This window comes from Salarias fasciatus, chromosome 15, assembly GCF_902148845.1.
Source record: "Salarias fasciatus chromosome 15, fSalaFa1.1, whole genome shotgun sequence".
NCBI classification, from domain to species: Eukaryota; Metazoa; Chordata; class Actinopteri; order Blenniiformes; family Blenniidae; genus Salarias; species Salarias fasciatus.
The window spans coordinates 19,725,897-19,780,439 of record NC_043759.1 but is presented as its reverse complement, the minus strand read 5'-3'; the positions used below and the strand labels follow the sequence as shown (position 1 = coordinate 19,780,439).

Sequence of the window (54,543 nt, the reverse complement as noted above, 5' to 3'; positions counted from 1 at the left end):
ACACACACACACACACACACAAGGACAAAAGAGATGACAGGAGAAGTTATAATCACCTCCGCTATTTTCACACCGAGGTTTTCCCGCTCTCACACTCGGGCATGAACGTGCGCATCCGACAGAGTGCAGCGGGCGGAAGTGAGACGAGCGCAGGAATGAGGTAACGGCGGGTTCACCCGAGGTGAGCCGTTCCGCGAAGGGCATGATAGAAACCATATGCCCCGCTCTGCCCTGGATTTCCCTTCTTGAACCGCTGCCAGGTTGCCAGACATCGCAGTGCGTCACGATACGCTGCGCCAACTGGAATGCAAGTAAGCCGCGTGTGATAACAGAAACAACCATCGCCATTGATTTTTATTTCACTTTCAAGAGGCGTGTGTGTGTGTGTGTGTGTGTGTGTGCCTGTGCCCGTGTTTGCCCATCCTGAACATCAGCCTCGTGTTCCAGCTCACTCAGCCAGTACATTTTGTATTTGTTGACATGTGTTATGCAACGCCGGCCGACCAGTAATTCGGAGTCATCTGGAGTAGCACCCTCCGCTATCTGCATACCGCAGTCCTTTGATTGCCTGAATCCAGACCGCCGGGGCATCACGTAACTCACTGTACCGAGGGTTGACTGGAAGAGCTGTCAGACGGCGTGAGTCACGGGTGTAACGTTACGGTCGAGGAGGGAGAGTCGGCGTCTGCTGCAAGATGTGTTTCAGGGTGAAACCTGTTGCTTTCCTGTAAAACGTGACCATTTTCAGGCTTTTTTTTTTTTTTTTTTTTTTTTTTTTTTAAAGCTCTTTAAACTCACATTGCTTTGAAGGGTGTGAATCAGCTAAGTAACTGAGCATGCCTTCAGTAAACTCAAGCATTTATCTAAAAATTTGCAAACGAACAACAAAGACTGCACACTTTCCTTTATGTATTTTCATCTTTGCATCTGTTTGTTTGTTTGCACGCCGCAGATTATAAAAGTCCGCATCGGCATTGCCGTTTCATCCCATTAACGTCGTTACCGCGCAGGTCCTCATAACCGAGCTGTATCTCCGCTTCACCTCTCTTCACCTCGCTCCACCTCCTCTTCATGTTTCCCAACACATTTCTTATCAGCATGCAGCTCATAGCGCGGCGTTAACAAGCAGAACGGGCGAAAGACGGGTCCACATTCTGGCGGCTTTCAAATTGTGAAGAAAAGGAAGGGGGGGCGGGGGAGGTTGGGGTGGTGGAATTAACAAGGGTACATTTTGTGCACTAGCGGAGTCACAGGTCAAAAGCAGAGCCAGATAAAAGAGAGGAGTAAAAGCTCAGACATGTGCTTTGTCAGATTAAGGGGCGAGTTATTGCCAATAAGAGGCTCCTCTCCATCCTTATCGCCTCTTTCTTGTGCAAGCGGGCGACTTTGTTCACAAACATACATGTTCCAACACGGCCTGCCCCCTCAGCAGTCACTTCCTCGCCCGGTCCGGAGACACGTAGAGTTTTTGCTCTCGTCTTTTCCGAGTCAGATAAGAGGATTGATACCATTACGCTCTTTTCACGCAGAAAGCGGTAATGTTGCAATGTCATTTAACTCCGTAAGTAGGAACATGGAAGGAGGACGTGATGATGTTCTGCTTTCGATCCGTAAATATAGCAGCAGAGCTGAATCATAGTCTGTGTAGAGCCGTGCAGAAATAGAGCGGAGACGCTGCCGCGGTGCATGTCATGCCCGGATTTCTAGAGAGCGCGTTATCTCAAATCTGCCGCGTAATGGCATCGCTCCAGCTTTTTCTTTTTTTTTTTTTTTTTTCCTAGAAGAAATGAATGAGTGGTTTAGTATTACAGGATCTTCACGGTAAAGGAGGACATAAAGATTTCAATCTCTTTTGACGTTAGGTAAGGAGTTCAATGCATTGCCCTGAACAATGAACCTTTCCCTCATTCCATCATTCATACACGCCGGACTTGGTTTCTACACCGTTTACAACAATGTCAGTGTTATGTAATTTACTGAAAATCAGTGCCTGATTACAGTTACTAGATACTTCTCTGAGACGTTGTGGAGTTACAACCTATTACTTCTAGGCTGCATTTCCCCCGTCAGGGTAATGTGACCCAGTTTTTTTTTTTTTTTTTTTTTGCTCCTATGTGGCACAGGTCGGATACGCTTTTTACGAGCGGGAAAAAGTACATGTACAGAGACATTAGCATCGATCGTATATGATCATTTACTGCTTCACAAACACTATAAGTCGATGCGGAGGCGGGTCCTCGTGGTCCTGGAGGGCCGCTGTATAGCATGTTCCCACTGTTGTCCTGATCTGAATGGAACGTAACATTCATTACATTCAGATGAGCTGGAGCAGGATTGCGACTCTCCACATCCAGCTGTGCCGTCCTAATAATAGATCCAGCATGTTTTCTATTGTTTGTTTTGTTTTTTTTTCTGCTGCATAAATTTAGAAATGAAACTTTGGCACACACTATTTCTTTCAGCTGTTTTGTTTAATCAGTCATTATTAAAGTCTAGTACTTTCATGCTCTCCCACAAAGGGGATTAAATGTTTGCCAACCGTGCATAACTCAGCATAACACCTGTTCTTAAAAAAAAAAAATAAAAAAATAAGATTGATGAATTAATGAGGCCAAGAACAAGCAGCCGCAAACCCGCATAAGACAACAATATGCATACAATACAATATGGGCTTAAATGCAGATACCACAGAGAAGGGTAAACTCCTGTTTATTATTCCACGCACATACAGCAGCTAATGATGTGTGTGAGATGTTCATTTTGCGGTGGCATCGTTCACGTTGCTGTCACTAGGGATGAGTGAGGTTTATTTCTGAAATTTAAAGGGGCTGTATCATGCAAAATTCACTTTTTGTATGTTTTAACCTTGTTATATAGTGATGTACTCACCAAAAACACCCCCAAAGCTTTTTTTCCCCTTCGTGCCTGTGTGTTTGAGCTTTCCTCGTTTTTGTGCTGCTCAGAGAGGCAGCCCCTCCCATTACCCATGAACATATTCATCGCACATCACAATATGGTGAAGAAACTGGGTATTAAAAAGCAGAAGATTATACTTTTATGCATACTGTGGCCAGTGCTGGAAACAATTTACTATTGAATTTACTGCCGTCATTAAATAAATTAAAAAAACCCACCATCACACACCAATTTATGCAAAGAAAACTAAGGTAAAAATACCAAAGTCACGTAAATGTAAATATTGTACTGAAAAAACAGTTAAAATCCGATTCACTGCTCAGATTAAATTTGTTCCTATATTCCAACAAGGGAAAAAGTATTTCAGTGATTCAAATATGTAGAATGACTGTTGAAAGGTTGACAGAGATCAAACTGAAGTTGCTCGAGACAGCCAAGCTGTTATTTGTGATTCAAGTGATGCTGTCGCACATCTGGCCGGAGACGCTCTGGTATTTCCAAAAAGGCCGGGGTTTCCTGGGTTTTATGTCTGGATAAAAGTGTCGAGCATCTTGTGAGCAGTGGCCCGCTGGAGAGGACTGAATAAAGGAACCGAGAGATTTCTGCCTCCGTCCTACACGCGACTGGATTACATGTGTGTGCTGTGAGTTGAGTTCATGGTAAGTAAAAGATACAACACAGAGCTGTTGAGCGCAGTCTTCATTTGATCCTTGATAAGAGGAAATAAGTAGCCTTCAAAATTCACTTTGAGGTCCAGAATGCTTCCCATAGAGCCGGTATTGTAATAACAATGACCAAAAATGCTGGAAATTGCTGCTGTGCTCTGCATGACAAAGAAGGCAGGTCGACACGGGAACGGCATTTAAATAAAGAAATGATTTATTGAGAATACTAAACAAGAAGAAGCCGCCGGTAAACTCAGTGTAGTCTACCCAGAAACCAATAAACAAAGGCAGAAAGAGACAGACAGACAGAGCCATCTCGGATTCACCAAGTATTTCAAGGCCCCGAGCGGGTGAAGCCGATCCCTGCAGGAGGAGGCGGCGGCCGGCGATCAAAGAGAGAGGAAAGAGGAAAACAGAGACCGGAGTGCGGGAAAACACGCTGACCGGAGCCCGCGGCCGCCGCGTTGCAAAACAGTCAGATGTTATGAATTTCCAGCAGTGTGAGAAAAAGGTGTCGGGATAATCAGGCTGCAGATGAGTCACAGCGTGGGTCGCCACGCCGCCCCGCGTTCCCCCCCCCCCACCACCACCACCCCCCCGGCTCTGTTGTGGCGTTTGCGGGAACACACTGTCCCGGATTTGAGGTCACGATACGTGTGCTTTATTGTAAATGACCGTCTGACCCGCAGCCCGCTCCGTCTGCTCAGAGGAAATCGGTCAACTTGCTCAAACTTCTATTCGCCATCCATCACGGCGGCGCCGCCGAGAGTTATATCATAAAGGTGGGAATTATGTGATTTTCCCGGTCAGAGCGAAGCAGAAAGAACGGATTCGCCGAAACAAGCTGGAGCTCACTGATGTTCAACCGCTGCAACAAGTAGTCGGGAGCACAGTTAAGGTGCACGCGGGGTTTTCTCTCATTATGTAACGACGCTTTTTTGGAGGAGGAGGAGGAGGATGCCAGGTGGTCTGTGAATGCAGCAGAAAATTACTCAGCTGCAACAGCCGTGAATCCGCCGAGCAAACATGGCTTTGCTTTCCTCTCTGCTCCTTTCTTATTCGCTGTCCTCCCCTCACCTCTCGTCTCCTCCTTCTCCGTTTTGTGTCCGGTCACATCCTCTCTCGTACGTTTTTTTTTTTTTTTTTCTCTCTCCCGGCTTGTCCTCTCCTACCCTTTCGGTCTGCGACTTGTCCTCGACTAACCTCCCCTGCTTCCTCTTGGCTTCTGCCTGGCAGACGACCGAACCGCTCGCTGCGTCGCAGAGACCCCCTCAAACAGAAAGCACATAAAATGCGTCCCATGAATTATGGCTCCCATAGAAATCCCATATGCAGCGCAATATGTTTCATACATCTGTACAACAAATCCGCATTCCCGAGGAGGCTTTTTAATGGACGTTTAAACATTTGAGGGCCATGTGTAAACTGTGTGGGTGGCTTAACTCACCCACCATTCCTCTGGTATCCCACCATCTCCTTCCTTTCCCGAACCTCTCTCTGCTGGAATTCGCCACTGATCAGGTTCTCACAGGCCAGATTTTTCTTTTTTCTTTTCTTTCTTTCTTTCTTTTTTTTTTTTTGGACCCAATGGGGACGCTTTGAGCCAACGGACGGGACATGACCCCATTGTTGATTCCTTTGTCAGTTGTTGTGTCCCGTATTGATGTGGTTTTCGAACAGCGTCACCACAGCGGTCCAACGGTTCACCTGAACTGACCCTGGAAAAACACACAAACAACGGCGGAGGGAAAACACTCTGGGGGGAAAAAAATATCCTTTAAGGCAATTTCGTTACTGAAGACCAAGAATTGGGACGACTTATTAATCAATTATTTGATTTTACACGAGGAGGCAGTCTTTTAACGGAGCCAGGACGTTTAAAAAAAGTCAAAGATTTTATTAAAGACACAGAAGCATCATTTAAAATATTTTCTGCAACACTGAAATATTGATTTTTTTTAAAATATTTCTGATTGATTTTTCTGTGGTTTGTGGTTCGGATTAAACTACTGCTGCTGAAATAAAGGTATAGATGGACTTTATAGCAGCTAATAAGGTCAAAATGATGAATAAATATATAATATACACAAATACTGCTTGTGGGGTGCCACAGGGCTCAGGATTAGGACTCAGATTGTTTATGTTACGCATCAATGATCTGTATCACGTTCATTTAAATGATCTTGCTTCCAAACAACACTCATGTCTGTTTCCTCCGGGGAGAATCTGCTGCGGACTTTGATCACGTCAGAAATAAATACACTAAAAACGAAGTTTGACAGAAACAAATTACCAGTGAATTTGGAGAAAACAAACATTGTGTTTGAGACAAATGTTCATGTAGACGCGACGATCAGCAGCACACACATCAAGAGGGGTTTATGAAAATAAATTCCTTGGCGTGATCGGAGACCATGAAACACACTGGAAACCACATGTCAGGAATATTAGATCAAAGCTGGCAAAAAGTCGACACACACTGGATTCACAACCACCTCACACTCTTTCCAAATCTGCCTTTACTGTGTGGAGGTTGGGGGAATAACCGCAAAAGCACCCTGCAGCCAGCGTGTGTGTCACAGAAAAGCTCAATGAGGGCAATAAAAAAAGGAATGTGTAGAAAACAAACGGACAGTTTTCTATGAATCGTATTGCGCTTTTAGGAAGTCCAACTTTGACTTACCCCCAGAGGGTCACTGCTTTGCAACACATATTCAAAAATGTCCTTTAGTGAGTGCAGGAGGTAAAGTTTCAGAAAAACACAATCCACAATGATTTATAGGAGCAAACGTATCAAGCATGTTTATTTTGGGTGATCCTTGTTGGAGGGAACAGGACAGGACCACTGATTAAATACAGAAAACAGGAAAGTCCATTCCAAAAATATACATTTGTAAAATTTACCACATCTTAAATATGAATATGATTAAAAGTTTAGAATACTACATTATTATCGCTGTTCACCAGAATATAGTGAAGAAAATGTCAAATTCTCCTTCAGCCTCGCCGTAAAAGCTGAATGAAAGTGCGGTTACACACAATGCTTGCGCGACAGTAAGCGACACTGAGCACAACCTTCAGTCTATTTCCAGGTTGGTGAAATGGAGAAGGACACGCTCTGGCAGAAGCGGCTGCTGCGCTCCAAACCAGAAAAACCTCACTAAACTTTGCTCCGTCTATTTCCGTCAGTAACGCGGCGTTTGAAGGTATGTTGATACATGCGCTGAAGTGTTGATATATGTGGAACCGGGACTATAAAATCTCTCGGAGCATGAAGTATTTAAATAAGTCTGACAGCCTCGTGAAGTTTTTATGATTTCAACTTTATTCTTGGGGGGGCGCAAAACACATTTTATTGTATATCTTGTTTACAAGGTCCCTAATGCTCAGTTGCCCTGCTGTTTTAAAGATGTTATGCATGCATAGCAGACCCTCATATGCACTCTTGGCAGTTCGCTGACTTTCAAGTAACCGCATTCACATCTGATGACCTTATCTGCCTCTTTAACATATGAAGGCACTTCTTCTTTCATGGCTGTGTATGTGACGCAGATTTTCATTCCCGATCCTCCAGTTTACGGGATTCCATAAATAAAGGATATGGGGGAAACGTGATCTTTCTCTTGCTTTACATTCTCTATAATTCACACTGGACACACGTGTTTTTGTCTTCACGCCACATAAATTTGACCCTCAGGAAATCGCCATGATATCAAAGATGTGCGGGGGCTGGAATACCTCCCTCTGCATGGGGTGGCCTTTCATGGGCGTCCATCACGCGTTACGGCTCCCATAAAGAATTTATATGTGGCGAGGACAAAAATTCTCGCACATATATGTTTCCATCAAATCTCGCAATTTCTTTATGGGGAAAGCAGGCGCATAAATTCTGAGTCTTTTATGGGAATGTAAAGAGCATGCTTGGTTGTGCAGCTGAGGCCTAAGTTTAACCAAACAGTGGTGCATTTTCAGTCCGTTCGCTCTCCGGATCTCTCTCGTTTAATGGGTGAATTCCACATGTAGCCTCCGATTACTTTCAGAAAGAAAAAAATAAATAAATAAAGATTTGCAGCAGACTAAAGTACTTCTTCTCTAAATAGATTTACCCAGTCTGCCTGCAAAGCTGTTTCAAATATAAAAGTTTCAAATTATTTGAAATGACTGAAAGCATCAGCAGTTCACACAAGACGTAATCAGAGACGGGTCTGGAAGATAATGACCCTTAACGTCATTACTTATGCAGTTGTGTCTTCTGGGAGCGCTGCACTTGAGACTGGAACTCGCGAACTTTGTTTATGCTGTTGCATATTTTCTGTCTGGAGCAGATGTTTGGCATTGTGTTGAAGATCATGCTGTTCTGTACATTCAGTCCGTCCAGATATGACAAAACAAGAGCATAAATACTGAGTCAACCCGGGCTGAGACGAACACGATGCCGGAAATTACGAATCGGCAAGGACGTGAAAGATTGAATCAACACAGGGCGAGAAAAGTCGGATTAGTCATTATTATGCTGAATGTGGCTGCAGAGAGCATCTGATCCTCCTCTCTCAATTTGTGGCCTGTTGACACAACCCAAAGGGCGACAGGTAAAACCAGTTTCATAACACCTCAGCAAAAAGCCTTCTTTTTTAAATCACTTTTTATTTTTTTTTTTTTACTGTTGCAGAGGAATGAGTCACTCATGCTATTCTTAATTTTCTGAAATCAAATAAAGTAACGGTAGAAAGTTTCATGAACAATTATTCCTGTGAAGTTGTTGTGTTTCCGTGCATGCTTTTTTGTCTAATGATGGTTATTCGGACTGCGATCTTGAAACTGGGTCGGATAAAAGGTGCAAGAATGAGCTCCATTCATGCACACTCAGTTTTTTTGGCGATTCAAGGTTTCCGTCGAGCAGCCAAAGCGGTTTGCATGTGCATAAAAGCCGCTGGAGACTCAATCCATACCGTTTTAAAGCTTTACATAAACACAGCTTTGTGTGCGTTACTTTGCTTTTTTTTGTTGTTTTTTTTTTTTCATTTTAATACCTATTGAGAGGAACAATCATGAGTTTGTTTGTCCTCTCATTTCCTGTTGTAATTTCTGCCTGTGGCTAAGCTAGTGGATCCACAGTCACGAGCAGTGACCTGCTTTCAGTATTATCTTTTTGTAAGCGGACACGTAAACTTTGTAACATACCCTATTAGCATTAATTCCCCTGACCAGTGATTTGAATAGCCCTCCTATATTCCACCACTGTTTGCTTTACGAGGTTTTAGCCTAGATTTCAGGAGGCCTGCTGGGATTCATGATAAACAGTTTTACTGCACAGCTACTTATATAGAAGCTTATTTTCTACAAAGTCACGAAAGGCCTTAAAAATGCACGGAAAATTAAAAGTTTGCGGTTTTGTTGTCTCGAAGCTGGATTTGTATACATGTATGACAAGCTATAAAGAAGGCCGCGTCTAATGGACTGCAGCAAAGGACGAGGATCAGCACAAGCTGCCACGGCAATGTTGGCAGACTGATTTTTTATCTTCATCACTTGTGACAATTTCCTTTTATTTGGTGATGCAATTAGGAGCATCCATGTCGTTGGCGAAGACCCAAGCATGCTGCTGGTGTCCTCAGTGACTCCTCTCTCTCTCTCTCTCTAAACAAAAAGACTCATAGCGGGACGTGCAGTTCGTACAACATTATATAAAAGCTTTCAGAAAGTTGTCTCCACTAATGAAGTCAAACACAACAGGCTCAAAAAGCAAAATGATGCATTTTCCTGCTGATGTTGTTTACTGAATGTGATTTTGTCCGTATGATGTCCACGGGCGTTGAGGAGGCAACCGAATCCCTTTGACCTACTGTATCTTGCAGTAACACATGGACTGCAGCTCCGGGTCAGCTGTTCGGAGTGATTTGGATCACTTACAGTAGCCGTCTCGCGCTGTTACGGAGATAATTTCATGTACTTAAAAAAAAAAATAAAAAAATAAAAAAATCTGGACGGACCGGCCGAGTGGGAAATTGGAAACAGATCTCAAGTGAAGCAACACAAATGGTGTCATCATTTTGCTGCAACGGTTTACTTACTGGAAGCGTATTGATCCCGGCGAGCTATAATGTAAACCAGGGCTTTCCAAAGTGGGAGATGATGAGGCCGCCCTCGGAGAACATGAAACACTTCGTCCGTCTTTGGAGCCAAGTTCTGGGGTTTACCAGCGTTTTTTTTTTTTTTTTGTTTTTTTTGTGGAAATGCTAGCAGCTAGCATGGTTTCACATCAAACCCACGGTGTGTAAGGTTGCAATCCATCACAATTCATTCTTATAACTCGAGATCTTTCCACTGCTGCTATGTCTCATGGACTAGACTAGAATAGCTTGATTGTAATTACATGTCTCATATGGTGAAATTACAGCGGCTCTCTTTCGGCATCATCATAGAAAAGTAGACAGATTGTGCACATAATTTAAATACATAACTAACATGTGTAAAAGCATAAAAAAGTAGACAATACTGAACACACAAGACAGTTTATAGAGCACTCATGAACAGGATTGCATGTGGGAAGATTAAAACACTAACATCCAGATCGGCGGCTCAAGGATGAAGACTGTCTGGAAGAAGAACTGAAGTGATTCAGAGGCAGAGCTAAGTGTGTGTTATCGTCTCCTTGTTCCGATGTTCTTTTTTTTCCAAACTTGAGCGCGGAGGTTTCAGGATGTTCCCCAGACATTGCAGAATCTCCTGCATTTGTCCTGACTCTGCACAGCACTTCAAAAGCCTCAGTCTCTGTTTCTCACCTCCACTGTTTGTAAGGATGCTGCTCTTTCAGTCTGATTTTATATATTTTTGTTTACTTTTACTTTGATTTAAAATATTCAGTTCAACATCTCAGAATCAGAAGATCGTCTCTGCAGCTCTGTTTACGCCGGCTTCACCTCAGCAAAAGTCATTTTTCTGAGTTGTGCTCATCCTTGATTCAAATCACAGTTTACCATGTTGATGGGGAATTAAGAACTAAACTAGGTCCCTCGTGTCGCTGCTTTTGATCACCTTCATATCTGTGAATAATTTGCTGACGCCTCTATTTTCGGTGAAATTGTGAATCAGAGGGTGAGAAATGTGTTGCGTGGAATATAAAACAGCACACACCTCCTGACCCCATCACGTAACCTCAGCTCTGAAATGATAGTGTAGGTTTAATACAGCAGTTGTACTAATATGGGGCAAATTAAACTGTTTTTTGAAATTGTGCCGGCGTTTGTAATTGATCACACTCAAAAAATGTTTCAGTCAATTGTGGCTGTTTAAAGAAACCAGTGTTCACTCATCAGCAAAGTGTTTGCAAATAAATTCATTTATCCTGCCTGTCTTTCTTTCACTTTATTTAATTACTTTGGAAGGTCATTATTTTCTTGTGTGCTTCTAAATAAAATTCAATCTCCATCTTTAAAAAAACAAAAAACAGCTGACACTGACATCATGAAATGCCACAAATATGTGAATATTATTTAATTCATGCAAAAACTGGCAGCTTGTAATTTAAAACTGGTGTCTTTAAACTGTCAGTTCCAACAGTTGGGCTCCGGGTTCATCTGTCACTGTGAGTCTCAAGACCAAGACTAGTTATCAGCAGACGGCTGCTAAACTGCAACAGCTCCACAATATTTAAAAAGCATGATTAACAGTGCTAAACAGAATAACAGTGAGCCAGTCATACGTTTCTTCAGCGTGTAAAGGATTGCCCTCTCTCCCTCCTCATGTAGGATGTATATATTTTGTGTCGTATTCTGGAAACATAATAACTTGTCTGAAGTCCTTGTTGTGATTTTGTTTCAGCCACAAAGTTGGATTGCTTTTACGGTGACTCTCGACTCCAAAACTATCAAGTCCAAGGAGAACATGGACCGAGAGAGCCACGACGCTCTGGAGGCCGCCATTGTTGTTGTTGTGCATCTACTGAGCATGTGCAGAAGAACTGTTTACTCTGGCCGTGCCGTGAATGGTCGGTGACGTTGCTGCAGAAAGGTTTCCATGGAGACGGAGCATTTTCAAAAAGTTCCACCTCAGGTGCAATTTTCAGTGGTTCAGAGCATGGCTGTCATGTGAAGAGACACTCAAAACACAGTGACAATGTTTTTCATTTTCATATTAAAATGTTGTGCAAACATTACGTTGGGTTGAAATCAGTTGGAACTATAACTTTTTACCTGCCCCTAAGAACAGTTTTCTCCTGCTTTCGCCTTCATGTGTTTCCCAAATTCATATTTTTTTCCGGAATTTCTTCAGTTCATGGTTCTGTAAATGACACGCGTGATTCACCTCGAGTGTAATCTCTCCCTGCTGGGTAGTTTTTCAGTTTGAGCCATTATTCAGACTTTGCGGCGTGGCTGCTGTGAACCGCTCGCCCTGACTCACCATTTAAACACACCATTAGAATATGAATGCTGTGCAAAATGCAATAATGGTAATGCGCTCTAGCGCAGTGGATGTGGGTCAATCTCTTTGACAAACTGCTCTGCAGATTTAGTGCTTCTGGGATATTGGAGAACATGAACTAACGTGACAACCTATATTTCACGACTTTCACAGGGCCCACAGGGATCTGTGGCGGTAAAGTATATATTATACATTCATCCATCAATCTTCTGTCCTGCTGAACCTGAAATCGGAGTCTGTGGAAGGACATAGGCTTCCTCTGGTGGCACATGGAGCAAAGTGTTACTTATTTTTAAATGAGGAATTTGGAAATAACTGTTGTCAGTAGAACTGTATTTTTAGCTCTGCTACCTTTCCCCTTGACATGTTAAAGCAAGAATGTGTGGAGAGAAAAATAAACTGAAAACTTTAGATAAGCTTAAAAACTTTGCCTGGATGCTCCTCCAGTGCATCCTGCTCTTCATGTTCATGGAAGCCAGTGAAGCTGAACTCGTGATGGGTTTTGAGTATTTCCTCCCTAATGAAGCTTCTTGTGGTCTTTTAATGAAAAAAAAAAAAAAAAAAAAAAATCCCATTGTTGGCAGAGTGATAATTAGAAAATAAAGCGTTGCACGTTCACATACAGGAGACAAATTGAGCAACAGAGCAGAGGTTGGATCAGGTCAGAGGGAAGAAGAGGCACTGAGCGGATCTAATGCAAGCGGGACTAACCCCCACACCAAATTAATCTAGTCCAAATTAATCAATGTTGCTATTCGTGTGTGACAGTGCCAAAAAACAATGATGATTACAATTAGAACTAATAAGGCCTCCCATTGGTTTCCATGTCCGCATGATGGCTAAAACCGGTAAAATACCCCCTTGCTGGATCGGACCGGGACCACGGCGGACTCGCAGATGTTTGAAAACGTCAAGCAGACGTCTCCTGGAGTATTTACTGCCCGGTTGTTCGCATGCGGAGAGCAACGGTGGTGGTTTTATGATGCATGTCTGCCGGGTCAAACATGATGTACGAGTGGAGCGTCTGTTTGCTTTCGGTCCTGCTATCTCGCCGGAGCTCGCCGACTTCGTCTTGAACCGGAACGGAGAGGCTGCGGGTTAGCATGGGATGAAAATGAGCCAACTAACCCGAGTTACGTGCGGAAAAGCCAGCTTTGAGCCGAAATGTGCTTTGAGCCGCGATGTGGAGCTGTGCAGCAGCCAGGTAGCAGAGAGAGGGCGTCTCTTTCATCACACGTCTGAACTTCACCTCTGCTATCCTCTTCCTCTTTTCCCCTGCATGTTTTGTATCAGCCTACTTTCAATTTATATTTATTTATTTTTTTGCTCACAATTACTGCAAGTGTTTGCAATAAGGCCAGATTCTTCACACAAACACCTCGTTAATGTTGACACGGACGCCGTCGTCATCTCGCGGTCTTTTCCTGCCCCTCGCCGCTTCTTCCTCTGATGTCCACCTGCGTCTCTTCTCTCTCCTGAACTTCAGCTGGAGTTCAGCTAGTTTGCGTCCGGATACAGCCGAGGTCTCCGTGTGCTCTTCTCTGTTCTCGTTTTATGACTGTCCCGGACACATTGTCCTTTTCCTTGACGTGCTCCCCTGGTTTACTCGGAGTCTTCTGAAACGTCTCCTCTCAGCTCAGATCTCCTCCTGCTGTCACCTCCTTCAAATCACTGTCTTGTTCTGCTGCCAGGTAGTCCACTTCCCTTCACTCCACGTTCATTAAAACGTCCAGATGTCATTGCTTCTGACATGATTTATTAAAAAACATGTAGAGATGATGCCGGCTTGGAATATTCTTTCGTCGGGAGCTATATCTCCAGCTGATGGTAAGTCGGGATGAAGTCTCAAATATTAAATACACCGAATAATAACAACAGGCTGTGGGCTCTGCGTGGAAACACAACAGCCAGAAACGAGTGAAATTTCAATAAAACAGCAGAAATGTGGGTTTATTTCACATTTCAGCAATTTAAATGTCACTAAAGAATTACAAGTATGTTCACATTTTCACCCGTTGGTTTTGGAATTAGGAATTTTCATCTGGATCACCGTATAAAACTCTCAGTTTAATGATATATAGGTCCTGTTTGAATTGAAAATACAGTTGGGATTTTGTCTCAGAAAATTTTCACTTTTACACGGCAGTGTGGTGTGCGCAAATAAAAAGGTTATTTTCCTTCTTTTGTGAAGTCTTTAGTTGAAATCCGATGAAAAACTGGAACAGAGATACTGTAAATTATTGCAGTTTGTGGCAATTCACTGAAACACTACATTACAGTGACTTTTACTGCTGTATTTCTGTGTGCACATCAACGGTTCTCTCTGCTTTTCTTCATGTTTACAGACATATTTTCATCCACATCTAATACCAATTAATCTTTTTATGCGCGCAGCATCGTCTAACTCTGACCATGTGGCGCGTTGTAAAATTATTCTGGGAAATGTGGGCTCAAATTGAATGAACAATGGAACATGCTAAGAGAGTAAGTGCCGTGCAAATTGGCATTGTTGTGGGCTTTAGAAGTGGTCACAGGCAGTCCACCAAAACGTAAATCTACAAAGCCCACAATCCAGGCCAAAAATAAACAGGAGCAGCATGAACTCCCTCTGCTTATGAAGCAGTTAGTGTTAAGCCTCGAGCTATTTGCAATATATACAGATCTGAGCTCAAAACAAGCAAAACACAGGCAATTTCAAGATTATTGAGCTCCTGCTGTTTGCCCACACAGATGACTCAGTCCTCTCCTTATCCCAATTCTTCAATAATGACGAAAGGAGTGAAAGTTAAGTTCCATCAAGCAATGGACAAACAATGCGACAGATGCAAATTTGTGATTGTTAATTGCAGGTTTTCGTGTAAAATGTCAGTTCTTTCCCTGGTCTGGCTTTGAGAGCTAGAGCACAACAGACACACAGAACATTGCACAGGTCTGATTTTTAATCAGGCTGTCAATATTTCACACTGAAAGGCATCTCTGAAGGAGTGTAACGCTCACACTCTCTGCCAACTTCCATCCTCAGTCGTCTCTGAATGAACCCTGAGAACTCTGGTGTGTTTGTCCAATGTACTGAAGAATCAGACACTGCTCTTTTTTTTCCATCTATATATTATTATTGATTTCTAACCACTTGACTTGAGCCATTTAGAGATCAATTTTATGTAAATGACGGCTCCTATTCTTTCTTTGGAAAATAAAAAAAACAAAAAAAAGAAACAACGGCTTTGACTCTGGGGATTGCTGTTCAAGGAAAAGAGCAAGTTTAATGACAGAGAGGCAGTTCTCGGATTGGTCTTCCAACTTAAAATAACGATTAAAAAAAAAAAAGAAAGAAAACAAATAAAATGTTTAATCCAACAATGAGGTCAATTATACCAGCAGCTGCTTGACAGCTCAGTAAAGAAAGAGGACTATTGACCGCTGCATGGTACATCCATAATAAAAAAACAAAATGCACGGGAATGCACAGCCACAGATACCGCCGGTGCCAACTGTATATGACTGACCAGTCCAGCAAGCTGGAGGTGTGCGCAGAAGTTGGGATATAGTTTTTTTGTAATTAATTGGTTCCAGATTTTTTTATTTTGACGTTGAGAGGAGGTCTGCTTCAGACAGACGTCCGAAGCTGCACGGAGAGAAACAAAAGGTTGAGGCCTCATGCGGTCTTCCAAAAGGATACAAGGCTTCTTTGTCAAGAAGCCCAATTTCCTCCTGAGCTGTTGGAATTACAGGGTTCATGTGAGTGCAGCAAACCGCCCCTATCCCTGAACACCCTCAGGGAGCCCACCACATTGCGTCCTTTTTTTTTTTTTTTTCCCCCCATTGATTGTACCACCGTGCACTGTGTGGAGTAATTTCTATATTAACCATGATTATGTACAGTTTGCTGCAACATCAGTGGATGTGAATTGGATTTACTATAATCTACTGAAATGCTTAATTTAATAGCATTATGACGGCACATTATGAACCGCAGGTAAAACTTGGTGTACTGTACATTTCTGCATTACTCTTTCACAAGTGTCACATTACTTATCAGCACTTTCGCACGTGGATTGTAAATGAACAGCGGCGGCACCGTTCAGAAAAAAAAAAAACCTTGACGGAGCAAAGTCCAAAGGAGTCAAAACCGGACGGAAACTTGCCGCATGTATGTCAGGAAAACACTGAAAGTAGCATGTTGAGGAAAGTGTTGAGCAACATGCCGCCCACTGCGTCGCACAGTAATGGGGACACAGTGTCTCAGCACAGCATGAACTATAGCTGCAGATCAGGGTCTGACGGTAAACAAGTGTATGTAGAGAGAGAGACAAAGATGTAGAGATGTTGCTGCATTTCGGAAGGGTGTGTGATTTATAAAGAAAAAGATGCAACTGAAAACCTGAAGGTGGGATTCAAAGAATGAGGCAAACTGACATTGAAAAATACTGGGAAGCAAACACTATGCATCGTCCGAAGACAACAGAATAAGAAGTTTACACTCCTTTGGTTCAATGTAAATGTTGGTAGCTGTATAGCTACGTCTTACCGCTGGAGAAATCATCATTTTGGTCATAATTATCATGGCCAGTAGGGGGTGTGCTCACTGTTACTGTGAAAAAAACGATAACACTGCATGCAGGGTGTTTTCCATGTTCCAAACAGCCCCTCCCATCCGGTGAGACACCCACCCCACCTCCCCCCATCTCTATACCCATATGGGAGAAAAAGGAGTGAGGAGAACAGTTCAAAGATCAAAGTCTGATTGTCGTTTCTGCAACACGTGTGCACATGTAGAGAACTGAAGTGGCATTTCTCGCAAACATCACCAAAAACAACAACAACAACAACAAACACACACTGAGGCTGAGCAGTTTTGTAAGCTTGGGGAAAATATTTTCACATACCTTTGACCATTTGCTCGCAGTCATGGCAGCAGTGTCTCAGCCTGAGTCTCGGTGTTGTGTTGTGTCAGCAACACTTGTTCTCCTCGGGACTCATGTTTGACACCCTTCTGTTTGCTTCTTCCTAAATATCTAAGTGTTCGTGCTGTAAAACATGAGAGCTGCAGGCGAAAACCAACCTCACAATGAGGCCGACATGCAATTTTTTTTAATCAATTTAAGTGCAATTTGTCATTTTTCCAGCAGGGGACACAGTTTTCGTAGGATTAGCAGATATAACTAGACTAGAACTGAACAGGATGATGGAAATAAAGCGACCTACATGTCTCTTTTGTCTCATTAGCATGAAACTGAAGGCCAGGGAGTGACAGTCTTTATGATCATGCTTTTTAAAAGAAGCATTCTACTTATATCATAACATTTTCTGACAAATGTCTTTAACTCAAACAAAAGGGAAAACATTTCAACTTTCAGCAAGTTCTTTTTCTTTATGTATTTTCCTCACAGTGGAGATCTGACGAGGCCGCGTGTGGCGGCCGAACAAAAATGAGTCTGACAGTCTGCACCAGGTGAAACACACACTCTGTTACAGTCACAGGTTTAACAGAAGACAAGTGCTCAAGCTACCAGCCGTTCAATAGAAACTGTTCTGCTCATCTGAAAGAAAAAAAAAAAAAAATCCGCATGCGTTTCAGCTCAAAATGGTTTACAAAGTGAGGTCAGGACCTTACGATGAACATCGAGTCCTTGGCATCAACGAGTAGGAAAAAAAAAAAACGCCCGCTTTAACAGGAAGAAACCTCTGACAGAACCAGTCTCAGGGTGGGCGGCCATCTGCCCCGACCAGTTGGGGTGAGAGGAGAGCGGAGATAGGAAAGATGGGAGTGGGTGGGAGGGGGTGTCATTTCGATGTGGATTTCACAGGGAGCTCGTGAATACTGGAGAGCGGATACCTTCTCCTTTCAGCTCCTGTCAGTATGAACTGCAGACATTTGAATAAAGCCGCCAAATTGAATGAAATTACAGGATTTCAGCCTCAACGTGAGAAAGACATTCATTTTAATCACCTGTTGTCAAGACAGGGCCCTCTTATCAAGTTAACCTGTGTGTTACAGTTAATCGGAGCACCCAGATTAAATAAAAAAAACCAGAAAAGACACTGGTTTGACCCGGAGTGACATTAGTATCAACTCTATCACCGTTTGACATGAACTTAATGTGGGCCGAAAGAAGCTTAGCCCAGTCTGAGCAGTTTATATAGATCTGGCTTTGTCTGATCAAATAAACATATGCTGCATTGTATTTGCCCCGTTTTTCCCATGGGCCTTTGCTTTCACAGATAATTTACAACTCCCAGTCTGTTTGCCAGTCCGCTGGCTTATTAACGGCATACTTGTTGCGATTTTGTCAGCTGAAACCTCCACCTCGGCACGGCATCTGATTAGCCCATGAATGAGAGAATGTGTGCTCGATCCATAAGTTCAGGGCCGCGTTCTCGCGCGCTCAGCTTTAAGCTTTCTAATGACGGCCCGTGGCACTCGTCCGACCTCTCGACACGGAGTCAACAGAATGTATGAAATACGTTTCCAGTACACTTGACCTAATCAGTGAAGGATTACACTGGAGGCGCAGGTCAGACAGGCGATACTGAGCCTAAAGGAAGCATGCACTGAGTTTTAATAGCGCATGGTTCAGGACTGGTTGGGTGAATTTTGCAATTATTGTACGTTTTTTAGAGCCACAAGGTCACTTGCCATAAAAAAAAAAAGTAGTATTCTTTGTGGCTAGATATGCACATTCCAATTTTGTGGGTACTATTCTCACCTCAGTGAAAATTCTGATTGCTTTCTCGGGATTAAATGTGTTTAGTTTGCATGTTTTCGCATTATAGAACAGCTTGAACTGAGGAATCCTCTGTGATAAGAGGATAAACATCTTCCAAAGACATATAACCAGAACCTGTTGACCTGATTTAATGACTTTGGTGTGTTCACCCTGTGGGTTTAGCCGGGGCCGCTCCAGTTTCATGCTACACTCCAAGAACATGCGTTCACGGTAAAGAATTGTGATTGTGAGGACAAAAGGCCGCATAAAAAGGTCTAACTATGCATTTTTTGATTATATGTTGCAATGTTCTCCTGGTAGAAGACGCAATAACGTCATCAGCTCGTACGGTTGAAGCACATGAGCGGTGTTGTACAGAACGGCCTGACTAATGAGGGGCGGTGCGCAGCCTTTCTGTGTGCCAGTAACCGTCTCGACACGTGGCTTGAATATTTGGGGTCTGTGTGCGTCCCTTTGGTCGTCTCGCTTGAAGCATGACCGGAGTCAAGACCCTCCAGTGAGCTGGAGTGTGACTGACCCGGAGTGAACCTCTCCTCCTGCCACTGCATCAAGGCTGCCTCGCCGAGTAGGCGAGCACAGACGCCGGCATCAAGGCTGCTGTGAGGCACTCTGACAGCTCGCTCCACTCACCTCCCTATTGCTTCTTATATCTTTATGTTCTGTTTGTCTTCAGTCTGTATTCATTTTTCCGCCCTCCCCCCTTCCTGCCCGCTGCTGCTGCTGCTGCGCCGCCGCTCTGTCCTCTCCTTGGTCCCTTTGCCTTTAATAACTAACTTCTCTATTCTCTTGCGCAGTTCCCTGTTTCTTCAGGCGTTCTGCACATGTTGCTTGGCTGAGTTCATTTCAGTTTGTCGAGCACATTCTGTGCCAATACTGCTGCGCCGTACATGGACTTGTTCTTAAAATGCCTTGTCTGCTGCCTCCGTGGCACATGTTCAGACGCCGGAATTATGATTCCTGATTGATGATGGTGATCCCTGTGTGTGGTGTAATTTTATTATTTGAAAGTGCATTAAAGAAATGAAAGAACATGCACAACATGTCTTGATCCATATGTAACAATTTCTTTTGCAAACCCTTAATCACTTTTTTGTCTTTTTTTCCTTTTGCATTAATATCACTCTCCTCCTGATAACTAAAGCCTTTTTTATTGTGTGTCCTGTCGGCTTTTCTCTCCTCCTCTCTTCAGCTCAAACCGTGGGTTCAGGCCCATCAAACGTTCGGGTTGCGGCGCTCCGTCCAGCCTGTGCACCATCTGTTATCCTGTGCATCGGTTCAAAAGCCATCAGCCAGCAGCATTTACAAATGACACTAAAAGAGATATTTACACTCAACAGCACCTTTCAATGCGCAGACTTCTTTCCTTTATGCATCGTATGTCGCGAAAAGATCATCAACTCGATTGACCACAACATTTCAAGTAACATTTCAAATGTTTTCATAAAATTACAGATACAACGTGGAGCGAGTCATCGTCAATCCGAAGCAGGTGGTTGGATTCTGAAGGTCACCTGATCATGTGGCGCAGTGACCTTGAGCGAGACACTGAACCCAAGTTAAAATAAACTTCTTTCTCCTTCAGTGAAAGGCTCAAATATGAGGGTTTTGATGGTTTCAAGAAGCTGATGATGGTACAAAGAATCCCCAAAAATAAAACAGCAGGTCATCGTCCTTGATGTGTCACTGTAATGAAAAAAAAAAAAAAGAAGGTATTTTTATTGGAGTCAGCTCCCGTGCTCGGCGCCCTTTCCTCTTCCCGACACCAATCGCTGAAGAGCACAGCTGGTCACATTTCAGACATGCCAGTGGCTGCCAGAGAGCAGATGGACGGACGGAGCGTCGAGACTGCGGCCTTATCTCGCCGCTCTGAGTGTCCCAGCAAGATGGCATTAGCACCACGCAGTCAGGGACCATGTTTAAATATATTACTTCCTGATATATATACCGAGTGAAATGTACAGTCGACATGTAGGCTCCATTATCTTTTGCTGACTCAGCTATGACTCGAAATATTACGCTGATGATTTTGGATAATTTATGTACAATATACGCATTACTTTACACCGCAAGTAAAAGAAGCAATGAAAAGCAATGCACCGAGGCTGGCATGTGCAAAGTGCGTCCACGAAATGCTGTGCTTCATTCACTCTGACTGCGGCTGGTTCAGGTCTGCTTGAAATAATTGCAATACGCCCGGCTATCGAAGCAAAACAAATCGCAGCGTTAATTCAGCGTCAGCACGGAGCCGCTCAGTGTTTCGCATATTTGTGAAATGTTATGAACCAGTTCTCCGCTTGTACAACATTATGCAAATAAGCACATTTCTGGGACACGTTGAGGGAATTTCACACTGAAAGCACTTTTTTTTTTTTCCCTTGTTTTCCTTTAACATGTTTAACAATTAATCAAACGTCTCGCTTCAGTTGAGCATATTGTGCGCGATATGCTCTGGGTGTTTACACATAAACGAAGAACATATAGAACACCTGAAAATCAAATTATAACGTGCGAACCTGTCCCAGATGTTTCACAGCAGCTGGCACAGGAAGCGTGGCCCGGTGCCAGTGTTTTCACTCAAGATCTGATGGTTTAAAGGAGGCTCGCTCTCCGTTCCAGAGAAATCTTAATAGCTTACTGGGGACATGTTTGCTATTTGGGGTGTTTACTTCCCCACCTCAGTAATGAACAAAGCTCCAGAGAAAATTAGGTATTTATGACCAATTTATGGTCCTTTAGACTTAACTATTACGGGAGACCTGAAGCTCGGTTGGGTGTTTAGCAAATCACACAAGCCGAAAAACTTCTGTTATGGATTAAGTCTGTCTCTGCTTTAATCCTGAAAGACCTAACGTGAAGAATCTCTCCCCTTGCTGGAAAACACTCACAGAAATCATTTCTTATCGTCTGCACTGGTTGCCACGGCTCGGCTCTTTATGTCAGAGGTGGCAGAGAAATGGGGAGCCGCGCTGCAACCGGTGATTAATTGCGATTAAATAATTAACAGCGGCGATGTGCTTTGAGAAATCTGTCTGGCAGATGTCTCTCCTGCTGGAAACCCGTTAAGACGCTGGAGCTGGAGCTGGAGCTGGGCGGGCCGCGGCACCCTGCTGTGGTCACCTCACAGCAGAACAAACAGTCCCCCGACGGACTCCCGGGGGGCAGCAGGATGACCCGACAGAGCTCGTATCAGCTCGGTTCAGTTCCGCGTATCGTCATGGCACATGCTATCCAGGGACGCTCCGACCCCTCAGCAACCCTCAGATATTGACATTCTGCTAGATGTTAGATGACCTTCTGTCCCCTCGGTAGGTGTGAATGTGTGTACGTGTGATCGTCCGTCTCCCTGCTTGCCTTGTGTTTACCCTGTGCCTTCACCCATACTCAGCTGGAGCAGGAACACTGTGAGTGCTATAGAAAATGGACAGAAAGCCATGAAAATGTCATTTTATAATGTCACAAGTGACTCAAATGCCAGTAAAATCTGGGCTGTTGAGCTGAAATCTAGCAGTCAGGAATTCAGACTTTATTGTATCACTGTACCAAATGTGCTGCAGGATTATAGCTGAAATGGGACTAAATCACAAATCAAACCCATCTGATGCATTGTTCTGCAGCGTCCAACACAATGTCTCCTGCTACTTGCTAAAAAGACACATCTGCTAACTTCTTCTTCTTCTTTTCTTTAACAGCGCGGTGAAGTCAGCTTAAATCTTTTCACGGGCTGTAAAAGTGTTTCGATTTATAAGGCCCTGCACTTTTCTTCCCTGTAATCATGAAGCCAGCTGAAGCGGAATGTAATGCACTCCTAAGATACTTGGCTACAACTGGAAATGCTTTTCTTAATGGGAATGATTTTATTGTTCCTGAAGCAAAAATATTCTTCAGCATAATTTAATTCAGCAAATTATACCCGTGATAATAAACCACAGCAAAGCGTTGTTGTTTTGTTGTTTTAAACAATTCGGCAATTTTGTTTTACTTCACGGTTTTCTTCAGTGTTCCTTTCGCCCGATCTCACTAACACGCCTTCGTACATGCATTTACTCAAAGTTCACTCAAAGTTTTGTAGTTTAACAAGCACAGCAAATAAAATGGTTGTCAAAAAAGATTTACCATCTGTTTACTTGCCTTTGCGTCTGTTTAGGACAATAGCGCCCCCACTCCTCCACCTGCCTCCTGTTAGTCGGGCAGGAAAACAGTGGATTTGATTTATTTGATTTTCTTTTCATGCAAACAAATTGTCATCTTTTCGAGCAAAATGAAGAGCATTCAGGTTGACCGGCGCCAACAGTTTCTTTCTTTTTATTTTCCCCCTTTAACAGCAGAATTTTTTCTCATGTCCTTGTTTCATCTCGCAACCCTCTATTTTTAATGTTTTCCATCCAGTTCTTCTCTCCCCCTGTTGCTCTCCATGTATCATCCTTGCAGTTACTCTTCTTCCTCATCCCTCCCACCTTTCCGGTCTTTCTTTCTTTCTTTTTTTTTTTTTTTTCTTCTACCGATTGATGCCATCTGAGGTTGCAGGCCCAGGCCGCCGGAGCTGCAAATTTACCCAGCAGCACACGTCACTAACAGGGGAGAGCAGAGCGCCCAAAATAGCCCAAACGGCAATTGGTGAAAGGGGGCCCAAGTGGTGGTTACCAAGGACCGATTCTGACAACAAAATGAAGCTTTCCAGACATTATGTGAACACCCATCATTAATGAGTCGCCCACACAACCCCTGCTGGTTGATTTATCATGTGCTTCGGCACGACTCTGGACAGCCATTAAAAGTCCCGAGATTTGGTTCTGAAGCAATTACTCACTCTGAACAATCATCCTCGTGGGGGAGGGGTTTGATTCTCTTGCTTCTGCCCGTTTCGCAAGAACTTCAACGCAGACGGCCGTCGTGCGGTGGGAGCACATAAAGGACTCCTCTGACATAAGTCATGAGCGAGAACTCGTCCAGCCGATAAGCTCACTGCAGCCACCAACAAATTATTCACAAATGGGACTGTAATCTCTTTTATGCCTGTTTCGTGCAACAAAAGCGCCACTGTTTTGCTTCAACCGCGCAGAAATGAGGAGAGTCGGCCGCAAATTCGGCAAAAACAGCCATGCGAAGGTGTCGCTCCGACTCCAGTCATTTTTTACGAGCAGCCAGTCCGCAAATTCATTGACTGAGATCTTTAGACGCTTGCATAATTACGGCTTGTTGTTGCATAAGGGGAGAGACATGCAGGGTTTAATTAAAAACAGCTAACAAAGGCAACATTCAGGGGGCTTTTCTTGTTCCGCAGAACGGAGCGCGATTCCTAGAATTTGACCAAGTGTCCCATTGTGGTGAAGCCTGCTCCATGAGTCCCGGCACAGACCGAGATAAAGTGTTCTGACTCCACAAGCCCCGCTCTGTTTCATGTATGATAACGCCGCTAAATCAAAGGCCGCGAGCCGCACATGACTTCTCGCAATTGCTTTATCGAGTAGCTTTCAAGTCAGCAGTGACCATCTTTTTCCCGAGAGGAGTCGCGTCCGAGGCTGTTGTCTGGAGACGAAGCGGACGAGGAAAAGCGAAAAACACAGACGCATCGCGTTGAACTTACGAAGATGCTCTTTTTTCTTGTAACGCGTTTGCCTTTGTTTATGCCATTTTAATGAGATCTGCCTGAAAACAAAACTCCTGGGGCCTCACCCAACATGACCTCGCTTTGTCCACACAGGAAATCTGCCGTTCGTTAGGCAGTTAAAGAATCACAGCTCTTTATAATAGATCTTTATTACAACCGCGGCGAGAGAAGCATGAGCCAATTACACATGTAAAACAGATGAAACTGTTACTTTAACACGTATTTCATGTGGAGTTAATAATCACCAGTTCCCACAACAAGTAATCGTAACGAGGAGGGCCGCAGGGAGGAAGATGGAGTTTCACTGTCTTTTGGTCGGAGTTGGCGGTGCCGCATTTAAATCAGCTTTAAAAGTGTTTCCAGGATTCCACTTCATATTGCTTGTAGGATAATGTGATTAAGTAAACCATTTCATCAAACAATAAGCTTGTATGTCCCTCTAACTCAGCTTGGAAGGTTATTAAGAAGAAGCTGCATCCAAAAGTCTTTTAAAAAACAAAATATCTCACACACAGTTTGGAAGATGGTCAGATTTTTTTCAGTTGTAGTCTGTTTTGCTTTTCTTTTCTCAATTCGACACTTTTAACTCAAAGTTATATATCCATCAATATTCTATACTACTTTATCAAACTCATGGAGCACTTCTGACTGTGTTGTATATGGCACTATATAAATAAAGTTGAACTGAATAGATCCAAAAGGCAAATTACATCAGTTTATTACAGGGAAAACACAAAGAGACAGCTCAGTGGACACAGAGTCACATCTTCAAATGCAATGCTTTGAATTATGGAAGAAAACCAACCGCACACAGAAAACATGCAAACTCCAAGCAGAAAGGCCCCCGAAGCCCAGACTCAAACCGGAGGTGCTCTTATTGTGAGCAGAGAGTGTTAACCACTACGTCTGAACACTCATAGACTGGGAACTATCAAAGAGTAGATAAATAAAGCTTTGGACTCATATACTGGTCATTATATTGTCCCCAGGACTTCCTCAATTGAAGTGAGCCAAGCTTGAATTAATAGGGTTAAAAAGAGCTGGGGTAATTTAACAGGCTGCAAAGACCTTCAATATAGGTGAAACCAGAAAAATATAATTATTCAACATTACTAACTGAAGTGTAACTGCCTGTTAGGAGGTCGAGGAGAAGCTTGTTGTCATTTATTGGTTGTGATGATGCAGATTTTCAGACGCCGACTTGTGGCTTCTAGCGCGTTGCTCCTTTCAGCCACCAGATGGCGACAGATCTCCACAGAACAGCTGAGGCCGCGTGAAGCGCTCCAGTCTGAAACAGCAGCGTCTCTCACGCTTTACCGCAACTCCATCTGTTTTCTAGGAGGTAAATATTAGTTTTGAATATTTAAAGTTTGGCACTTCTTTCCATATGTGCTAAATTCCCAAACACTATATTTCAAATGGTTAATTTTAAAACTTAAAAAAACAAACAAATTATTTACTGCTTATTTTGTCCTGACAATGCTGCTACAACAATTAAATTTGTGCTAACACAATACATAACATGTGCTGTTCAATACTTTGATATCCAATCACATTGTTTACACTCATGCATTCACCCACAAAATAATATTTTTTAAATTCAATTATCTCTTAATATGAATCAATGACTGCATTAATACATTCAATCACTCAATCAAAGTTTGTACCTTTATTGTGGAAGGTACAAACATTTTCAGCAGTTTTCCACAAATCAAATACGACTGGCATATATCTTCATTCACATTTTGTTCATGAAGCCCTGAATTTACCATGTTCCTTAAAAATAAATAATTTACTTGAGAAAAGTTTACATTATTTAATGACCGGGCAGCTGGGCCACTCAGCAGTGGACGTTATGATATGTAGGCATGTGGAACCACGCCTGGATGAGAGAAACACTTGCAAAACTGTGCGTACTGCAGCTCAAAGAAGGTCCAGGACCTTCCATGGTCCTTGAATTAGACACAGATATAGAAGTCTGTAAATAAAAGGTATTGACATCTCTTGGCAATCTGGTGCAGCTCATGAAAACAGAAGAGGACTGATGAGGATATGTAAGATGGCCAAGGTGGCCATCTAGTGGTCAGACAGATTCCAGTACAATCTGACGCCTGCAGTTTGCCATCCATCCATCCACATTATGTGCTTGGAGGCACGGAGGGTAAAACCTGGGTTAAACCAGTAAATTTATAGCAGAACTGAAACTCAGAAACAGATGATAACACACCCGTTTTGGAGGGACAGTGGAAGTAAACATGTAAAATCCATGCAAGCTCAAGAAGAACAAGCAATCTCCCCATAAAAATACCCTGAAGAGGAATTGAACCCACATCCTTTGCTACAAAGTAACATTTCAAACTACTGTATTTTTGATGCCCCTCACCTCGTCCACCATAGTAGTTTGAGTATCATATGTGTTATTCTGCATGTAACAGACAATCAAACGGTATTGCAGCGTAATACAAGAGCAAAACTCCACATGAAACACAATCTGGAACACTGAGTCTGGAGATGGACGTTACTATTCAAGCCCAAACCGGGGAGGGTTCTCAGGTCCGGCTTGTAGGAATCCTGTGAGGATCTCGTAAGTGAGGAACACCACCATGTTGACGGGGAACGCACGCAGACAGTTGATGCCTAAGCTCCGGAAGAACACGCCGGGTCCCTCCAGCCTCAGAGTCTCCGTGACGCAGTGAAAGAATCCCTTGTATCGCCTCGTCCCCTGCGCTCCGTCCACCTGCAGACGGGCTTTTATCACATCCATGGGCGTTCCTATCGTCCAGCCGGCCATTCCTGACAGCCCCCCGGCGAGCATTACACCAGCCCAGTCTGAGGGAGGAGGAGAAAACAGCAGCAATAAAACAAGCTTCTGGTGCTGAAGTCAACATCATGGCTGTCTCTTGTGCATGAGCAGCATGATATATTACAAATTTATAGCCATCATGATTTCAACATTCGTAATATACATATTGCAAAAGACAGACTGAGCTGCAGCGAATGACATGTTTCCATTCACCATCCTTTATACATGTCAGCGTCACATCCAGCCCTTCTGCAGTCCATCATTATATAAATCCAATATTTCTCATTATAGCAGCAAAAGTTATGGTTGTGTCTGTTTGAAAGTAGGTCCAAGAAGAGTCCAAAAAAAAACCACACATATCAAAACACAGAGACTTAAGACATCAAATTCTAAAACGTGTGCTTTTTTTCCCTTCTTTTGAACAGGGTAGATTACAATGTATTTGCTTGCTTAAATACAAAATAATTACAGGTTACAGTTCAGACTGATGGTGAAGGAAAAACAATATCATTAATGACTCTTCTGTTATTGTCTTTAGAGCTTTCTTCCATTTTCCTTTTTCTCAGTTTTGTTGTTTTGGGCTTTCTGTCGAAGTTGCCACTGGCTTCAGTCTTTTCACTCTCTGCCAGTTAAACTAAATGGTATTTATAGGTGTTTGTATTTTCTGTGTGTACAACTATGACTGGAAATAAATCATTCATTCATTCAACTTGTACATTTAAATCAAACTGAACATTTTTTGGTGTATAATTGTTTGAAAATGTTTATTCATGATATTTATAGTAGTAATAACACAATTTCAATATTTGACAATGTCACATTTAGAAGTTTAAACTAATATTGCGAAGCCCCATTCAGAAAGGACGAATACAGATCAGACTTCAAGAACACACACAAACACACACTCACCAACTCTCCTCCCGCTGCGTTCGGACAGCCAATCACAGATGGCGGTATAGGTCAGGAAGTATGTGGCGAACGACGGCCCGTCCCGCAGCATGAGGGGCAGCGCTCCTCTGTAGAGCCCCATGAAGCCCTCCTCTCTGACGATGCTCAGCAGGCAGTGGACCGGGCCGCGGTACCTCACTCTGTTCACGTTGCCTCCAGCTCGCTTGGACTCCGTCTGACACTGCAGACGAACCTTCACGATGTCGCCCGGAGACATCACCGATATCTGAAGGGGGGGGGGGGGGGGGGGGGGCAGAGGAAGAGGGGCTCAGCTGCAGTCATCTGAAAATCCATCACACATTTTAACAACCTGCTGACATACGGCACAAACGTGTCTCTGCTACCTGAGCTATGCCGCCGGCGAGTCCCGACAGGAAGACCTCTAACTTGGTGTACGGCCCGCCACATGCTCCTCTGGCCTGGCTCAGACACTGGAGGCAGTTCCTGTATGTCCCAAACACCACTGACGAAGTCAGAGAGACTGTGGTGAGGGGTAAGGACATGCCCTTAAAGAAACCATGCACCTGAAACAACAAAGAACGAGCATTTATTTTTCAGTTGACGTCTAAAACTTGCACAGAATTGTTTGTTTTCATTGCTGGAAGAACTAAACATGTAAATAAGGAGCACAAACATGACAGTAAGGTCAGCTGCTGATTCTCATCTCTCTCTGTCCGCGATGCCGAAAGGGAAACCAGTAAATGTTTCTCCAGTACATTTTGTTTCATTTTTTTTTATTTGTCAGGACAGGCAAAACTGTTTTTTTTGCCAGGACATGCGGGAAAAATCTGGATCGTCATTTGAGACTGTTACCTAATAATCTGTGACACATTCACTTCATGTGGGCTCAGGTCCCACTACTGTGTTAGCTCAGCTGGTCCCAGCTGGACTCATGCACTTTGTCTGACCAACACAACCTTGTCCGCCCACTCACCCACTGGCAGGCCTGTTTCCTAATGGCAGTATTACAGCATTCTGTTGTCTTTTATGTCTTTTTTTTTCTTTTTTGTAAACCAGCTTGTCAGACACATTTGGGAACATTTTACTCACACAGAATAGTATCCAGACTACTCCTGTTGCACTTACCCCTTCTTTGGAAAACGTGGCCACTGCACATTGATAAACACCAGTAAACTGTTTCTGGGTTTGGATCCGGACCTACAGAGATCAAAAACAGTCACAATGGGGTCTTGTTTTCTCTTCTGTTGTTAAATTACAAGCAAACCGTCTGCATAGTGTACCTTCACAGTGTCCAGAGGGTAGCCCACTGCAACTCCACATGCTCCTGTGAGGTTTGCAGAGAAACAAGAGCATCAAGGACACAGCAGAGGCAACAGGATGGTCAAGATCAAGGTTATGATCTTCAACACTGCTCAGGCTGATAGGAAAAGGCAGATGGGAGCTTCAGAGGACGAACCGACATGCATTTTCTGGGAAGTCATTAAGATTGCAACACTGGGAAGTTTACAGATGACAGTGTGTGTGTGTGTGTGTGTGTGTGTGTGTGTGTGTGTGTGAGTCACATATAACACTGATCTGTTTTTAAGTACATCTGCTAAAAGCAAACATGGTATGATCCTGAGTGCTGTCAGTACATAGAAGCGAGGCGGGCTCCGACTTGTGACAGATGTCGAGCTGATGATCTGATCTCGTAGGTGACATGAATGACAGTACACGTGTGTTTTGTAACGCCGCTTCCAGCAGAAACACTCGTTCGGCTGCGGTTTGATCTCACGTTCTCGCATCTTGCTACAACACGAGGCAGCTAATGCTAGCGGCACATAAACAAACCGGTCGGATTCAAGCAAAAAAATTAAAATAAAATGTTACCTGCAAACGATCCGGACACAAAATCAGCGATATGCATCCCTTCAGACGACCACCGACAGACAGACACATGACAGATGTGACTTCACTGCTCTACAAGCATGCGCTGCTATCCGTAACCTTGAGTTCGCTGATGTTACGTGAGCGTCACTCGGCCACGGCTGAAAACATTAGTTCCGACTTCAGCCGAACGGAGCCGAGCGTTTCCGAGTGTTTCCGAATGTACTGTACACTGCAAATGTTGGCTTTAAAGAGACATCTTTAAGCTGTATCACACATTATGTAATACACTTTGTAATACACTTATCATGTATGATAAGTATATTGAAGGGGAGTATATGAGAGGGGGGAGATTTTTGTTTTCCTCTTTTCCCTTTCAAGGCTAAGTTATTTAATTATCTCCCGTCTGAATAGTATCTCAGTGATTATGATACATTGTATGAGATTTGGGTGACTATTTTTATGAACTTCTTTGTTACTTAGTTTGTTGTTCCTTGATCTATTTTAGGGTTGTTTTCTCTCCTGAACAGTCAGGTTTCACTTCTTGGAATTCTATTTTACTCTTATTTTGTGCAAAAATAAAAGAAAAAAATATAGTTGTATATGTGGCTTTATTTATTCAAGGTTATTTAACACATTAAAGCTGCACAATGAAATTGCAATAATTAATAGATTTATTCTCAATGATTAACATGCGTCTGTCAAATGTGTTATTATTATTATTATTATTATTATTATTATTATTATTATTATTATTATTATTATTATTATTATTATTCCCACTCTCTCAAAACATCACGCGGCCCGTCCTACTTGTGACGAATTTGACGTCAAGCAGGCGTCGGCGTGGTCTCTAAGATCTGATTGGGTAGAAATCCGAGAAGGCCGGTTAAGACCCGCCCCTTAAGTGACGCAACCTCTGTCATTCTGTAAAAGCGTCGGGTGAAGTGAAGCCGCATTGACTGTAAACAGTAGCGTGGTACACGGAGGGCGTGTAGGTCAACAAAGGAAGTTTATCTTTACTGTTAGAGAGTAAACTCTGTTTCTGGCTCCAGAAAGCAGGTCTCTAAACTGCGGTATTTGTAAAAGGGGGCCAATTACTGCTACCGGGTGCTAGCTACCTGGAAGGCTAACCGTAAGTGCATTAGGTAGCTTACAGGGCGCGTCACGCTCATTCCCAGGTAAACTAGGGCGGAAACACTGTTTGGAGGGAAAACCGCTTTTCAATTAAGCTTTTTTTTATCCTGATTTAGAGCGTATAAAGACCCAGTTAGCTGATTTTGAGGCACGGGGATGGACTTCGTTGCAGGATGCATTGGAGGTAAGTCGATGGTTGCAGTCACCTTGAACGGAGGCTTTCCACGTTTACAGCGGGGATGTGCCTCATCCAGACTCTGGAAAATCACAGAACTGCTCATCATACTAATGTTGAGCAACACTGGGGAAGAGTTTTTGAAAGCCCGCCTCAGATCTGTACACTGATGCCAAAACTATCTGTACAGAACTGGTAACGCTGGCTTGCTGTCGAGAAAGCGTGTTAGCTTCTAATACAACCGTTATAATCAGTTCCGTTTTACACATTAACTAATAAAATCTGTTTTGTGATGATTTACCAGCCCAAGGCCCACATGTCCGAACTTTGCACCTGGATCTGTCAAACATAGATTAGCTTATCCCATCAAAGTTGACGATTATATAGATATATGTACTTATATACTTTTCTTGAATGAACGATCAACTGAAGATTTGAGAGTCTGTTTATTGTCTGTGTTTCTGTGTAGTCAGTCTAGTGTCGGATAAAGTTTGGATAGCTTACTTATATAGTTGGTTTAAAATCCTGCATGCCATTGGGGGCATGGTTATGGTTATTTAATCCCATGCCCATTCAAAGGTTGTGCTGTTTACATAACTAAAGTTTTTTTTTAAATTTTATTTTATTTTAGCCTGTCCTGCAAAAATTGTCAGACCCCGCCTAAATAAAATCCACTAGACTGTTTCTGTCTAATAGTCACACAAAATAACGTGATTTCTTAATGAAACTTCCACTTCAAAATAGCATTATTACAGTAAGTATTTTGAAACCGTGTTGAAACCTTAGTCACACTGTGCAGCAATAAAAAGGATCACACAAAGTTCTCCTGAGCTTGCAGTTCCAAGTGTTTGACCTGTTTTCCAAATTATCTCCTGCACATATTAACTTTGAATTTATTCAGTGGATTTATTAAACGTAGTGTGTAGTGGCATATTTTGAGGTTCAGTTCATAGAAAGTATCTGCCCTGTGGAGGAACGCTTGCTTCCAAGAGGAGCTGCAGCTTCCTGAAAGTCCCTGGTGTCACCTCCATCCCCTGCAAACTCAAAGCCTGCAGACACTACACAAGCGCAACCGGAGCTCCCAAGCTTTAATGGCTTGGCAGTTTTAAGTTTCCACATGCCCAACGCAGACAGCATGAATCAGAGCACACCCCTTAACCAACCAATCCCAAGCTTTCTTTATTTACAGTGGCTGATGTGCCAAATCATGTGGTTCCCTGCATCCGGGGAGTCCATCTACAGTCAAATGAGAACTTTATTGCTGCTGTTTTAACAGTGACCTGGTTTTTTAAATTAGCTTGAAGCACAAATTTTCCGTGCATGAGGCCCACACATAAAAATAATGGTCGTATCATTCAGATTCATTTCCTCTGAAAGCCATGATGCAACATCCCTGTCTCAGGTCAACAGCTCATTGAGGTCAATGACTGTTCATCACTGTGCCAGACATGGCGCCTGTTTGTGTTCTTTTCCCCGGCTTACAGCGGGGACTCCCCTCCGATTGGCTCTTTTTACAAATGTGTCATGTGACGGAGCCGGTGTTTATGTGGGATTAGCACGCCGTGTTTGTTTACTCTGGGTACACCGGTGAGTCGGGCACCAACTAGTCAATTCCTTTAATTACAAAAAGTCTTTAGATAAAAATTTGTCAGTCCTGTCATTGTCAGAGTTTGTTGTCTTTCAACCAACAAACGTAAACTATTTTATTATGTCTGGAATGAATTCAAATTGTGGACAAACACTTTAGTCTGTCATATTTGTTGTATGATCATTACCTCATATTTCCCACAAAATTGCCAATATAGTGTACATTCATAGGGAAATCTATCAATATCAATATTTAGAGACACAATAACAATCAGTGTATAAATATGTTTTACTGCAATCTGTATTTAGATGAATGAATTAGTCGTAGATATCTTCCTCATTTGAGATGCAGTCACAACTGGTAATTGTGTGTTGAAATGTAATACAGTCATGTTGTTGTCCAGTGTTGTCCGATTAATGTTGTGTAATATTAAATGTAGCAAGGGAGGCACATTTCCCAATGGCCACTCATGTCCTTAAAATAGGTCAGGAGGGTGTTGATGAGTGAAAGAGTTACCTTTCGGGTTAGACACGTAAGCTTCTGAACATGAGTAAAACAGATATCTAAACTCAGGATATTCTCAATGCCAGAGAGCAGCAAACACGACACAGTGAAAACTGATAGTAAATGTTGCAACTTTTTCAATACTGTCATTAAAGACATACGTCAACCTGGACAAAGCATTGTTTTACCTTTGATCCAGATTTAATTTATGCCCAAATCTGTCCTAAAGTGAGGATCTGCGGCTCCAGTCTCATCCTGTGGGTATTTCTGTACAGAGGTTCCATGTTTTGAATGTTGCTGGTGTGTAAATGTGAATGAAATACTTCTCTTGTCTCCGTAATTTTAGCTAAAATGAAGTGATGATGTTTTTTGTGTCCAGGTGCTGCTGGAGTCTTGGTCGGACACCCGTTTGACACTGTAAAGGTAGATAATGATAAAGTGGCACAATTCTTCATTGTTGATGTTTAACACAGATGTTTTTATCCTTTACCAACCACTCCAAAAGACGTGGTGTAAAGAGGTTTGTTTCTCTGCTCCAGGTGAGGCTGCAGGTCCAGAGTGTTGATAAGCCTTTATACCGGGGGACTTTCCACTGTTTCCAGTCCATCATACGGCAGGAGTCGGTACGTGGTTTTCTTTCTTCTCTTTGAATATAAACTAAATTATTTTTAGTTACTTTTCAAAACATTTTACTTTAACAGTGGTATTCATTACTTTTTTGTCAGCTGTCGTTCACCATTGTGAACTGGCCACTCACAATGCCACCTGTGCAGAGGACATGCATGTCTGGACTATTTTTAGCTGAGTACAGTTTGAAGTCAACGTGACATGATGTTCGAGTTATGACGGACACTCGTGGTTTATGACCGAATGAGGCACCTTGAGAAGGACACACTCCTGGTATTAGTTAGTGTTCACTTTATTTTACATTAGACTTCCTACTTCTGTGCCAGCACCTTGCTTTTGTGCCAGTATGCAGTGATGTGACAGGAGTTGTTATCTCAACCATCAAAGATCACTTTCACAGCGGTAGAATGCCTGTTATTATCTATGTCGACCTGAAGTTCTCAAAGTGAAGTGTGAATATCTTGTTGAGTGTATCGCTTTGTGTAAACACTGTGCCTGAACCACATGGTTGGCATTTAGACAGGTCTTTTTTTATTCATAGGCGCACTTCTTTATCTGGCTGTGTGAGGAAACACTGTGCTGTAGTACATGTGGAAATATGTGCACAGACTAGTTAACCTGCTTTGTCCTTACCAACATGGATCAACATTTTTGTGGTTAACCTACTTTGTCCATGTCAACATGTTTGAGGTTGTGTAAGTAGATTCCCATAAAAGGACGTGTAATTCAGTCTGATGTTGTGGGCACTGTTGGGAATTAGATCCTGAATGTGTTTGCTTATTTAAAGAGAAGCTCAGTTCCTGGAGATGTGTCACCAAATGCCGCACTTCTCTTGCTTGACCCTCAGGTGTTGGGCTTGTATAAAGGCATCGGATCCCCGATGATGGGCCTGACGTTCATTAATGCCATAGTGTTTGGTGTCCAAGGAAACACAATGCGAATGTTGGGACAGGACACCCCCACGAACCAGTTCCTGGCCGGCGCGGCGGCAGGGGCCATCCAGTGCGTCATCTGCTGCCCCATGGAGCTCGCCAAGACCCGCATGCAAATGCAGGGCACGGGGGAGAAGAAGTCCTCCAGGAAGATGTACAAGAACTCCTTGGACTGCTTGGTGCGCATCTACAACCGGGAGGGTCTGTGGGGTGTGAACAGAGGCATGGTGACCACGCTGATCCGCGAGACGCCCGGTTTTGGATTCTACTTCCTGTCCTACGACGTGCTGACGCGCAGCCTCGGCTGCGAGCCCGACGACCCCTACATGATCCCCAAGCTGCTGTTCGCCGGGGGCATGGCCGGCATCGCCTCCTGGATCTCCACCTACCCCGTCGACGTGATCAAGTCCCGGTTCCAGGCGGACGGGGTGGGCGGAGTCAACCGGTACAGCAGCATCGCCGACTGCGTGCGGCAGAGCGTCCGGAGGGAGGGCTACATGGTGTTCACCCGCGGCCTCACGTCCACCCTGCTGCGGGCCTTCCCCGTCAACGCGGCCACCTTCGCCACCGTCACCCTCATCCTCATGTACGCCCGGGGCACGGAGGCGGGACCCACCGACTGCGAGCCGGCTCAGCCCAGCCACCACGCACAGATCCAGCAGCAGGCCCAGCCCTCTAGCCTGTGAGCACACGGAAGCCTCAGGGCTTCAATCCGGGCACTTTACAAGAGCGTGGAGAGTCGAAACCTGCAAAACCTTTTATTACTGTCTGACTCTGCTCCTCTTTAAACCAGTCATTCCCAGTTTTCAGTCAGAAAATGCCTGTAAGCAGCTGCTTTTCACTTTAACTGTGGCATTCATAAGTTGTGTATTAACATAGTGCGACAGCGATCCTTGGCAGGAAAAGATAAGATGCTAACAAGGGAATTAGTAGTTTAGAGAAATGTGGGAGTTTTTAACGGTTAGCAATGAGAACGATGTGATTTCTGATACTCTCTTCCCCTCCAGCCACCCCTGTTGGTGCGGCTGGGTGGTTAGTGAGGCGTATACGCTGGAAACTGACATCTCCATGACTTACTTTTCTGAATCGTGCAGCGTTTACTTGCATCTGTACATATCATTTGCTTAGGAGTTACTCCTTTTTTTAAAAAAAAAAAAAGAAAAATGTATATTGGAAACATTTTCCCTGCCTTATATTTTAGTATTTTTTTTTCTGTTGGAAAATAAGATGACGCATAAGTTTGTACCCGTACTGTATCCTCTGGAAAGTCGAGTGAGGGAACCGATGTAGCACATGTGGTAAAGTGTGTAAAGATTTACCACAGTTGTCTGCTATCGAACCAAAAACCACTGCAGCGACAGTCTGGTCGACACTGAGGCACTATTAGTCCCCGCGGGACACGTCCGCTCCAGCTCTGGACTCCCAAAGTAAACCAGTCGGATCTGCAAGTCTCTTCCAGAGTTTAGAGAAAGTCATGTGACTGGAGACGGTGGATGTCGCGTCCTGTTCTTTGTGCGGTGAGTTAGTTGTCTTTAGCCTAAAATTCCAGTGAATCAAGTTTATTATAACTTCTCTGCTGTATTGAAGTCCTACTGCAGAAGTAGGACGTGGTGCTGCATGTGGCACAATCTTTCCCCCGCAGTTTTATTATATTTGTTTTTTGTTTTTTTTTAGATTTCGTCATTCATAGAAAGGAAAATATTCAATCATGTCGGATTCTTTTTTTTTTTTTTAAATTTCGTCTTTAAAGTCCACAAATGATGCTAGCAGCATATTGCTGGTAGCCGTCATTCCTCTGGCCCTGTTTTTTTAAACATTTTCAGTCATCCCCTCCAGTCGAGCTTCTGTGATATTTTGTGGCTGTTTGATAGTCCATGAAGTGCATTCTGCTTGGATACAGATATCTATTTTTGAACAGTGACCATATTTGTACTCAAAAGTTTTTTGATGTGACATGCTTCATGGAGTAAAAATGAAAAAAATATGAGCGGCACGGTTGGGTTACAAAATCTTGGAATGCCCGTTAAATGTTAAATTGCACATACTAACTGCCATTTTATTTCCGTTCTCGTGTTATGTGTGCCTGATGTGAATTTTAAACACAATATCCTCAGCTCGTTTGCATGAATAATTGATATACTGTACCTTACCTGGACTGGGGCTTTAATTGGTCTCTATTTGTATTTATTTTGAGATGCTGCATCGGGTTAAATCTTGACCTTGAGTTTGGGAAGCGAGGTTCAAATCCCAGAAAGATAAAAAAGAAAAAAAATCCAAGTTTACTGTGCAAGTTGCAGTTACTTGCAGTGGTGACCCAAATAGATAATCAGTATTTTATCTCAAAAATAACAATCTTGTTGATGTGCAAGTGTTTTTTTTTTTGTTTTTTTTCTTAATGAGTCGTCTGCTTTGCTTGGATAAAGTTTCTGTTTTCTGTTTGAGCCAGGCTGTCTCTGTGAAGAAGGCTGCAGTGTCAGTAATGTCTCAGCAGATTTTAGGGGGAGGGATACAACACATAACCTGCACTCCAGCAGCCTTTACCCGGCTGTCTAAAGCTGTAACACTCAACATCTCCTCAATGAAAACTGTTGGACAGCGTGAAGTCGCAGCCGAACTGAAACCTCAAGCTTCGTTGAATGTATTGCGCTCGCACGGACTCACTGGTTTTGAAAGAAAAAAATGTGGTCTGGGGGGAATCCTGTGTCATATTAACTGTTGCTTCTCTAAATGTCTGCGGTTGCGTTGAGATATGCGATCAGGATGATTGATGAACGAGAACGAAAGTGTTCCCGTCTGCTCGTGTTAACTCTGAATTCCAGCTCTCCAACAGTGACTGTTATTTCTGGATATGGTTACATCAAAAACAGTGGTTGTCTAATATTTAAAAAGGCTAACGTGAGGGATGCACTATGTATAGGATGTTACTGTTATTATTGATCATACATATATGAGTATATATATTTTTCATTGTAAGGTAGTGACACTGTGTGGTTCCATGAATGTCTGAGTTTGATCAGTGTGAATTTGAGCTGTTATACTCAAGAGATTTTAAACTGGAAACCCGAGACATAATATTTTTGTGTCAAAAAGAGAATATTTGTCTAGATTTATCATTGAGAATCTGTACTGGTGGGTAAATAAAAAAAAAAAAACCAGAAGCTCTACTGTTTCTTTCTTTTTTCCCTTCCAAAATTCTTCATGATTTTACTTCAGTAAACATTGGATGCATCATTCATTTTCATTCCTTTGTAGTGGGACGTTATCTAAACTTCTGTCGATGCAACACTTTTTTTTTTTTAATTTGCTTTACCCTCCAATTACTTGTTTTGATCATGTTTTCTTCGCAAAATCCTGCTGGAAAAAGGCATTTTCAAGAGATTTCTTCTGCGGCTGCACCATTCTGAAGTCGTCTGGCGCCCGCCTCACACTTAAACTCGTGGCTGTGATTTTTATAACATTTAACACCCCGCCTGTGGACTTCTTGCCTGTGACTTATGTTCAGCTGAACAACAACACTTCCTCTTGTGTAATATTGTGCTTTCAAGCAGCTCTGAGCACACGAAGCTCCTCTACAAGCGTTGCGTCAGCATCGGGGTTATGGCCTTCAACATCTGTGGTATGTACGTCACTATCCGAAGTCAACATTGTTTTACTCAATTGTTTAATAAAATAGTGTTTTTTTTTATTTTTAAAGCTCATTTAAATCCATGTTTTTCTTTGCAGATCATCTCATATCTTTTTTTTTTTTTTCCTTAATAGCCTATATAAAACCCACCATCTGTGCAGTTGGCTCAGGTGTGTGTGTGTGTGTGTGTGTTTGTGTGTGTCTTCCTGCTGTCTGGTAACATCATTAGCCGGAGCCTCAGAGGAGGCCCGCCCGCTCTGTGCTGGGTCAGAATATCAGGTGAACTCCGGTCAGATGAAACCGCTGGTGTCGTAAACGGTTCCATTATGCGCCTGCACTCATCAGCACAGCGGAATATTCAAATAGCATGGCACCAGCAGACCGACATCACTTTGCATAATGTCTCGAGGTCTGCACGTGGCTTTAGGACTTCACTGTCACAGATCAGGACTGTGAAAAAGCCCTCTCTTTAAAATGAAAGCCACCGGACGTTTTGGTCTAATATGAATCCACAACTGATGAATGAACACTGCATAAACCAATTAAAATGGCTAAAATGATGATAACTATAGACTTTCACATATTTTGTTACAGTTTTATCATTTTATTATTGAAGGCTAAATGTTTTAAAAAATAAGATCTTTAATTAAATGTACTTTTTTTTTTTGTCAAACCTTGTCATTTTATATGACCTGTGGACCAAAACAGGCCTATAATGATAAAAAGATTAAACTCTAAGACAAAGTTAATATTACATATCCTCATTATACCCCAGAATATCTTTCATTACAGTTGGATTACATTATAAATATGCTTAGATCCTCAGCTTTTTAAATAAACTGTAAATAATTCTCTGTAACATAATGTTTTGATTAAAACTAACCCAGAGGTTTTCATACGCTGTTCCGCCACTAGGGGACCATAAAGTACAGCTCACTGATGGGGCTGGCTCCATCACTCTCATACATAAATAAAACTACGACTGCGTACAGCTATGTACTGCATTCAATATTCAAGTAACTGTACATATCCACTGACATCCTCTCTATAGACGTTTTCCTTCGCTCTTGTTTCAAAGGTCACCTCTCAGTCCTCGCGGCAGAAAACACACTTCACCAGGTTCAGCGTGTCTTTCCGAGGCTGTCATCGATTCAGATCAGGATCTGCTGAAGGTTACTCAAAGCTCTGCATAGAGATTTTTTTTTTTTTAAATTTATTATTTACTTATTTAAAATAATAAAATGGTGCATTGCAGTGATTCCTTCTCACTGAGGACTGTTTTTGATTTGACATATTGCGACTCTGCATTGCCGTAACATTTTCTCTTTAATATGCTTGACACTGCTAGATATATTCTAATGGTGACATACAAAAATAAGCAGATATAATAAAAAGTAGTGTCTTTTTCTGACATGTTAAATAAATATATGTATTAGATCTTTGATGTACTATGCAGAGACAGAGGTGTATCTCAGTGCTCAGTAGCTGCTTTGACCTGACCATTCAGCAGACCTCCATTCACTCTTTTATTCATCCTGGGTGAATTTGCTTTTATACCTCAGATCGCTATCGAGCTGAACAGCTTACTTCTGTGCTCTACAGCTCAGACACACAGCTTTGCATTATCTCCGAGCTCTCTTTGATTTAATGCAGAATGCAGCGAAGAGGCCTCCGTCACGGTGGAGATTCACGTCTGTGAAAAGGACAGAATGTCAGACATTCATCCATCTTCCTTTACCCGACTGAAGGTTTGTTTTTAGTGTTCCTTCGTTAAACAGTTAAACCATATATCTGAATGTTCCTGTAGTGCTAACAGCGTCGTGATACATTGTTTTTCGATTCCTCACAAGGCTCATTATTGTTTTGAGATCCAGGCCTGGGAAACGTTCTGATAAGATGTCCAGTTTGTGCAAAGTCGTGGATCTCAATAATGACTGCATTGTCTTTCAAGGTTGTTTAATCTAAACTGCTCAGCACCCGCTCTGGGCTCCTCAGACTCTGGAAGGCGTTAAAAGTTTCTTTTGTGTGTGTGTGTGTGTGTGTGTGTAGTACATCATAAAATTTCTACAGCAGTCAACATCTCGAAGTGAAGCAAGCTGAGCTAAAGCAACCGTTTCCATGTGCGCTGGTCGAGGCTGTTGAAAAACGTAGGAAGTGACATTTGTGCGGCCAGAGGAGTGGAGACAGCGAAGCTTTCCACAGAGAGCAGATTGACACACAGGATGGCCGGAGGCGCTGGCGTTGTGACGAGGCTGCTGCTCTTATCGTTCATCGGGACAGGTACAGAGAGACAGATCAACCCCATTCCTTCATCTTATCTTGATTTTTTTTTTTTTTTTGGTAACAATCCTATCTTTCGCTCATATATTCAGGCCTGTTTCTTCTTCTTTTTTTTTTCCCTCCAGGAGTAAATGGAGATGACTGTCTGATATGTGCAGAAAGGGGCTATAATATTGCATTTCCATGTGGTGGAAATGTCTGCGTTCACTTATGGCATTTTAGCAGAAGAGAAGCAAGTGATTATGTCGCTCTCGTCAGTAATGGAGAAATCCAGACATCTAAATTACTGGATGATGGCTCGAAATGCTCTCTGCCTATAGAAGATCTCACAGCGGAGGATGTCGGACGTCATCGCTGCCAACAAAGGCCAGGTGTCTTCTCTTCCCTCTGTGTTCAGTACTGGAAAGATTAAAGCCTTTTCCTCTGTGTGGGTTGATAATAACAAAGCTGTGATCGGGGGGGGGGGGGGGGGGGGGGGGGGGTTAAAAAAAAAAAAAGAAAAAAAGATGAATCTATGCCATGAACATATTTTTTCTTTCATTCTTTCGATCCCCTCAGGTGCTCCGGCGTTGAACCTGATGCCTGGGAAAACATTGTCTCTGCAGTGCGTTCTCCTTGACTCCTCGGAGCGGGGACAATGCAGCACGGCGCCGCAACGAGGCATCAGTCTGACGTGGGTGGATGAGACCGACGCCGAGGTACAGGAGGACTCGGAACATCAGATAAAACGACGCTCTCCCTGTGATGTAACTCTCACTCTCACTCGACTGAGCGCCCCAAGCAAGAGGCTTAGATGCCAGATGACGAACGGTGGACGGGTCCAGACATCAGAGGAACTGTGGGTCCGATCAACAGGTCTGCTTCTGGCCAGGAGGAGAAGCACATCAGTAAGATAATGAATCCTAACTAAAACTATGCTTTTTGCAGGCCCAAGGGGAAGGAGAGGGGGATTTATGGTTGAGCGCGACCAGACAGGTAATTCCAGCTGGAGATCATATGAAATGAATGCATGTATTGCTTTAACCTAAATGTGAATTCCAGTTTCAGGTGGAAGGCAAAATGTGATTGGGGTCGGCGTGGGCGTGGTGGGATGCGTGGCGTTGGCGGTTTTGTTGGTCGCAGCGGCCGTGAGCCGAAGACAAGCAAGTAAGTTCAACACCGAGCTCCCTGCAGGTCTGGGGACGCGATGCTCCTGCACGGCGCCGCTGGCTGCAAGTCGTGGAAGCGAGCGCCGTACGAGCACATTGCTCAAGTGTTCTTTGTGGTCTTTCAGGAAACGGCTTGTGTGAAGTGTTGCTACTTCCTGTTTAGCAGTTTTTACCATTGCGGAATCACAAGGGGGCAGCGGAGAAGTGCCAGCTGACAGGCTGTGTTGATCCGTACTGATATGAGTTATATCTCATCAATACAGACATGTTCAGCATCAGCGACACACACCGACATACACAACACCCTAACCCAGACAGAACTTGTAGTTAAACATTGCCCCTATGTTTTAGCCTTGTGGTAAGATGCCAGCTTGTTCAGGGTTTAACCTTAAACCCGCCGTCAGCTGAGAACAGATCCAGCCCTTTGCAACCCTAACATGAACGGAATTATGCATTTATATGTTTTCTATCTCAGACAGACCGCCACCCGAAGAGTCATTAAACACCGTCAGTGCAAACAATGTAAGTTTTTCAGTTGTATTAAAAGCAATGTACTAAACTTCAATGCAATTACAACCACTAAAAATTATGAAAATACCCAAAGGCTTGTATCTGTGTGTGTTTTCAGGCAGTGAATGCAGATGATGTGATCTATGCTGACATTATTTTCCCTGTGGGCCGTCAGGCAGCATGGGTCCCTGAGTGTGAGCCCACAGAGTATGCCTGTGTGCGATACTGACGGTGAGACGTCCAGAACATAAACTGCTGCCCGACAGCTGTCAGTGACATTTCAAACTGTGAAACTTTCTCTGTCTGGCACAAAACTTTGACATTGTTTCGACAGTAATGTTTTATTTGAATAATAAATTGAAGTAAATGAAGCCAGTTTTGGTCAGAATTGTCAGTCTGAATGCCATTTATTCTTTATTTTAATGTTTGATTCTGCTGAATCAGGTGTTTTGTGTTGTTTTTCCTGAATTTCTCTCAGATGTAAATTTGAATTTTACAGTACTTTCATATAATGAATCTGGAATGATGGAGAAGTGTTTATGAAGAATACCCTGAAGTGTGTGTGTATGGAACTTTTTAAATATAAACCAAGGTCAGCAGCATTACCATTTGAACAGTATGATAAAAAAACAATAATAAAACGAACTCCTGGATGGATTAACGGGTCCATGTTGGTGCTGCAGTGATTTGATCTGTTCCTGCAGCAGGATGGTTCAGACTCTGAATTTCTTTCCTTGTTTCCTGCTTTAACTAAAGTAAAATGTATTTGTTTTCTCTGAAACTATCTCTTCTGTATGCTTTCATCTCTCTTACTCAAATAAGCATCACATGTTGAGGACTCTCACATCACACTTATCTAATCTTCATCACACGAACACTATATTGGAAAAAGACCTCATATGACCATATTTTTTTCCTGTGTAACAATAATGTGAATATATGTGTAAATTGGACAATGTTATCATATACAAGTGTGTCAAAACCATTTAAAACACCAGAAACAGTCAGACAGAAGTGATGCAACATCCAAGTCAAACACACACAGCCTGGTCACAACTCGAATTTGACTGAGCACAATTAAATTCTGATTACACCTCGACAGCATTCTGCGTCACTGCCTCCCGTTTTCAGTTCTCGATCAACTGATACACAAATGAGGTGGAGGAACAAGTCGAACGTGTCGGCAGACAGCATTGTTAGAAAACCGCGAATGTGCCGTCCAGATAGCTCTGCGTGAGTTTCACTGGAGGCGGGCCCTGGTGTGAGTCTGGTCTCGGAGAGACGGTTTTGGCGCTGGATCTTCACTTTGGCGCTTTGCTTTGACTTTGGGCCAAAACAAGACATTTTGCAAACACTCACCACATCAAGTCGGTGTGAACTACACTCCTCTCTCTTTACTTTACCCTATCCACAGACACCTGCACACACAGACACAAACACACACACACACAGACACACACACACAAACACACTCGCGGCCACAGCAGGTAAGTGGCTGCCGGAGCCAGTCTCAGTGTTGCCCGATTAGCATTTTAAATGCTTGCAGCCAGCCCACTACTGTGTTCACAGTGCAGCGCAGCACAGCTAATCTACACACCTAAGGCCTGTGATTTGCTGTGGCCGAGACTCTGCGGGGGTTGAGGAGATGGCGAAGACACAAACACTGACGTGAAAGTGGAGGGAGGTGAATAAAGACGAGAAAGTCCCGTAAGTGAGGAGTTCTCGCTGAATACCGCCGCAAGTAGACACTGGTCTGCTAATCAACTGACAATGTGCACTTTCTTCATTTGAAGGGAAAGAGACGAGGCGTGAGTGTCAATAAAAATGCAACGGGCAACACTAAAGTATACAACTCAAGGCCAGATAAAGTAAAATTGTGTCCCGCTTGCAGTTTTTAAATGAAGTTTTGGCTACTTGAACAGATAAACATCCCCAAGTAAACAACATAAACAAAGCAGTGAAATAAAGTGATGGAGAGACGTGTCACAAACCGGCTCAAAGTTACCGATGCAAGAAATTAAATAATCGAGACAGACAAAACAAATCAACAGGAGCACTTTTCGGGCAGCCTTGAAGGATGAGATGAGATTATGAAGCTGCCGACTCTCCACACAGCAGCAGGTAGACGGCGGATTAGGAGCAGCGAGGGACCCAAACTGTGTTCAGTGCTGGTCAGATAACTGAAAGAGTGTGTCTTATCGTGACTACATCTAATGAGAATAAAATAATTTGGGGTGAATGTTGTTTACTCTAATTTAAAGCCCATAGCAATTGGTCTCCTGTTTTCTAAAGCGCTGACAGAAAGTTGTTGAAAAATGGTTCTAGATTGAGGTGAATATGCCCGAGTGATCATTTAATGTCTTTTTGTTTCGTCTCCGTCTATCATCTTCCAGCTCCCATATGGTATTTTTACTATTTTACCTGATTTGCTCTTTTTGATTTTGTTTGCATTTAAATTAATCTCCTTGATTTTTTTTAATAAATATTGAATTGTTATTGTAAAAAAGATCTCTAAAGTAGTTAACATCCTCACAGCATATTCTGCGCTGTACTGGGACTTGAAAACAGATCAGACAGATGATTTTCAGTGACGGTTTACTCAGGGAACTGTCAAACACTTTCCTCTTCCCCTTCAAAATATGTCTTCATCAGGCAGCGTCAAGCAGCTTGGGAGGACCTTTTAGTAAATTTGCTATACTTTTAAAAGACAGAAAACAAAAGAGACAAGTGTGACTGAGCAGAGGACTGTGTGTCTATTTGCATTATCTTAATCTGCAGAAGCAGGTATGCAAACCGATGTGGCAAAAAAAAAAGAAAAAAGTGCCAAATCTTTTGTGAAGGCCCCACATGATCAACAACACTTGCGCATTGTACAAACAAGCAGATAAGCTTGAAGCCAGCACCTTGGACCCCCGTGAGAATGGGCACCAGCTAGTCTGAGGAGGGAACGGAGCGGACAAACCAGCAGGGGCCAAATGCTCCCGTCCCCTGGTGTGGTGGGAGTGTGTTAGTCAGTGTGTGTGTGTGTCTGTGTGTGTGTGTGTTTAAAGGCAGAAAAGCCACAGAGTTTAGGATCTACTGTAGAGCACTGAGGGGGTTGGGGGAGAGTTCCTGGGATTGTTGTGCGTGTGTGGAACAAAAGGCCTTCATTATTGAAAACCTGCAAAAGGCAAGAGGACGAGGTGTTAAAAGCGATACACTGGAGAAACCAGCCGAGACCAGGAGCCTCTCTCCCGCCAACGCCCTGTCCACACACATCCACTAATCCACAAATCTTTCGGCTTTTTACCGTCTGCAGACTCAAGACAAACCGTAAAGTTGGAAAAGTCCTCTTATTAGAAGAGCGGGCTCTCTTCTGTAAAAGTTTAAAACACTCCACCATATATCAGGAGCTGTAAAATATCTTTTTTTTCCACTTCTAAAGCACTAATAAAATAATCTTTTATGTAATAAAAGTACCTCCTGGTGGTGCTTTCCTTCCAGTGGCACTTGACAAACAACCTTGGAGATGAACTGTGCTCACTTTAGAAATGACTTTCACAGGCAGTAGAGAAAAGAACCTGTTGGCAAAAAGCTGAAAGCATCGATACCTGCGAACCCGCACGAGCTCTCTGTGGGCTTTATGTGATCTGTCACACGTTGGCTTTTGTTAACACTTCACATTGAAATTGACCCTGGCTTGGCGTGAGGAAGACGGTGATAGGAGAGGGGGAGGAGGGGAGAGGGGAGAGGGGGAGGAGGGCATTTCACAGCACTGAGACAAGGGGAGAGAGAGAGAGAAAAAAAGAAGGATCCAGGCTGTTTCCTGATGGGAGGTGCAGATCATCAGGCTCACCGGAGGACAGGACGCTCAGGACCAAAACTCTCCGCCCGGGATCTTCTTTCACTTCTCTCCCACTGGCGACAGAACCAGGCAAGACCTCCACGTGTGCTGTAATTTAGCGGCGAGCTTTCCGTGTGGTTTAATTGGATTGTGGTGTTTTTGTTTTTTTTTTTTTTTCTTTCCGCCGCCTGTAGGTGCAGAGCGCGTTTCTGAGCTGAATGGATGAATCGGGCGTTTGAGTGCAACTGTACGGGCCAATAAAACGCACACGCACAGTAAGAAGGGGGCTTCACAACTGCTGGTAATGACTTTGAATTTGGATTAACTTACTTTAGACTCCGTGTAAATATGTTATCAGCTGGCCTTGGGGGAAAAAAGTTGTGATTTTCCAATAACGCACACAAAACAAAAAGAAAAGTTTATAGTTTTGAGGTCAAATGTAAGAGAAAACACAGAGTTCTCTCTTGTGTGAATATGTTGCAGTGATTTAGGCTCAAGTAAAATGTGTAAACTTGTCACAGCAGCAGTTTCATTGAGCTGCAGCTGTTTCTCATGTGTGAATCAGCCACAGTAATCCAAAGCAAGCCAGCAGAGGCGCAACTATTGCAAATGTTTTCTCAGGCTTTGCATATCTTGGAATCATCTCCTGATTAGAGATTCAGCTTCTCCCTGCTTTTCTCCCTCCCTGCAGCTCCCCTCAGATCTCCAGGTATGATTCAGAGGCAGGAGGTGGTGCTGTCTGTCCTGAGGGAGCTGCAGGAGGCCACCAACACCTCGGGCCTCAACGCCGTGACCCGGGTGGCCCAAGAGGTGGACCAGCTGCTCGCTCCCTTCCAGCTCCCCAACGGCCCGTGCAAGGATTTCCCAGAATGGGCGAGCGTGGACGAGGCGGCCCGCCGCCTGTACCCGGCGGACGCGCCAGCGGGCCTGCTGCCCCTCATCTGCAACGGAGAGGGCAACTTGCTGTTCGACGCAGTCAGCATGCTGCTGGTGGGAAACACTGAGCTCAGCCTGGAGCTACAGGTGAGCATCATCTGAATCAACGATGTCCACGATTCCCTGTTTAACCCAGAAGCTGTAGGTTTCCTCAATGATGAAAGTGCTTTTGTGTACTCTGAGACCTAAATTCGCAAAATTGCTTTCTACTATATGCAGAAAATGACAGTATTTGCAGATGCTTTTACATCCAACTCCTGCCAAATACTTTAAAGTTCTGATCTTTAATAGTAGGACTTGTCCTCTCTGTTACATTGATGTCTTAACTGGAAACACAACAGGTCTTTTAAACATTGATATTCTCATCCGTGAGGTAATAATGCAATTTTCCTTCAAAAATCCTCTTTTTAACTCATAAAGCAAATGTTTGACATTCTTAGTTTGAACAGTACACATGTATAATTCTGTTTGAAGAACCCAGCAGAAAAGTTTTATTCAGATTTACCTCACAGTGACGCATTTGTACATTGTTCAAACTCTACGTCACTAGGAAGCTCTAACGGTGTCCCAAATGCTATTTTCTTCTCAATATACACTCTTGGCGTCTACCAGAAGTTGTCAATACACTTTCTCTTGTCACAGGTGCGAACTGTGGTGGAAATGATGCTGTGGAAGAGATACTACTTGTCCGAGATGATTGATTCTAAAATGATGCTTCAGGCTGTGCGCTTCAGTCTGTGTGCGGATGAGTCTGAGGACATGCTCAACCTGCCTGCGGCGGTCTTGGAGGCCATCTTCGATGCAGACGTGAAGGCCTCCTGCTTCCCGGGCTCCTACGCCAACATGTGGCACATATATGCTCTGTCGTCGGTCCTTCAGGTCAACATCTACTCCATCTACCCCATGTTCAACTTCAAGATCAGGCCCTATTTTAACAGAGTGATCCGCCCCAGGACCCTCCCCGAGGATTTTTCCCCACCGACCATCCACATCATGTGGTCCGGCCGGCTGCAGTCCGAGTCCGTTTTCAGGCCGAATCACTTCGTCGCCCTGGTTCAGACGAGCGATCTCGCGTTTGGAAGCCCGGCCAGCGAGCAGAGGGTGTCGCCGACAACGAGCGAGGAGCTCCTGAGCCGAGACGCGCAGCTTTCTTTCGACAGCCTGAAGGACAAGTACAACATCGCCAAGAGCACCTTCTACCGCTGGAAGCGGCAGACGCAGGAGCACAGCAGGAAGTCGGCGGCCAGGTACGACGCCAAGTCCTTCCTGCAGGCTTGTTACTTGGAGGGCAAGTTCATCCCTTTGCACCAGTTCAAAGCCATCTTCCCGGAGATCTCCAGGTCGTCCTACTACAACTGGAAACACGAGCTGATGAAGTCCGGAGGAAACTTCTCCACCTCGACTGAAGAGACCAGTCCGGAGAGCACCGAGCAGGAGGCCTGGTCGTCCCCGGAGACCAAGCAGGACGACCCGGACCACCACGACACCGTGGCCAGTATGTTCGGCCTCAGCCTCAGCAAGATGGACGTGGAACGGGCCCAGAATGTGGCACAGATGCAGGAGGCCAAGCGCTGCTTGCAGAACTGCATCGCCATGAAGACCTCCTTCCCCTTCAGGATCTTCAAACGAAGCTTTCCGGGGATCTCCCGCTCCACCTACTACAACTGGAGGAAAGAAGCGATGCTGTTCAACAGAGGTTACAAGGGCAGTGCCGGCAGCAGCGAGGACAGCTCTGATCCCGACAAAAGCCAGAGTCCGAAAAGCCTCCTGCCCTCGCTGTCCAACATCACTCAGCCCAGGCCGAGAATGAGGATCTGCAGACAGAAGCACAAAAGCTTCAGGCTGGCATACATCAGCAAAAAACAGCTCCGGGACGCCGCCAAGTCCCACCTGCTCAAGTCCAAATGCTCCCTCACCAAGTTCAAGCTCAGGTTCCCGTCCATGTCCCCCTGTTTCTACTGGCTGTGGCGCAATGGCCGCAAGAAGAAGGCCGCCCGGAGCGCGGAGGTGGAGGTCCCGCAGAATCTGGAGAGAACAGAGACTGAAAACAAGACGCAGGGAGGCTCGGAGAGTCAGAATCTGCTTCCATTTGTCAACAGTGCCGCATACCACCGCAGCGCCTCCATGCCGCCTTTTGCAGTCGCCCACCCGAAGCCCGCGGTTCACTTTAAGGCGCCCATACATGAGCATATATTTGCGATGGATGTGGTCGCGCTGGCCAACTTCAAGGCCAAGGCCAAGCTTTTCCTGCAGCAACGCTTTGAGGAGAAATCCTTTCCCTCATTCAAAGAATTCAGGTCCTACTTCCCGTTCACCCCACGCTCGACATACTACATGTGGAAGCGAGCTTTGCATCACGGGGTGTCCCTGGTTCATGGGTAAGTGTGCGAAGCTCCTCACACATTCAGATTGGCCAAAATTGAACCCATTTCCTCCCAAAACTTCAACAATCAAATCCCTGCTTCAGCGGTTTTTTTTGAGTAAACTACCTAAACTGTGTCGACTTTGCGTTCTGAAAGAGCAGAGAAGCCGAGATCAGAGAAGCCGAGATCACCTTGACTTACGTCCTTTCTCGCCCTCGCCACCAAAGTCATCTCCTTCCCGGGCATTTGCATGTGTGAGAAAAGAAATTAAGTCACTCTAAACCCTGCGTGTTGCCTTCCAGGCAAAAGGCAGTTCAAAGCCAAGCCCTTTGTGGTATTTTGTTTGAAGCCATGTCTTGACTGTTCTTTTAATCCTATTTAGTGGACTCCTTTTTTTTCTACTTTTTTTCTTTGCTACATTTTAATTGTTACTAATTAAACATTTCTGTTGCTGATAACATTGATCTCAGGTGGTGTTAGAAATATGTTCCCTCCCTGTATACATGTTTGAATAATCATCTCCAGGAACAGGGTTCTGATCCATTTGCTTGTCTTTCATATGATCAGTTTTCTTTCTTTTTTTTTTTGGTTACTTTTTGCACTGAAGTGATTCCAAACACACCACTGAATGTATTGTCTCGACTGTTATGTACATCATTAAACAGTTGGGGCAAAGTTCCAAACCATTTTTTTTTTTTTTTGTAGAAGTCTGAAATCTGAATGTAAAAGAAAATATTTGAATTGTTTCATTGAAGAAAACTACCTATGTTTCTGCAATATGAGACTTGCTGTTCTAAGCTACTTTTGTCTACTTTCCCCACACAGACGGATGTGTTCGGCAGAACGACCGCTGTGTAATCCATTTCACTTGACATTTGTACACTTAGGCTGCTTGTCAATAAAAGTTCTTATCAAAATTTGGGATTTTTTTTTTCTTTTTTAGTTGACCTTTGAATTTCTTGATAAAATGCTTCACCTCACAAATAAAGGCAGACGACAGGTAAGCACTATTGATTATGTTATCTATGTTTAACAAATTGGTGTTTTAGATTATGGGGAAACGCAAAATAGAAGTGCCTAAATAGAAGAATACTAGCGATACTAAAATAGCTTTGAAAAGGTACTTTATTTCCAAACCATTTCAGGTTGAGGAACATGCTTGAGTCTTGATTTTTTTTTTTCCCATCCACCTCAGCAGGTCAAACAAGAAACTACTGGAAGAAGAGAGAGAGCCTTCAGACTGGTTTTGTGGTTTTTGCTTGCAGCTTCTTTTCTGTTCATCTATTGTAATGATGCTAATGATGTTGCTGGTCAAGAACAGGAGGGAGGGGAAGGATGGAGGAGGGGCTAATTGTATGCATGAAGACAGAGGTGTTTGAGATAAGGCCAAGAACATCCTCGGGTTTGGGGGAGGGCTGGAAGGGGTGTGTCTGTACTCTTTTGGTCTTACTTCTTGCACTGATCAGGCGGCGTTGCATTATTCTGTAATTGGGTGTGTTGCGCTTTTTCATTTTTTAAAAGTGTTTATTCTGCAGATAAAAGCTGCCAGCTTCAGATTCGGTGTATCTGAGCACCTCAAATGCATCCTGAGAACAAATAAGAAAAACTCCCTTGACCAGAACTCGCAGACAGGTGAACTACTGGATGTAAAAATGTCTTTTTTTGAGAGAATTATTAATCCCAAATTTCCAGACTTGAGAAAAGGTAAATGATAAGTATTCTGAACAAGCTAAAAGTCAAATGTTTCTAGTGCTTCATTTACCTCCAGCCTGCAGCTACTTGTGCTTTAATATCGGCTATTTAAACAGTTCAGGTCTATTAAAATTTTACTGCGGAACTGTTTGAACTATCTTCATGTTTTTTCTTAATATTTTGTCTTCCTGGTTTCTTTTAAGTGGGAAACATGATCAGTTTTTTACGCCTCATGTCTGCAGTGCTCATTAAGGAAGCGTGGGATCATTTCCTGTCTCCCATACATACATAGACATTTTAACTAATTCAATAAAATAGTTTAAGGTTCTCAGGAAAGATATTCAAGGTGGTTGATTAAAGAAAAAGTTTTAAGTGTGCAGGTGTAATCACTTTAATGATTAAACAGTAGATGTGTGGACAGATTGTGTTCGTTCTCAGAAGTTGTGATCTGTGTCTGAGGGTCTCGGAGGCTGTCGACACGGACATGAGCAGTTGTTTGACAAACTTTGTTTCTTTGCCTGTGAGCCTGTTTGCCATCTCCATCTTCATTACTGTATGATGGGAGGAAGTCTCACTGGCGCTGAGCTCCTCTACATTGTTTATCTCAGAAATAGCATGAAAATAATGAGAGCTGGCAGGTGGGAGCGCGAGTCTTTAAGGATTAGCATGAGGCGGATGCTTCAGAAAGACAGACAGAGGCATCGCCAAGGAGGCCAATTCTTCTCAGTAAACAAAACAGACCTGTGAGACTCTTTGTGTTTGCGGTTCATTTGCTAGTTAGCCTCTGACAGGAACTCAGGAGGACTTTTGAAATTTAACAGCAGTGGTGATGAAGATAGCAAAGCTTTATTGAACATGAACATTATTACATTTGATTTCAATTCATGATTTCAATCACATTCCGGTTGAACAGAGTCTCTGTCACACATGAAAACATTTGACACTGGCTGTGATGTCCATTAATACAAACGTGCATGTGAAGCCTTTGTCCAGCAGGTGGCAGTGGTTTGCTGCACAAGAGAAGTCAGCATGTTTGGTGGTCTCTGGGAAAAAGGCTCACTTCAGGGAGGAACATGACATTGCATGGATGTACACTCCTCATCTGCAGAGTTGATCGGAACCACTCCGATCTGACAAAACCTCTCTGACTCCTACATTAATGTCTCACCATGAAACAACTCATCGATGAAAAATTTAACTCGTCCTCTGAAGCAGGGATGGATAAATGAAGTCTGCAATCATTTCACTCTCATTGCCTCAGGACTAGATTTCCATCCACTAAAGAAAACTATAGCCGCCCGGACGAATTTGAAGCCTTTAGTTTTAGTCACGCTTGCCTTTTTTTTAAATCCTTAACTTCAACAAAATACAGTAATTTGTATTAATTTAACTTCATAACTGGTTCAAATTAGCCTGAAAAGACCATCAGAACCATTTCCACTGAGTCCAACATAGTTTTGGAGATTTGCTTTCAGGCTTGCAAAGCGTGATGAGAACCAACCGCTACTCATGATCTGCATCACATATGTCGTCCCCACGATGACCTGTCCTCGTCTGACCAGCGTGCAATCCAGACGACTTCCTCGCCACTGTAGAAGAACAAGAAAACACACACGTACACACACACACACAGACTGTGTTGTGTGGACATGGAATCAATATGTCACTGCACAGCTCAGGGTGCTCAGTGCCGATAACTCTTGTAATAACTCCATTAATAAACATAAACCCACAGAGCAGCCAGGTAATGCCACCGAAAAATAATTTGTTTAATGTCGGATTAAACAGCAGTGAAAGAGAGAAGCGGGGAAATGAGAAGCGAGCACACCCAGGGATTATTCCCTGCCTGAACATTCTGTCGCTGATCTCTGTTTGTTCTTTACATGACAACGTCTTTCCTTGACTAACTTTGGCTCAAATGCCAGGAGGTTTCATAGTAACAGGTAAGATATCAGACAGCAATGCATCAGAAAATGATCAAGAGGACTTCCTGTTTCCAGGTCGTCGTATTTATCAGGATTCAGTGGGATAGCGCAGTATCGACAAGCTGCTTGTCGGAATAACAAAAAAAGACACTGTGCCATTAGTTCCTCTTCATGTTGCAACATATCTAAATTTACTAATCTATTTAACATTTCAGAATGAAGCGTTTCCATAATCAGAAATCACGTTTTGGCTGCTGCCAACTGGCACAGCTCGACGTGATTCAACATCACGTCACACCAGGTGGCAAAATCACAAAAACACCGTATCAAAGAGGCTTTGTTTTCAGATAAAACAAGCATATGCATATTTTTCTCAAGTGTTATTAGTGGAATTAAAAGCAAAGTTTTGCTCGCTGTGAAGCGGGGCGCTCACTGAGAGACTGTGTGACTCCACATTTGACTTGAAAATGAGGCCGATGCCAGTTCATTTCTGTCAAGGTGTACGTCTGCCTGCGAAATGAAGTTCTGAATTGTTGGTGTCAGTTGGGGAGATAGGGAGCTATTTGTGATTTTTTTTTTTCCATGAGTAATGTTGCAGTTTTCATGCTTAATTATGCACATTGTGCCTGAGAATGCTCAGATCTGGCAGCGCGCAGCGAGGAGGATTTTGTTAAAGCGAACCTGAGGAGGAAAGCATTATTTGGTACAATAGGATTATTATTTACTTCCTGTTGCCTCATACAGCTTAGATAAATCTTTCTATTTCAATAATTTAGTTGCTGCTTTTGCATTTTGAAACTTTTCTCGATCTCCGAGCACTCACTCCGTCTCCAGCCACTGATCACAGACCTGCACTGATCAGGAAATCAATGACCTCTGACTCATTTTTCCTTCGCTCATTATTTCACTCTTGGTTTTTTTTCGCCGGATCAATGATTCTGTGATGCCGCCTCTTATTTTTCTGACGAATCCAGGAAGGAAGACTGTGCACGAAGGTTTGTTGGTCATCCACTCGCGTGCAGACAAAGCAACGATCAGGGCGAGAGGCCAGAGGAAGCCGATGGGTCAGCCTTGTTTGCGGTCATATAATCCGCTGTTTGTGTTTGTTTAGTGGTCTTGAGAGTCGTGCCACCTGTTCACTTCTGATTCACCATAAGCTGATGAGATCAACAGGCTTGATCCCTCGTCGCAGCATCCAGACCGCGGGTGAGAGATCAGAACTGTCCGGCGAAGCCAGGTCGTGAGATTAGAAGACGGAATGAAACATTTAATATCCTCCAGAGCATCGATCTCAGATCTGAGCTCAGGAAGTCTTGGGAAACTCTATTTTGGGTGTGGTTGAAGGCTGAGAGACTGGAGAAG

General features: G+C 43.5%; 4 protein-coding genes across 4 annotated transcripts; 3 read left to right on the top strand and 1 right to left on the bottom strand.

Moving 5' to 3' along the window:
* Positions 1 to 25,039: 25,039 nt before the first annotated feature.
* Positions 25,040 to 30,071, bottom strand: slc25a47a (solute carrier family 25 member 47a). Its single transcript, XM_030110751.1, has 6 exons — positions 29,920 to 30,071; positions 29,331 to 29,374; positions 29,176 to 29,247; positions 28,434 to 28,613; positions 28,051 to 28,315; positions 25,040 to 27,167 (listed from the first exon to the last, which is right to left on the bottom strand). Exons 1-6 carry the CDS (start codon positions 29,954 to 29,956, stop codon positions 26,860 to 26,862), a joined length of 906 nt encoding a protein of 301 aa, XP_029966611.1. The 5' UTR covers positions 29,957 to 30,071; the 3' UTR covers positions 25,040 to 26,859.
* A 793-nt stretch (positions 30,072 to 30,864) lies between these two features.
* On the top strand, positions 30,865 to 38,006 carry LOC115402183 (mitochondrial basic amino acids transporter-like). The gene is made up of 4 exons (XM_030110668.1): positions 30,865 to 31,237; positions 33,700 to 33,743; positions 33,860 to 33,943; positions 34,795 to 38,006. Exons 1-4 carry the CDS (start codon positions 31,210 to 31,212, stop codon positions 35,563 to 35,565), a joined length of 927 nt encoding a protein of 308 aa, XP_029966528.1. The 5' UTR covers positions 30,865 to 31,209; the 3' UTR covers positions 35,566 to 38,006.
* A 2,684-nt stretch (positions 38,007 to 40,690) lies between these two features.
* On the top strand, positions 40,691 to 43,217 carry LOC115401975 (uncharacterized). The gene is made up of 7 exons (XM_030110380.1): positions 40,691 to 40,784; positions 40,910 to 41,155; positions 41,343 to 41,639; positions 41,712 to 41,759; positions 41,826 to 41,930; positions 42,408 to 42,454; positions 42,561 to 43,217. Exons 1-7 carry the CDS (start codon positions 40,727 to 40,729, stop codon positions 42,669 to 42,671), a joined length of 912 nt encoding a protein of 303 aa, XP_029966240.1. The 5' UTR covers positions 40,691 to 40,726; the 3' UTR covers positions 42,672 to 43,217.
* A 3,759-nt stretch (positions 43,218 to 46,976) lies between these two features.
* Positions 46,977 to 49,594, top strand: vrtn (vertebrae development associated). Its single transcript, XM_030110428.1, has 2 exons — positions 46,977 to 47,288; positions 47,844 to 49,594. The coding sequence occupies exons 1-2, from the start codon at positions 46,977 to 46,979 to the stop codon at positions 49,581 to 49,583; spliced, it is 2,052 nt and encodes a 683-aa protein (XP_029966288.1). The 3' UTR covers positions 49,584 to 49,594.
* Positions 49,595 to 54,543: the final 4,949 nt, after the last annotated feature.

What these genes read in the sequence shown, in the direction of transcription:
- slc25a47a (XM_030110751.1), bottom strand. Translation starts at nt 29,956, where the DNA reads ATGCATATCGCTGATTTTGTGTCCGGATCGTTTGCAG. An exon ending in TGTGTCCGGATCGTTTGCAG is followed by an intron (nt 29,375 to 29,919) that starts GTAACATTTTAT and finishes CAAACCTCACAG; the next exon opens with GAGCATGTGGAGTTGCAGTG. An exon ending in TCGCCGGCGGCATAGCTCAG is followed by an intron (nt 28,316 to 28,433) that starts GTAGCAGAGACA and finishes CCCCCCCTTCAG; the next exon opens with ATATCGGTGATGTCTCCGGG.
- LOC115402183 (XM_030110668.1), top strand. Translation starts at nt 31,210, where the DNA reads ATGGACTTCGTTGCAGGATGCATTGGAG. An exon ending in CGTTGCAGGATGCATTGGAG is followed by an intron (nt 31,238 to 33,699) that starts GTAAGTCGATGG and finishes TTTTGTGTCCAG; the next exon opens with GTGCTGCTGGAGTCTTGGTC. An exon ending in ACCCGTTTGACACTGTAAAG is followed by an intron (nt 33,744 to 33,859) that starts GTAGATAATGAT and finishes TCTCTGCTCCAG; the next exon opens with GTGAGGCTGCAGGTCCAGAG.
- LOC115401975 (XM_030110380.1), top strand. Translation starts at nt 40,727, where the DNA reads ATGGCCGGAGGCGCTGGCGTTGTGACGAGGCTGCTGCTCTTATCGTTC. An exon ending in ACTGTGGGTCCGATCAACAG is followed by an intron (nt 41,640 to 41,711) that starts GTCTGCTTCTGG and finishes TGCTTTTTGCAG; the next exon opens with GCCCAAGGGGAAGGAGAGGG. An exon ending in GGTTGAGCGCGACCAGACAG is followed by an intron (nt 41,760 to 41,825) that starts GTAATTCCAGCT and finishes TGTGAATTCCAG; the next exon opens with TTTCAGGTGGAAGGCAAAAT.
- vrtn (XM_030110428.1), top strand. Translation starts at nt 46,977, where the DNA reads ATGATTCAGAGGCAGGAGGTGGTGCTGTCTGTCCTGAGGGAGCTGCAG. An exon ending in AGCTCAGCCTGGAGCTACAG is followed by an intron (nt 47,289 to 47,843) that starts GTGAGCATCATC and finishes CTCTTGTCACAG; the next exon opens with GTGCGAACTGTGGTGGAAAT.